General features: G+C 33.3%; 5 protein-coding genes across 11 annotated transcripts; 3 read left to right on the top strand and 2 right to left on the bottom strand.

Moving 5' to 3' along the window:
• The first annotated feature begins 26560 nt into the window (after positions 1–26560).
• LOC107913593 (universal stress protein PHOS34) lies at positions 26561–28571 on the top strand. Its single transcript, XM_016842231.2, has 4 exons — positions 26561–27044; positions 27124–27218; positions 27307–27428; positions 28255–28571. Exons 1-4 carry the CDS (start codon positions 26861–26863, stop codon positions 28340–28342), a joined length of 489 nt encoding a protein of 162 aa, XP_016697720.2. The 5' UTR covers positions 26561–26860; the 3' UTR covers positions 28343–28571.
• Positions 28572–28574: 3 nt separating this feature from the next.
• Positions 28575–41433, top strand: LOC107913597 (uncharacterized). 2 transcript variants are annotated; one of them, XM_016842246.2, is made up of 3 exons: positions 28575–29027; positions 29658–29715; positions 40273–41433. In XM_016842246.2, exons 1-3 carry the CDS (start codon positions 28848–28850, stop codon positions 40431–40433), a joined length of 399 nt encoding a protein of 132 aa, XP_016697735.1. In that variant the 5' UTR covers positions 28575–28847; the 3' UTR covers positions 40434–41433. The 2 variants fall into 2 exon arrangements, with proteins under 2 accessions (XP_016697735.1, XP_016697739.1); XM_016842250.2 differs by lacking the exon at positions 40273–41433 and adding an exon at positions 32685–32948.
• On the bottom strand, positions 37540–46231 carry LOC107913577 (phytochrome A-associated F-box protein). Of its 6 annotated transcripts, XM_016842219.2 has the most exons (4): positions 45792–46205; positions 43355–44599; positions 42196–43215; positions 39293–39596 (listed from the first exon to the last, which is right to left on the bottom strand). In XM_016842219.2, exons 2-3 carry the CDS (start codon positions 43355–43357, stop codon positions 42229–42231), a joined length of 990 nt encoding a protein of 329 aa, XP_016697708.1. In that variant the 5' UTR covers positions 43358–44599; positions 45792–46205; the 3' UTR covers positions 39293–39596; positions 42196–42228. The 6 variants fall into 6 exon arrangements, with proteins under 6 accessions (XP_040955811.1, XP_016697708.1, XP_016697702.1 ...); XM_041099877.1 differs by having other exon boundaries at positions 37540–39596; positions 42196–44599; XM_016842213.2 differs by lacking the exon at positions 39293–39596 and having other exon boundaries at positions 42091–43215; positions 45792–46231.
• An 8542-nt stretch (positions 46232–54773) lies between these two features.
• LOC107913612 (NADH dehydrogenase [ubiquinone] iron-sulfur protein 5-B) lies at positions 54774–57089 on the bottom strand. The gene is made up of 2 exons (XM_016842266.2): positions 56742–57089; positions 54774–55088 (listed from the first exon to the last, which is right to left on the bottom strand). Exons 1-2 carry the CDS (start codon positions 56889–56891, stop codon positions 54987–54989), a joined length of 252 nt encoding a protein of 83 aa, XP_016697755.1. The 5' UTR covers positions 56892–57089; the 3' UTR covers positions 54774–54986.
• Positions 57090–66505: 9416 nt separating this feature from the next.
• On the top strand, positions 66506–68896 carry LOC107907810 (uncharacterized). The gene is made up of 5 exons (XM_016835126.1): positions 66506–67102; positions 68009–68145; positions 68257–68365; positions 68451–68774; positions 68885–68896. The coding sequence occupies exons 1-5, from the start codon at positions 66506–66508 to the stop codon at positions 68894–68896; spliced, it is 1179 nt and encodes a 392-aa protein (XP_016690615.1).
• The last annotated feature ends 3193 nt before the right edge of the window (positions 68897–72089 follow it).

Genomic DNA, 72089 nt, shown 5'->3' on the forward strand with positions numbered 1-72089 from the left:
CTTTAACCACGAATTCAGTGGACTCAACAGGTAAATTCTTACTAGACGCTAAATTCGTGCACACATATGAATGAGTAGATCCCGGATCAATCAAAATAGTAATATTAGTATCAAAAATAGAGAAAGTACCAGTAATAACATCTGGCGCAGAAGCATCCTATCGTGCTCGAATAACATAAGCCCTAGCTGGTGCTCGTGCCTTGGATCTCACAGTAGAATCTTTTGTAACACCATGGCTACCACTGACATTTTCAGGATTAGGAGGTGGTCTACCTCTCGCAGCAGTGTTGCTTGGCCTCGTAGTCTGAACTTTCTCTTTCTCAGATTTCTTTGGGCAATCTCTAAGATAGTGGTCTAAGGAACCACACTTGAAACAAGCTCCGTTCTTTAATCGACACTCACCATAATTTGGTTTCTTATAGTGCTTGCACTCAGGCCAAAAATCTCTGACACTACCCACACTTGCTACAGATGTAGCTTGCAGTTTTGGGCTAGAGCATCGGATACCTCTATCTCTACTACAATAACCCACAAAAGTTGTAGAACGGTTGTGATGTTCTTTTCTTTTCTTTGATACTAACTGATATGACTTCCCAGTCGATCTCTTTCTCGAGTCTCTAGCTTCAAAATCAGCACGTCTTTTTTCTTTACTTAGTTCCTCGACTTTATGTACTCGATCAACCAATACAACGAATTCTTTAAACTCAAGAATTCCAACCAAGAGCTTAATGTCCTCGTTTAACCCTTCTTCGAATCTTTTACACATAGCAGTCTCAGTCGGAATACTCTTCCTGGCATATTTCCTCAGTCTAACAAATTCTTGGTCATACTCTAACGCAGTCATACGACCCTATTTTAGCTCAAAAAATTCTTTACGCTTCTGATCCAGAAACCTCTGACTAATATATTTCTTTTGGAACTCAGTTTGGAAGAATTCCCAGGTAATTCACTCTACTAGCACAACAAAAGTTAAAGTGTTCCGCCACAGGCAAGCTAAAACTTTCAATAACGATACCACGCAGTTAACACACTCGGCCGGTGAAAAAGATAGCTCATCAAAAACCTTGATTGTATTCTCTAACCAGAATTGAGGTTTCTTGGGATCATCTTCAGTAGTGGCTAGAAATTTTTCAGCCCTGTACTTACGTATCTTATCAACAAGCGACTTACTAACTCGGATTGGTTCCATACCTTGAGGAATAACGGGAACCGATTAAGAGCAGAAGAGGTGGAGGTTGTTGAGCAGTCAGATTCGTTTATACAAACTCAGTAAACCATTTGCTCATCATTTGGAAGAAGGATTCTTTAGCCTCTCCTCTCTGGCCCTCAGATACGAGCCTTATGCCACTCGATGCTACTCCGTGAACGGAGGCTTGAGCGTTACTTTCAACTTCATTGGAGTCAACTTGATTAGATGTCATTTCTATATGAAAACATGTTTTAAAGCGGTCAGGAGATATCACACTATCACAGCTTATATAATGGCAAGTATAGCTAGACTCTTACACGCTACGTTCAGTCTGAGAATCAACTAAATCGTAGCTTTGATACTAATAAATGTAACACCCCCAACCCGTATTCGTTGTTGAAAAAGAGTTACGGAGCATTACCGGAGTTTACAATTCAAACGAACAAAAATTTCAAATATTTCATATCATACCAATAAACATAATGAAATCAAGTCAAAAAATACATATTGTCCCTTATACGAGCCCTCGAGGCCCTAAATAGATGATAGAAACAAGTCAAGACTAAATCAGAAACTCATAAACTTTTTCAAGAATCAAGGAAAATTTTCAACACTGCAAGGGTCACACGGCCAAGAGACACGCTCGTGTCTCAAGCCGTGTGGACATTCGAAATAGGGAAACATGGCTATGTCCCAGCCCCTGTCCGTGCCCATGTAACTCGCTGACTTGGGCCACAAAGCCAAGCCACACACCTGTGTGTCAGGCCGTGTACCCTTCGAAACAACCTCACACACCAGTGGGCCAAGCTGTATGCTAAGCCATGTAACAGCCTGACTTGCAACCGTTCGAAAGCTACAAGGGACACACGGTCGTGTCACCTGGCTGTGTGTCACACACGGCTGAGACACACGCTCGTGTCTCTGCCTGTGTGGACGAAAATAGGTCATTTTACAAGCCTTTTTTCTCACCCAAATTGGCATATACCTACAACCACAAATGCACATATATACAAGCCATAATAAGGCACTAAAACCATGCATATTCCAGCCTTATAAAAATGGAATGATCACATACAACCAATATGCCCTTAGGCACCTCAAATGACAATAAATAAACATGTATAACTATGTATTAATTTTTGGCCAATTAATCAACTAACTTATAGGCATGTTTGCCCTAATACATAACATGGAACTTACTTGACAAAATATACCAAATGGTAGTAATCATGCCATTCAATCACTAGCATCTAAAACCATATAAGCCATTCAAACCAAGTGCCATTTCACAACAATTCTAAACATCAACCATTAGAAAGCTAATATTTACATGTCATATACTAAACTCATACCATCATCAAAGTGCCAAAACACAAGTCAAACAAATGGTCATTAAACAACCCAAAATACATGGCCACATAAGCCAAAATACTTATACATGCCATTATAACCAAAATTAAACATCCAAAAGTACCAAAAGAGCCGATGGATAGTGTGATATAGCTCTGACAAGCTTCCAACCCGAACGAGCCTCCTGCTCACTATAAAACACGAAAAATAACACATAATAAGCATTTAAGCTTAGTAAGTTTGTATAATATAGAATATAACTTACCATTTAGTCATATAATAGGTAAGTAAACAAGCATATCCTAACACAATTTAGACAAATGCCTAAGCACATATACATCAACCATGTTAGCCATGTAAATACACATATAAGCCAATAATCATAGATGAACATAACCATTGATCAATTTCCATATACATGTCTCATCCATTTCATTTTTCCATATATTGTTTAACCATAATTTCATGTATTTCACATGTATATCTGTAATAGTTCGTATCAAACTCTTATTATTTCGTAACAGAACATTGTCTGTTGAACCATTTAGAATACCGTTGGATACCTGGGATAGCTCACACATAGAATGCTAGCTCATATAACTATAATTCGTCAATTCATGTACATGTATGCTCATACAAGTTGTGAATCGGTATGCTCACTCGAGCTGTACAATAGTATACTCTCACGAGCTATAAATTAGTATGTTCTCACGAGCTATAAATCGGTATGCTCTCATGAGCTGTGGAGTATCCACAACATATGCAAGACCTCAACCAAATCAAGTAACCCTAATGACATGTCATTTGTATCCTACGGATTCCTAAGCTTCAAACGGGACTTGGGATTTTTCGAACTTCGTTGGATATACAACCATGTAAATTTATAACAATTCACAGTTCATAAATAATTCAAAATAAAACATATAAACAAAATTTAGTCACACGAAATTACCTTAGCGAATATTCGTAGATACGGAGGTGATTAACCCAAAACTTTCTCTTTTTCCCGATTTGAAGTCGTACGAGGTATGTCTTGATCTCAAAAATGAACACATGCATGAACCAAGCTAGTTGAAACTTCAAAGCATCAAAAATGGAGGTTTCCCTAGCTTACTTCGATGGAAGATGAACATAAAAGAAAATATTTTGTCTTTTCTTTAGTTTAATTAACATTATTTTCTAAATTACACAATTAACCTTTTCATTAACCTTTAAAAACAACATATATAATGTCCATAATTGTCCACTCATTATAATTATGGTAGAATTACAACATAAACCCTCTAACCATTTAATATTATAGCTATTAAATCCCTTTATTTATTAGATCTCAACTTTTTCACTTTATACGATTTAGTCCTTTTTATCAAATTGAGCATATAAACGGTAAAATTTAATAACGAAATTTTTATACAGAACTACTATCATGCTATAGGAAATAAAATAATAAAATAAAAAATTTTATGACTTCAGATTTTTGGTCTTGAAACCACTGTTTCGATTTCACTGAAACGGGCTATTACAGAAAATCGTATGGTTGAATTCATGTGAATGGTAATGTATGAATTATTGAATGAAATGAATTTGAATAATAGCTCGTATTAACCTCGTGAATACTTAGAATACAAATGACATGTCATTAGGGTTATTACCATTTTGGGTGCTGGTCTTGGATGTCCTATCGATGGCTAAGATCGTGTATTTGTTGCAGATTATTCATAGCTCGTGTGAGCAGCATCATTGTAACCTCTCTAACTCGGTGTAGAAGTTATGGCTAGATTGAGAAGGCTACATTAGCCATAGAAATGGCTAAGCTAAATTACGTTACTTTTGAAGAATTTATACACATAATATACATTGTAAAAGCATTACCATAAAGCTCATAATTCACATACGGGTTCGTGCATGCATATATCTGCATTATCAGTAAAATTTCCATGTTATAAGAGTCCATATTATATTATTTATTTTTATATTCGTTCGCAAGCATTACAAAATCATATGCGAATATATATTATATATACACATACCTATTTAGTGACCTTTGTCATGTCAAATTTTAGAATATATTAAAAGTCCCATAAATATATATTATATATAATAAGACCTATGCATCTATATACAATAAGATCCACGCATATAATATAATATATGTATAACAACCCACACATATATTCCAAACCCTACTCATATATATTATATATATACACATACCTTTTAGTACTTCAGCCCACCTTAAATATTTAGCTCACCCACACACGCAACAATTAAATGCTCTATCCACTCTTATCACGTCAACTTCAGCAAACATTTCAAGTACCATAAACAAATATATTATATATAATAACATACTTATTTAGTATGTCAACACAATTACTAATATGCACACATATGCAACCTTCAAATGCACCATTCACCCACTTGTCATGTCAAAATTTATGGTTAGCCAAGGCTTGTAAATTTTATCCTTATAACTACATTCACGTGTTGTAAATTCATGCATTTGACACCATTTAAATTTACATAACATGGATACCCAACAACTCAAACAAAGCTACAAGGTTTGCATCATGAAAAAAAAACAAGGTTTACATACCATAAGTGGGGGTTCGCAAGCATCATTTTCATTCGCCAGGTCTCACAATTCATGCTAAAACATGGCATACAAATGCACTCACTTGGAGTTCACCACGACTAACTGAACTAGACAATTTTCTGATTGCCTTTATCTCAGTTTGTTGAGGCTTTACAAACGTTTTAGCTTCATACAAATATACATATTACTAAGCATTAAAAAAAATCTAGCTTAATTTATTTGTGTTCATACAACAACTCTCCACTCACACATGCTTATTCGACTTATTTCGTCCAATCTATTTCGCTTAATTTATTCTTTTTAACTTAATTAAATCCTTAATTTCTACCTCCTAACCCCCTAACTAAGGTTTAATTACAGATCTAGATCTTTAACTTTGCACAATTTCTTTAACTAATATTTTTTTTCGGAAAATCATTGTCCATCCTCATTCTCAGAAGAAAACCATTTAATTCATGTAGTTACTTAAAGATTTCATTAAATTGAAGTTGTAAACCCCTTAATCTCGTCAAAATATACTGAAAATCATTTTAATAGCCCCCCTTTTTAACTACTAGTCTTAATTTACACATTTAACCTCTAATTTAACAATTATTTCCATTTAGTCTCTACTAACCTATATGAATAATCCAATTATTTTATTATTACCATTATTATTTAATTAATTATTTTATCCTATCTTAATTTCTATGATATTAAACCCAATTTTTCTCTCAAGCCCACAACCTAATACCCAATTCTATTAATCCGGTTTTCGGGATGTGACAGAGTGAAATTGTTGGAGTTAAATTAAAAAAATTAAACATGTCAAATTAAAATCTTGCTATAGTATAACTAATTTAATGTTAAAACACATAAATTTGAAACCATTTATATTTGAAAATTTTTTCAAAGAAAAAAAAACTTTAGTATGATAAACTTGAATAATTAAATAACTTATTTAGGTCCCCAAAATTATTATTTTATTTTTAATAAAAATTTACATATTCTTTAATTTATTTTATAATTTTTATAAATATTTCGAAATTAAAAAATTATTTTGAATTTTTTTTGTAATTTTTGTTGAGATAAAGAGACCAATTTGCTTATTTTCAAAATTGGTAAGAACCAAAGGGATATTTACACCAATTTATTATTCGAATTATTCTAGTTATTCAGTTTCTAAAATTCAACTTGACTCAAACTCGAACTCGAATGACTAGATTCAACTAACTCTAAAATTCAAATTTTTTAATTTTTCGAATAAAATCAAATTTTGCTCACCTTTACTCACCGACACAATGCATTATTGTTGACAAGTATCCAAGATACATATGCAATCAGCAAAAGGAACCAAAAAGAGCACTAGTCTAATTAAGGAAATTCAAGTCAAGAACAAAAATCAAAATCATCTAAGTGAATTACCTCAAAGTCTTTCTCACTTTTCCACTCATCGATTTATAACTTAACTCTTTGTGCTACTCCCACAGTTCGGACCTCTTTGAAATCAAGAATCTTGATATTCTTAGTCGATTTGCTTATTGAGACATTAAGTTTACCTGAAGATTTTTTCTCTATGCAAATTAGATATCCTCGTATCAACAAGAGTACTTCTCCTTCTGCCTGCGATGTCGATGTCCACAAACATGAACTCTTTCTACTTGCCATCCCTCTTCACTTTTGCAGAATTGAGTATCATTGATCCAAGCTTTAATAGCCTACCCTCCTCAGTCTTCGCTTCCTCTTCTTTGTTGATCGTGACGAACTTGGATCATTATAGGCAGTCCAACACCTTATGCAAAACACAACATAAAAAGCATTGTATCTCGCTCTTTTTCTCTTTCAGTTTGTTAGTGGACTTCCTATTCCATGGTTTCCTATTGCCACCACTACCAACATTACATTTTCAACTTGTCCTTCTTCATCTCCCCCACCGTTGCCCTTTTCCTTGGGCTTGAAGACTCAAACTTGTCTTTCCTCGAAACAAGCTGAACTAAGGACTCTGCTACGGTCATGAATTAAGTGAGTTAATTATGTTGGATTTGGTACCTTAAGTGTAGTATATTCATTTGTACACTTGTAATTTTTTTGAATAAATTGGTTAATAAAATTATTCATGAATTACAATAATATCTTTTGTATAGTTTCTTCATGTGATTTTTTCATGTAAAGCAAAATAGAAGCAAATATTAACTCACTAGTTGTCTAATATTTAACTAATACTAAGCGGTATTATGTGGTCAGATTGTATTACAGAAAGACAACTTGTATTAGTAGACGAACCAAAACATGTCCTTAGTCTAATCGAAAATTAGCAAATCGATTGAAAGACTAAAATGCCGTCTATCAAGTCCAATTGAGGAGATGCTTTGTCTTAGGCATCAGAATATATAACTCCTAGAAGATAGAGACATAGATGTGACTGAATGGATTGACAGTACATCAGACTAGACCCGAGCAGAATAGATCCTAAATCCATTTATGGATTTATTCACTTGTGATGTTTATAGTGTGACATACCTAAATCCTAAGTGGATAATGAAGTATGTATGCATGACTCGTATACTTTAATGTAAGTAAAAGCCTGAGTTTGAATTGATAAGAAATTGAAAGCTAGTGCATTGGGTATACGACTTCTTTAATATGTAGCATCATTCACAATAGTCAAATTCATAATCCAAGACACGGGTAAATGATTTCCTCTCATTAACATTACATGATAGATGAAAAGTAAACATGTTCACATGTCATTTGTCTTTGTGATGAATTAGTTAATTGCTATTTGATAGTAATTGATGTTGGAAAAAATACGATTCAAAAAAGATTTCTGATACAACGGAAAATAATAATTTTAAAAACTGACTCAATTTGTGATATTTATAGCAATAAACCTTAGACCGAATTTGCATCTGTGTTTTTAGATAGTCAGGTCCTTATCGTTCCCAACTTTTAACCAAACGATCTTATCCGTTATTCTTGTAACACAAACTACTTCAAGTGTGGGCTTGAAAGATTCGAATCAAATACATAACTAGAAATAGTTTTCCTTTCTTTACTATGAAAACAAAAATATATTCTCCGATAAAAACCAACAGAATCGTTATTCCAAAAAATATATTTAATTCTTAGAGAATAAAAGTCTCTCTGTTTCCAGGCAGAATAACAATATCTGTAAGTTGTGTGTATAACCCTACTTGTAACACCCATAACATGTCTCCGTTGCTAGATTAGGGTTACGAGACATTACGATAATTAACAATTCTGATAGTGCATCAAAATATTTCAGAGATCAATTTATCAATAGTCATTCACTATTCATAGCATACATACGAAAACGAGAATTAAATAGAGCTTACGGAAGCTTAAAATTAGTTTAGAAATAAATAGGGACTAATTTTAAACAAAATAGAAACATATGATAAAAACTGAAAACAGGGGTCACACAGCCGTGTGACAAAACCTAGACCGTGTGGTCAAATCATGTAACAAATCGTGTCCTTGTAACTCAGGGTCACACGACCGTGTCACCAGGTTGTGTAACTTTCTGTGACTGTGTGGACAAACCTGTACCAAAATCAAATAGGCCACATGGCTGTGTGAGGTGATCGTGTGTGGCACACGGCTGTGTGGCAGACAGTGTCACCTAAGATAACTTCAAAACTAAGCCATTTTACCTAAAATTTCTTAGGTTCCATGCCATACCATTTCCATCCATTTTTACCTATTCAAACACACTAAAACATGCTAAATATACCAAATAAAATTCAACCTAAGTGCCTAACCAATATGCCACATTTGGCACCACATTTCAAACATTAAAACCATTTCACATTCATCAATTCACTAAGCCACAATCATGTACCTATCAGTTATACCTTAGCACCTTATCACATCCAAAACCAAACTCACGATATGATCCAAATCACTTATATATACATGAATATACTTAAACCAAAAGTACTAATTAGGTAGCACCTTAACAACCTTTGCATAGCCAAAACATAACACAACATGGACATATACATTTAGCCCTTAAAACTCCTAGTACATGCCACTTATAACCTAAACAAAATAATCAAAAATTTTACTGACTTGATGAACGGATAGTGTGAGCTCTGACTTGACTTTCAACCAACCAAAACTTCCGATAATCTACAAAGAAATAAAAAATAACAGATGTAAGCAAATCATTTCTTAGTAAGTTCATAATAAACTTTAACTTTAACTTACTGTAAAAGATGTAATTTAAACATTTTACAAGTTAATTCATAATCATGGTCACGATTTCATTAGTTACCTATACACATCACAAGTTTCATAAGGTTAGTTCATATATGAAACATGTAACTTTATCATGTCATCAAACATATACACATAAACACATTTGTTTCATACACTAGCCATCACATATTCATTTAACATTACACATTTCCATTTCAAGTAACCATTTCAAATAACCATATCATATACCTTTTTCCATCTAATCATTTCGTATATTCATTTCATGTAACAGCCTGATTTTGACCCTAATTAGAATAGTGGTTTCGAGACCACAAATCTGAGTCTAAAAAATATTTTAATTTTATTTTGTGAGTTTATTATGTGTGAATTTGATTGTGTGAAATTTTTGTGTTTTAATTTTTGTCGTTTGAGTGACTGATTAAAGAAAATGGCTTAATCGCTTAAAATGAAAATTTAGGGCTTTATAAAATAGGGGATTTATGATGCAATAAAGCCAAAATATAGTTAGTGGGTGGTATTGGTCAAGAATAACCTTGTATTATAAGGTTTAAATATTTAGAAAAAAAGGTTAAATAAGTAAACTAATAATTATGATAATATATGTTATATTATATCAAATTAAACTCCATTTTTCTCCATCTTTCTTGACCAAAACTAAACTAAAGAAAACAAAGAAACAAAGATAGGTATTTGACCATTGATTAGTTTGATTCAAGGTGAGTTCTAGCTCGATTTTTGATAATTTTTATGTTTTTGATATCGTTGCTTCGAATACTTCAAAACCCATTTCTTAATTTTGTGAATTGATGATGATTTTGAAATGTGCCATTGATTAATGTTTGAGTTTTATGATGTTAGTTGATGAAATATGAAATATATGTGTTAGATTAACATGTTTTGTCTTTGAATTCTTGGTGAATTTGAGTAATTAGGGCTAAATTGAGAAAATAAATTTTTGAATGACTAAAATGTGAAATAAATGAAATGCATGGACTTGTATGAATACAAGAAAGATTCGGCCTAACTATGTTGTTGTGAGATTTTCTGTATTTGTGTTTTATGCAATAAAGACTAAATTATAAAAAAAGTGTAAAATATTAGGGGCAAAATGGTAATTTTCCCATTTATGTGTTTTTGGAATAAATTGATTGGAATTATATTTAAATTAGTTTATTTTGAATACATTTAGATTAAGAACCAAAGAAATCGGGGTTGGATCGAGGAAAAACCAAAGTCGTTGATTAATCTTCCTGTTCCGATTTTTCATCGTCCGAGGTAATCTATTAGCAAATAAGTGTCATTAAATTAGAATGTATATGAATTTTATATCCTGAATTTAATTGTATGAATATTTCCTACTAATAGTCGAATGTATAGATGCTTGTAAGTTTTGGGTACGAGTTCGATTTTACTAAGATACGATGTTTGAAAAGCTTAGAATGAATCTTAAAGAATAAGTAGGATCTCCTATATATGAATTATGTATAAGATCGAATTTATATCAGTGATATTCAGGCTCTGTGCCTAGCAGGCTTTATGCCAGTGAATTTTATCAGGCTTTATGCTGGTGTATCAGATCAGGCTTTATGCCTAGTAGGCTTCGTGTCAGTGTATCATATCTGGATTTGTGATTAGTAGGCTTTATGCCAATGTGGTATCGAATGGGATTAATAAGTTATAATGATCAGGTATGTGAAGTTTAATTACCTATTTGATAATTAGGTAAGTAATTTGGTTGATTATATAACAAAAATGATACACATTTCTATTATAAGTATATGTGTTTATATAATAGGTATATTCGGCCTTATGTTAATTATTGGTATATGATTGGAAGCTTGTATATAAACAAATGGCTACGACAAAAATGACTTGAGATTAATGAATGTATTAGTAATGTTTATATATGTGTATATTCGGCTTTGATAAATTGCTTATGAAATTATATGATTTATATATATTTGCTAAAAGCTTACTAAGCTAAGTTAGCTTACTTTGTATTTTTATTTGTCATTGATTTATAGATTTTTGGGGGTCGTTACGTGCTCGGGGATCGTTAGTGAAGTCCTTCACACTGTCGTCTACTTTCGGTACTTTTAAAAGTTTTATTTCGAATTTATGGCATGTATAGGCTAATATGTATTTTGGTCTGATTTTGGACATGTATATAATAAGCCATGCGAAAATGTCTTGTTCATTTTGTAAATCTTTAAATTTATGCTTTTGCTTGATGATTGTGTATGGTTATGATTGGTTGATTAGGTTTTGGCATATATATATAATGTGTCTAGCAATGAGTTAAATTTGTAAATGGTGTGTTTTGATTAAAGGTTAAATATGAGTAGTGCATATATTTAGCTAGTATTCGGCTAGGGTATTTGACTAGTTAGGCTCGGTTTTGAATGACAAAGAATGTATATGATCTAAATGACATGGAAGTTAATTTGGATGATTGATATTTGAAAGTGTTAATTAGCTGTATATATATGAATTAGAGGTATGATAATTCACATGTGAATTAGATATGAGAATCATGTTTGCGGTTGAATATAACATATTAGATATGTTAATTAGCTTACAAATTAGATATTTATGATTTGGCATTTATATTCTAAAATGGTTAAAAATTTAATTTGGTAAAATGTATATACGAATATAATGTTTAAAATGAAATGATATGGTAATTGAATATAGAAATGGTTCTTGGTTTTAGGGTGTTATTTGTATGGTTTGATGATGTTAAAATATAGTTGGTCATGAATAGAATTACTTAACATTTTATGAGTAAATGATTATTGAATTGTGAGATATGACTAAAGTATTTTAATAGGTGCATGTATAATATTTATTAAATATTACGTGTGTTATTTAGTTAATGGTATAGGTTGGAAAGGTGTAATATGCAAAAGTATTCAGTTTTATAAAATGGTATAATCGTTGATTTGCTATGAAATGGATGCAATCAAATAGGTGTCTCGATATATATATATATGCTCGGTACATAAAATAAAATATGATTGATTATAAATTGAGTATTCGAATATCCTAGAAACGATGGTCACATGGCTTGAATTTTAGTAATTATCAAATATGTACAAGTTGGTTTTGATATTTGAGGGCTTGGCTTGAAAGTTTTGAATTAGCAAATGTAATTGAAATGGTTAGATATTGAAATATAGTTCGTTTAAGATAATGTTCAATAAAGCATGATTTGTGTGATTAGATATGTGATTCAAATAAATGATTTTCACTTGTATGAATAGGAAGTTGGTTTATTAATTTACTTCGGAATTTTTTTTTACATTACTGTGCGTATGAATTGTAAAGAATGTCTGACTTGAACTGTGTTTTGTTTGGTAATGCCTCATAACCCTAGTCTAACGACGGACAATTGTTTGGTAAAGAATTGTAAGCTTATATATGATTTAAACGCATGAGATATTTGTTATATTTTGTACTGAAAAGGGTGCTATTTATGCACAATGAAAATCCGTATAGTATGTGAAATTAAATGATATTGATTGATACCAACACAATGGTAATTTGAAAGATAGGAACACTGTTTCTATTTATTAAAAGTATGTGATTATTGAGGACATGTTGAGCATGTCAAATGAAGTTGAAAAGTATTGAGATATGATTATGTATGAGATTTTGTGACATATTGCATATGCATTGGGTTGAGATTTTGTGGTTGACGGAGGAGTTTCGTGGAGTACTGGCAGCATATTAAGTTCGCGCTATTCATAGTTAGTGCATTGCACTTGGAGTACTGAGGGGAATGGCGATTTATCGCATTTTTACTGGCAGAATTTTCTGCATATTGTTATCGGTGGTTTTAACAACAACGGGCTTAAGCCCATAATGTTTTGGAGTTCGGATGACGGGTTCTGGGGAACTCGTGGTATGTAGCGGATGGCATGGGTAGGAACCTTTTTGCATTGCATCATGCTTACAACATATTCAAATGTTATTGATTTATGCTACGTGTTGTATTGTGTTGCATTGAATGGTATCGAAATTAATGATTGTTACTCGAATGAATGATGACCCATGCTCATACACCGTTTAACATCAATTTGATAATGGCTATGTAAAGATATGAAATTCCTATGATGGTTCTGTTTTCTTCTATTAAAGCTAATCTATTTCACAGTTTTCGATATTTGTGTTTGTTTAAATAATTGTTCGACACACTAAATTTTTCATAAGCTTACCCCCCAATAGTGTTGAACTTTTCAGGTAAACCTTGAAATTAAGACTGGACTCGGCATTCGAGGAATCACCTTAGACCTAAATTTTTTTTTAATAAGTATTAATCAGTCTCTATTGGTTTCTATTTGTAATTTTTAATGACTTCTAATCTGTGGCTTGGTAACTTTTCTTCTAGGATTTTTGCATGCATAGATTAATCAAGCATAATAACCGAAAAATGCATGATACCAGGCTAAAGTAAAATTTGACATTGTTCCCTAAATTCTGCTGCATTGCAAATGAACCGTTTTTGAAAAGAAACATATCGATAAGGCAACTAAGTTTCCAAAATGACTTAAAAAATGGTTTTTCCACTGCATTAGTTTAACATCAAGTTTTTTTAAAAGAAGAGCAATATACAAACTATTTTTCTAAAACAACCTTATCAACAATAAAATGAATCCTAAGTATACACGACCGAACGAATGAATGCTTTTACGCTAACTCAAAGTACAACTACGATTTTATCTAAAATGAGTTTATTTATGAAGTGTCAAGTTATTTGGAAGCCTCTACAATATGGAAAAAGGTAAATAAATGCCTACTTGAGCATTGTAGATGAAGCAAGAGCTAAGGTGAGTGGTCTAATACATTGTATTTAAACTCTGGTACGCAAGATAAGGTAACATATGCAAACCCCTACTTAATTAATATGCAAACCTACTGTGTGTGTTAGTATGCGAACTATATTTTATATGCATACGAACTACGTTATATTTTCATATGAGCCCTAAAGTATACTATGCGAACCTTATATGTGATATGTGAAACCTTGTATGTTAACATGCGTCCTTGTATGACAAATTGTGAGCCTTATTGTAGTGTTAGCCAAACCCTTGTGTAAGCCATACCTATATGTGAGCTACCCATTGTGCAAACCCCTATCACCTGACACGTGTGAGCCCTCCTGTATGTTGTGTATGAACCTTACCTATGTACAAACCTTACTTATGTGTGAACAAAGCCATGTTATTTTGTGTACTGTGTTATATTTGTGTATTGTGTTATATTGTGAACCATGCTAACTTAACGAATTATATTATTATGGCAAACTATGTTAATTTGGTGATTTGTATTAATGTGGCGAATTGTATTAATTTTTCAAATTGTGTATAATGAGATTTTGAGTTGTATTGTATGTAAGCTAAGTTATTGCGTGCCTTATGCTAAATAAAATAAACGAATTGATGTGAGCTAGGACATGAAAGATATGTGAACTGTGAATTATGTGTGCAAGCTATGTTGCATGCAAACTATATCACTTACGAACCATGCTTTATAGCGATCTATATGAGATGTGAGTAATTTAAATTGCGAATTATGATATTATGAACTATGAATTTTGTATTGTCTAACAATGTATGAGCTCTACTTAATTGCGAGTCTATTATACTGAATATTCTGAATGTGTTAAAAAGATATGTCGGTATTATGACTTCATGGAACCATTAGATATAGTTGGCATGCCATAGGATTGTGAGTACTCACCCTCTTTATTGCGATAGGTATTATGCCCAAAGCTAGCGTTGGAGAGATAAGGGAATGTCGAGCATAGCTCCATTCAACAGAGACAATGTAGGACTCTATGAGTCAAGGGTAAAGAGAGTGTCAGCATTTGTGCTACATTATATCAAAGATAGCGTAAGGCTCTTTCTGTAACGCCCTAAAATTTTTAATTCTTGTTTTTGTGTTTATGTGACATAAGTACTTGTCTACTTCAATGGTTAAATGCTTTGGGTGTGTGTGGGAGGTTCCAAGTTCAAGCCATGACTTGGGTAAATTTTAGTATTTTTATAAATAAAGCCTTAACCTGGCCTAAAAGGCTTAAGTTAATAGTTGGTAATTAAATAACAGAATGGGCCTACTGGTTTAGTGGTTAAGTGGAGTGTTTGATTGCATTAGGTTTTGAGTTTGAATCCATGCTGGAGCGTAAGCGTTATTTTTGCGCAGTGATGGAAAGTATTTCAACAGAGTGGGATTCTGGAGTGGTTGTAGGTTAGTAGGATTAGTGGGAGAAAATTTAGGGATATGAGGTAGCTATCGATATCATCTAAGTTTCTATTTCATTTTTATTTTCCCAAATTTTAGCATTCTCCTCTTTTCCCCAATTTTTCTGCCGTCCTATTCTTCTTTGCCTTGCCGAATTTTTGCTCCATAGTCCACCCTCTCTGTTTGATTTTTCTACTATCCCACTTTTCGGCCAGCAATTGTATACACTCGTTCTGTAAGTATCTGACTGCCTCTATTTTATCGTTTCTTAGCTAGTTCCCAAAAAGGATCGTTTCTTAGATGTAGGCTAACTTTGAAAAATCACCATAAATTGTGAAAATCAAATTAGAGAATGAAAAAAATATGGGATTAAAAATATTTGAGTTTAGTTTCTCATGAAAGAAACGAACTAAGCAAAAGAATTTCATATTATGAGATATTTGAATTTTAGTGAGATAAGGTCAGAATGATTTTGGAATCCCCTGTCCTAACTTTGGAAAATTATTAAAAATTGTATAAAAATAATTATTGGTTATAATTTATATTTTTAAAATCCTAAATAAGTCTATTTTCAAGAAAAGCAAATGGGAACATCATCCAAATTCTTTATGAGAAGATAATTAAGTTTTAGTGCAGAAAGGTCAAAACTATCAGACAACAAAGTAGGGGAACTTTAAAAAATAAACTATACTTATTGGCTAAACCAAAAATTCTAAAACTTTTATGGTAAGAAGATATGTGAGTCTAGTTTCATGGAAAATTTGTGGATCTTAATTCGAAATTTTGTAGCTTAAGATACAAATAATTTAGTAACAGTGACTCGTAGACAGCTTTGAAGGATCATATAAGTAAATAGTGGAAACACATATGAATAATTAACTAGCACGAGTTACATTAAAATGGATCACGAGGCCAAGGCCAATTTAGGTCATGTGGGTCACAAGGGCGTGTGGACCCACACGGGTGAACATTGTAGGCCCATTTTCACTGTTTGACTGATAGGGTTGCACGGGTCGTCCAAGTCGACTGTGAACCTACTGTAGGATCAGTAAGTTTACCTAGACCCCTAATTGATTGAAATGATTGTATGACTGATATGATTAAGCGTGATGATGTCCCACTGATTTGATATTGTATGCCCTGTTTACATGCATGATATTATGTTATAGTATGTCATATCTATATATTGCATTACATTGGGTTAGGGGATTATAATGTTCAGAGGAAGTGTACTGAAGGGCCTCGAGCCTAATTTACTGACAGCTCAGCTGCAAACTACTGTCTAGTACCGCATTCGGTACTATTTAGAGTGTAGGGATGGGTGGGTTGATTATATCCCCACATGGAGAGTAGGGTTGGACGGGGATGGTGTGTAGAGGCTGGATGGGTAGGATTTTTGTGACTGCATATCTGTTACTGCTACTAATACTGTGATGGGCTAAAGCCCTACTGCATGACTGTTTTTGTACTGAGATGGGCTAAGGCCTAAACTGGACTAATACTGATACTGAAAAGGCCTTAAAACCAGACTGTGATTATTTGTTTACTGTATGTTCATTTGTATGGGGATTACACACTGAGTTTACGTAAACTCACCCCTTCTGTTTAATTTGTACAGGTAATCCCCAGATTTAGGCAGATCGGTGCAGCAGAGGACTCAATGGTGGCCACACGACTTCTTTTACACTGTTTATTATCTATTTATGATTTTACTTTTATTTAAGAGTATTTTGCTGTAATTATGGCCTTTACAAGTTTTGGTTTAAAATTTGAATTTTATACGGTTTTATGATTTAAATCTGCTAGTGTTAGGTAACACTCGGGTTTTCAAATGAAATTAATGTTTTATCAAAAATACCACGAATAAGCAAACTGTTTAAAAGCTTCCGCAATAAAAATAAAAAAATATTTTGAAATTGAATAACGATTTGTAAATGAATAATATTTTGAAAATGAATGACACTATTTGAAGATAACATAAGTTAAATAGAAAAGAGGATTTAGTGAAGACAAATTTTTCAAAAAGCACTACCATGTGACATCGTCAGATTCAGCCATAACGTCTAGGCCGAGTTTGGGGTGTTACACTTTGAGTCCAAAAGTGAGGCGTTATAAGGAGATTCGTTTATCTAATGAGTGGTGATAGAGTCCAATTATAAGTGGTGATAGAGTCCCCTATATGTTTCATAATCACAAAAATGTCAATTCATCATTATTTGAGATATATATGAGATACGGTGTGGTATGAACGAATTGTTATACTGAATGAACTGTTATATTGAATGAATTATAATATTTAATGAATTGTTATATTGTATGAACTGTTATATTGAATGAATGTTATTATGCATGAACTGTTATTTCATATGAACTATTATTTTATGTGAACTGCCTGTTCTATGTGAACTATTTAATTAATGTGAACTGTGATAAAAAGTGAATCCTTAAAGTATGTCTATTTTCTTAACATGACTACTGTGTTTATTTGTAGTATGTTTGAGCACTCAATAAGCTTCAATAAGCTTACACTCTCTTTTTAAAAAAATGCAGTGATGTAACGTGCGAGGAGGTGTGGAAGTGAGTTATCCAAGTGATCCATAATGAGGCTACACCTGGGTATGTTGATGTGTTCCCAACCCAAATGAGGAAGGTAATGTGGGACCAAATAGTGGGATTTAGGATTAGACTTTGTTATAATCGTTGGGTTGTAATTGGACATTATGGACTCTTTAATTGGTTTGATTTGGAACTTTTATTACTGCTTTAGATAGATTATTGATTGGTAAATTAGGAATGCTTGATGAATGTTTTGATTAATTGATCGACTAACTTGTAAGTGCGGGTGGAACAGTTACTGGTCGTTGAGGTAAGACCAAAATGTTTCATATGTGTTTTGAAAGCAACATTTTCTTTGTATGCATGAGATGTAAAATTGGACTAATCACATAAATTGTTAGTTGTCTGCGAACTAATTAAATGACAAATTTTATGAAATTGTGCGTAATGTTTAATTGATCTTTCGAAACAAGACTTATACATATAATCCTATAATACTAATTTCAAATCTTGTGAAATAGAGTTTTTCCAATATTTTACTATATTACGATTTAAATCTAATCACATGTTTTTAAATAAAATGGTTTCCAATGTCCTTTCAAACATAGCCTTTCAAAATACCTTCTTGCATGCACGCATGTGTGATTGAAGCTTTTGGGGTATTTTGTTTGCTAGATATTAAGTTTTTTCTTGTTGTTAATTGAATGACCAGACTAGCGCAACAGAAGCATGATTATAGACTTTTTAAATATTCTTTGAATAATTGTGTGGTGTGAATGGTTGGTTAGTATGCTTTGTGGTGGTCTAAACAGAGAGTCACTTTGGTGGCTAATGTGACATTCGAAATTCGGGTTGAATCATCCCGACCGGGTTTGGGGTGCCACAGACTCGATTCGACTCGACTAGAATTTCATTTCACACAAATCGATTCGAGAAAATTTTAAATCGAGTTAAGATGATAAAATAGGACTTGTCAACTCGATTAACTCACAATTTTTTCACTCGATTTGATCGAACGCTCACCCCTACGGATGAATCATGATAAGAAAGGTGGAACTAAGGTGTTGTCAGCAATTCAGCTTGTAACAACCAAATTTTTAATGGTACCGAAAAAGGCGGTTTCATAATCTTATTTTTATGAATAGAGTCTATAAATATTAATATTTAATTTTATAAGGCTATTATAAAATTTTATTAAAGATTGTTTTAGTAATTTTGTCGAATTGATAGTTAGTAAAGGTATAAGGACTAAATTTGTAAAAGTCTAATCGCTATAGGTTTTTAATTGGTCAAACGCTTAAGGACTTAAATTACAATTAACCAAAGGTCCAAAATAGCAGTTAAACCATTTTGGAAAGTGTGTTAGTGGCTGATGATGGCTTTAGCTAATTAAAGTATGTTTAACTTAATTAAACTTAGTTAATTAAGTTTATACTTAAGTCTAAAAAGAAAAAAAATAAGTGGAATGAAAGAGAGTTTCATCTTCTCTACTCATCCATAACTGGAACAAAAAGAAAGCATAAAGAAGAAAACCCTTTGACCAGCTTTGTATATTCGGCCCTTAATTAGGTAAATATTCTAAATCATTTTCTTGTAATTTTTATATTTTTGAGGTCATGGGAGCTTGATTTAGCTAGCCCATGTACCAATTTGAAAAATTGTTAACATTTTTTAAATTTTTCATTGATGATTTCTTGAATAAATTGGTGTTAAAATGATAGATTTTAACCTTAGATATGAAAAAAAAACTAGATTGTAATGTTTAATTGTTAATTTTGTACAAAATGACTAAAGTGAATAAATTGTGAAATTGATGTGAAATTCTTGTAATAATAGATAGTAGGGAGTCCTTAAGGGATGTAATTGAGATCAGTTTTGAAATTGAAGCTCAAAATTGAAAGATATTGTTATTTCAGTTTCAATGACTAAATTGAATAAAATGCAAAATTTAAGGGGCATTCAGAAAATGGAATTAAATAGGTTCATGTATATCATGGAATGATATAAAAATATTTGGTATTGATGAATTATCTAAAATAATTGTTTAAATCAAGAATTGAATCAAACCGGAGATAATTGGGAAAAAGCCAAAATTGTCGAATAGTCCTTGAGGATTCAATTTGCTTGTTGTTTTGACCAAGTAAGTTCATATTATATTTATAACTTAGACTGTATGTATTTGAATTATATATATGTATATTTGATTGTAATTAAATTGGTTGTGAATTGGTACAAAGGTGAGAATTGGACTAAATTAAAAAGTTATGTTAATATGTGTAATAGATGCCCATGTGAACTTAGTAAAGATTAGGATACAATTGGCATGCCAATAGGTTTTTGTACACGCTTGTATGGGATTATTACAAATTTTATCGATATCCAGCATTTGTTGCAGACTAGAAGATACATGTGACATAAGTTTAGCTTGGACAGGTAATGTGATGTCATTTTAAAGGTTTAGCCTGGACAAATAACCTGACATATATATTTTTAGCTTGGACAAGAAATTGGATGTATCGTTATAAAGGTTTAGCCTAGACTTGTAACCTGACACAAATTTAAATTCACGAGCAATTGGTGTGGTGTAGTTACTTGTGTATCTAAGTCTGTTTACTAGAGTTCATCGGGTGAAACAGATTACATGAATTGAGAAATAAAAATGAGACATATATAATCTTGATTTTCATTTGTGAATTGTTGAATTTGAACTTAAACAAGGTATTGAACAAATGACATGAGCATGTATGCAATTGTTTCATTCCATATTAAATAAGTTTGAGCTGGTTAATCAAAATGACATAAATTGGCATGATATGTTATTGTGGTATTATATGTTTTATTTACAAGTTAAAACTCACATTATTGATGTGTGGTTCGTCATATCTAGCCAACTATGCCAAGCTTATTAACTTATTGTGTTTAATTGAAAGATAAGGTAAGTTTTTGTTTCATGTCTATGAACTTACTAAGCGTCATATATGTTTACCCCATTTTTTTTCCTTTTTCCTTGTAGATCATCACCTTGCAAAACGTGTCAAGTCGGATCGTCTCAGAACTCAAACTATCATCAAACTTGTATTTTTTTTATCATTTTGAGTCAAGGGTTGTGGCATGTATATAGGTGTCTTGGTATATACTTAAATGTATAAAAGGCTTGATGAATTATTATCTTGTGATGAATGTGGCACATGATGATGATTTTGAATGTTGGACATGGTATGTTTGAATTTACATGCTTTAGATATGTGTTAATGAATGGTTATCTTAGTTCATGGTTAAAGTCATGAAAGTTTTGATGTTGAATTGTGTATATATGAAAATGTGAGTTAGGCTAAACATAAGTGACATGGTTGGATGGAATACTTGGGATCAAATATGTTTTAAATGATGAGTGATGAAAAAATGTGGTTTAATTTGGTTAGCTGATGGCTATGTTTGAGGTTTATAAGCCATTGATGCGCATAATGTAACAAAGTGCGTAAATGAAATGAAATGGTTTGTTTCAATATGGTAAACTATAGGTAAAGATTGATGCTTGGGTGATTTGGTTGGTATGTCCTAAAGGTATTGAATTGCTTGAGTTTAATTGGTATATATGTAGTAAATGTCTTGTTAAGAAGTTGAATTCGAGTTTTGAATTTGATTAATATATTTTAGGTATGTTTTGAACCAATTGAAATTGATACTTAAAGTAAGGTTTGGTTGAAACTTTGAAATAGGTACAAAAAATGTGCATTTTTCCAAAAATAGGATCTTAATGGTTTGTTTATTTTGCCGCAATACCATACCCTCAATGTTGTGATATTCATCTTGTTTTATTGTGAAAATTTTGCAATTTGGTCTTTAGGTTTGGAAGTTTGGTTACTATCTTTGACTCTGGGATGGTACTAAGCTTTCATAAGCAAGAATAAGACTCGAAAATGATTTATTATTGTAATTTGATCATGATTGATGTTTAGTTGCACGTGTGAATGATTATTTTACTGTAAATTTTATTGTAGTTGCTCTGGCAATGAATATAGCGTCTTGTAGCTCAGACCCAACGATTAGGTCGAGAAAGGGGTGTTACACAGCTAGCCGAGGATGTTTATTGTTATAAGAACATTGAGTTGGTAAATTAATATGTTATGAAGACCCCTTTGGAAATGCTAGAGGTGCGATGAACCAATGTGAAACCTGTTGAGTTATTAGTGGGATTATCACTTATTAGAGAGGTGGGTTGTGTCAAACTTTGTTGGAAAAGCGGTGATGCAAGCTAGGCAGTTAAATTGAGTAAATGCTACGAGCGAGGTAAATCTCAAACACTTTCCTAGTGTTTTACATTATAACTTATCGTTAACTTGACAAAAACACAATGGCCCTTCAGAGTTTTGAAGTGGGTAAGCTGAGGGGCTTACAAACTAGAGTTAACGGTGATACTCAAGGTTAACTCAATGTTCAATGTAGGTGTGTCGAAGCCTATTCGTGAGGATCAAGGGGATTCGAATCGAGGCAAGTCATAATGGGGTTAAGTAAGAGTGGTGGACTCTTGCAAACAAATATACAAAGGAGAAAAATAGTTCGAGTTAGAAGAGAACAAAGACAAGTCAAGGCAAATGCTTCGAGGGGCGAAACTACTTAATAGAGAGAGTGGTTGGGAATCAGCCAAGGCATCATGGCAGTTTCAAGACAAGTTAGACCAATGTCATTCGAAGGACGCAACGAGGGCATCGCAAGAATGAGTAGGGGAGAATGTCTCGGGTCACGAATCATAGCCCGCGATGAATACACACATAACGTCCCACAAATGTCAACTAATTAAATGGGACTTATTTGACCCTCTTAAACTGGTCCGGTTCATGGAACTTTTGGAGAATACCACTACTTGAAGCCTTGGTGGCCCAGTGAAACACTCTAGTAATTTATATTTTACTAGGGTGAATATTTTGTAATCCTAAGGGATAATATAAGTGTTTAAATCCCTTAAGACTCTCATATTGTAGATAGGCTTTAATCTTAATCGTTGATGTAATTTAGATTGTATTGTTGGATCAAGGAGAGCTTAATTATAAATAAAGGTCTTCCTCATCATTTATAATCATCTCATTTATAGTTATTGAATATATTTTAGAGTATTTACTCAAGCACCTTGTGTGCATTGCTTTCTTGTGGCTTTTTAGTTCAATTCAAGTTTCTTTATGCTTCCACTTTATTTCAATGTCTTGGAGAATTTTCTTTGTGAATTTTCACTTTCGAGAGTAAGACTGACTTAGGTGGATTTGAACATAGAAATCGCTTAAAGTCACACGGTTTGCCAAACTAAAGTTATAGCCCCGTGACATATGCGTGTGGAAACAAAAAAATATAGAACACAAATACAAATAATAAAATTAAAATGTGTAAAAATATTAAAATAAAACTTTAGCTAAGTTGTAAATTAAAAATTTTACTAATGCAATTTATTTGAGTTCAAATCTCATCCTATGCATCTTTTTATTGATTTTTCTTTAAAATAAAAAGACTAAAATAAGCTCGAATAATATAACTTGTTTTTTATTACGAAAGGGCATGTCCATAATTTTTCTAACCAAGTTGATGTACTGGTTGAGAGTGACACCAACCCTGTCAGGAGCTTAAATAATAGTATAGATATATAAATGACGGAAGTAATAAAGTGTGCATAATAAAATTAAAATGTTAGCTAAGTGGTAATTTAAAAGTTTTTTAATGCAATTTATTTAAGTTTAAATCTCGTTATATGTATCTTTTTTTATTTTTTAAATAAAAAACTAAAACACCCTCAAATGATATATCTTATTTTAATTATGAAAAGAGATTCATATTTTCTTAATCAAATTAATAATTCAATTTAAATGAATATTACTTGAAGAAAAAAGAAAGGGTGGTTATGATATAAACAAGGATAGCAATAGTAGTTGTGATTTTAGCTGATTTATATAATTATTTAGAAATGATTTCATCATTGAAATGGGGGAATATCTTTGTACTAATAGGCATAAAAACCAAAAGTAGATATTTGAAAGGTATGAGTAAAGAAGTGACGATTAAGGTCTATTTAGCAGTGCTTAAAAAAAATACTTCTAGCCTCAAAAGTATTTTTAGAAGAAAAATTATGTTAAATAAACTGTTTTTGACTGAAATTTTTTACTTTTCAGAAGTATTTTTGAAAAGTATTTCTAAAAAGGAGAAGCTAAAATTTTTTTGTTTTTCTCTTCCAAAAGCACTTTTAGTGCTTAATTACTTTTTCACTCCTCCAATAACATAGTACTTTCCCCTTTTTTGTGCTTAATTACAAATATGTTAAATTTATTAATTAAAAATAAAAAATATATTTTTTAAAATACTAATTACAAATATTTAATGGTTATATTTAAATATTTAAAATATAGTTTATAGATTCTTATTAAATTTTATAAATAATTAATATTTATTTCTTAAAAATCTTTAAAATTTATATTTCATATATTAAAATATTATCAAGTTATAATAATTTTTTTATATTCTTACTAAAATATAATAATAATTATTTAAATGCATATTTGTTACTTGATAATAACATGTCTAAAATGGACATTTTATTTCTCAAAAGCACTTTTTTACAACAATACTAAACACTCAAATTTTAAACTAAACTTTTTAAAAGCACTTTTCAAAAATATTATCAAACTAGCCGTAAACATACCCACAAGAATTGTCATCTCGAATACAGGTAGAGGGCATATCAATCATATGCTTAATGTGAGTCATTGTCCAATGCTCCCACTCAAAATAACTTGCAAATTTAAATCATACTCTTTTAATTAAAAATACACACATCACCACCATTCTATATTATTTTTTTATTTTTTTATTTTTTTTAAATTTGACTACTTAAAAAAGTGCAACCTTTTCATATTGATATACAAATATAAATATGATTTTTTTCCTATTAAAACCATATTTAATATTTTAAAAATTATAAATATATAGGTTTTTAAAATAATAAAATTATATTTTTATTGTTGTAAAAATATTATTTAATTCCGACCCTTAAAATTTTTTTGAGTTTGTCTCTAATTTTATTTGTACTTATATTTTAAAAAACATATTATTGCATGTATAATATAATATTAACTTGTTATTTTAATATAAGACAAAAAGAAATTCACATCATTTAGTTCATGATTTTAATCGTTTGAGTCATGATTAAAATTTTAAAATTCAAAATGAGAACATGATTTAAAGCCACTATAATTTCACATATCCCTATTCCTTTCTAATAGGAGAATGATAAATTAGATTTTTTCCTCATAATTTTTAACTTTTTTCTCATGTAACACTACTAAAAATCAGGAAGAAAAATTCGATTTGTCATTCTTCTATTGAAAAATGATAGAGATAATATGAAATTACAATTTTATACAATTCTTTCTCTAACTATAAAATTATCAGTGAAAATTGATTTAACATATTTATTTATTATTATTTGGGTCATTCAATTCAATAATTTATAGAAGGTTATTAAGAAAATAAAAAAAAAACCCGGAAAAGCGGAGCGTAATTGAAGCTATATTTGTAATAAACAGGAGTCTGAATGGAAGCGTTAAATTGCGAGATACAGTCTCCCCCAGAACTGCTCCCAATGAATGTGAGAGGGAGGATCACGTCTCAATTTGTCTCACCTTCATTGTCTAGGATAAACCAATACTTACTCCTTTATTTTCTCAACTTTTTCCACAAGCTTTGATCTTCTTTTTTTTTTAATTTAGATTATTTCATATCATTACTTAAAAAATTAAAAAATATTATATATATCTTTTTTTGTGATAGTATGACATAATATTAAAGAATCACATCATCATACTTGATGAAATCTAAATTCAATGATTAACTTTTAAAAAATTATCAAGTTTCAATATTAATATAGGCTAAGAAAAAGTTTAGGGACAAAAAGAAAAAAACACTACAAAGTTTAAGGATCCAACCGTGAGTGAATAAAGTAGACATTCGCAAACTATAACCCTTATTTTAAATTTATCTCTAAACTTCAAAATATTTTAATTACATCCTAAATTATGGTCCTCATTTTAAATTTGTCCTTAAACTTTAAAATATTCTAATTGCATTCCTAAGTTATTGATGTTATGTCAATCAAGTCCTTTGATTATTAAAACTGAAAGTTTAACTATTAAATGACATGTAAAATTTTAAGTAACATAATTTAAAATGAAAACTTTAAAAAACAGTAAAATTTTGCTGTATATTAAAAATAAAATATAACCGAAAAAGATGAATGATAATTTATGTAAAAACTTTAAAAACTTTAAAATTAATAATAAATTATGTCGCATAAAATTTAATATTTTATTTAAGGATTAAATTAATAAATTTGAAGATATAAATAGAATATTTTAAAGATGAAAAGCATATCATAACATTGTCTGTCTAGAATGATGGATTAGAATAGAGGCAAAAAGGATAGGGACACAATCACTATCAGCCAGCGTATCGCGTATTATATTCTAGTTGGGGTCTTCCTTCCCTTCCCTTCTTCTAAGCATAAGTTTAACACGCTTACGCCTTACGCCATACGCATTTGCCCGCACGTTGTTTTGTGCTCTGTGTTTCTCAATAAATTCCTTATTCCTACAAAACCCCCAAAATTAAAGAAGGATCAAACCGACCCTTTGCAATTCCAAGACACAAGAACCAAGAGACATACCACGATGGCAACAACGACGGAGAAGCAAGCCATGGTTGTTGGAATCGACGACAGCGAGCACAGTACGTACGCGCTGCAGTGGATCCTCGATCACTTCTTTGCTCCTTTCGCTTCCAATCCTCCTTTCAAGCTCGTCATCGTTCATGCCAAGCCTACTGCTTCTTCTGCTGTTGGTCTCGCCGGACCTGGTTTGAATTTACCCTCCTTTTTTCTTTTGGTTCAAGTACCGTGTGTTTTAGCTTTCTTATGGAGGTATAATTATTGTAGGAGCTGCTGATGTATTGCCCTATGTGGATGCGGATTTGAGGAAGATCGCTGCCAGGGTTGTTGAGAAAGCCAAGGAACTCTGCCTTAGCAAATCGGTATTCATCAGCTACTTGTTTTACTTTTGTAGCCTAATTAAAGAAGGGTATTAGCATCCAATCTAATGGTTTTTTGGTTTCGGTGCAGGTACATGATGCCGTAGTTGAAGTGGTGGAAGGTGATGCAAGGAATGTTCTCTGTGACGCTGTAGAAAAACACCATGCCTCCGTTCTCGCTGTTGGTAGCCATGGTTATGGAGCTATAAAGAGGTATTAAAACCTATGTCTGATCTCTTTTTAAGTTTTTAGATGAACATTGGGAATTTTTTACTCTTTGATTTACTGTGGCTTGTTCATTAAGTTTCTAATCACTAAAAAATGGATCATTACTTCCACAAGAAAAAATCGATGGTTTATTTTGGTTCTATGGGGATGAGTTCTCAAATAATGTTAATGCATCTGTATAGAACATCTTCTCCTTTCTAGTTTTTTGGGTTGAGTGGGTTTGCCCCTTTTCCCCTCTTCCCTTTTTTAGGGTTAGACCTAACCCATAGACCTCATCTACAATATGATATATATCATCTATATATGTATAAGTAGGCTTGCCAGTTTTGATCCAAATCCAAAAACCCGATCCGATCAATCCAAATCCGAACCCAACCCAATGCTACTTGACTGTAAAAAGTCAATGATCTGACCCTGCCTAACTCAAAACCAAAAATATCAAAACCTGAAATGACCTGGACAAGTAATTCGAAATGACATAACCCAAGGTGCGCAGAAACTAGGCTTACTAACCTGAAATGTTCCAACCCTAAAATGACATGTAAGTGGCATGAAAATTTTGAAATCAGAATTGATCTGATTCAAAACCAACCCGATCTTATTTGACATTCGGCGGTAGCTCTGCTATTTGATATTTTGCAGATTATAAGCTGGTTTTTTTCTCAATATTATAGCTCCTGTTATAGAACCTTTCATTTTTCATATGTTGTGATGAATAAGCACTGAAAAAGAAATTGCCAAACTTTCAACAATTTAAGAATGACCTTATTTCGGTCCCGCTTTTAACAAATGATCATATATTGTATTACAGGGCTGTTCTTGGCAGTGTGAGTGATTATTGTTCTCACCATGCTCATTGCTCTGTGATGATTGTGAAGAAGCCGAAGATCAAACATTAATCTCAGCAATAAAATTGAACAAACAACTGGGGTTGCTGCATATTTTTAGTCGCCTAATAACACTATGGTGTTGCACACTGGGACTGTAATACCAATCATGCTGAATATTAGATATTGGTGTAAATAAGCAGAGTTTACACGATTCTTATGTCTTAATGTTTTTTAATTAGCTTGTACAAGTATTATTGGAATATTCTATACTTAAATCTATCATGCGAGTGTTGAAATAGTTTTTGGTAGCCCGGAAATCAGGGTTTGTTTTTGGTAGTATTGCAGATGATGATCTTACATATGAACTTTGAACTGCTATGGATATATTTTAATATATGGACTTATTTTGGTACCATTATTTATGATTACTTTGGGTGTTTCTTTAGTTTATAAAATTAGATATTTTTTCTTCTTTTTGGAAAATGGAAATTATTGAGAAGTTTTTATTTTGATTAGGTGTAGCCATTATGTGGGCCCATCAGAAACCATAGTTTGATTCAATGGAATACCTATTATGGGTTTATTCCATTACAACCCAATTTTGTGTTTAAGCATGGAAAGTGGGCATTTCTATTCCGTTTCTTTTTCACTGACCCTCCCATTTTCTCACGTAAAAAAAAGTTCTCACTCAGCCCGATCTCAGTCACGACCTCTCTTGCTTCCTTCGTCTCTAGCCAGTAACAGTCCTCCCCAGGTAAACCTTTCGATTATTCCTTTCGATTTTCTTTCTGCCTCTTTTAGTAACCCTAACAAGACTGGTTCAAAGTCTTGAAATTGGAAATGGCAAATCTATGTTTTGCCAAAAGGGTTATCTCTGTCTCCATCTAAATCTCTAATCTTTCAAAATTTTCCCCAGATTTGCAGTCGATTCATCTGCCTGTACTTATCTCTTCTCCCATTTTGATTTCTTTCTTTTATGATTTTTTTTTTGTGTCTGTTTGTTTGTCTTTCCATTTCTTTCTTCTCTTTTTAATCTATGGAATTAAGTAACATCTAATCACAACTAGTTTGTTCTTCTTCTTTTCCCACATCTTATACTTCTAAACAAAGCTCCTTTCCCTTGCATGCTATGGCCAGCTTTCTTCGAAATATTTCATCTCTTAAACGTTCTCTCTTCGCTCCACAGGTTTTAAAAACCTTACCCTTTTCTTTATTTTCTTCCATAACTTCATATCCTTTGTTTTTCTCATGTTTAATCTGATTGTCTTGCACTATGTTCATTTTTTTATATTAAAAAAATGTAGTTTAGTAACAGTAGAAATATATATATATATATGAAACCGTGAATCAACTTTTTTTTTCTTTCTTTTTTTCCTTTTTGCAGGTTTGTGGGGGAGGGGTGTTAAGGTCATCTTCTCGGCCGTGTAACTTTTCTTCTAAAGGTAACTGAAATTCCATTGGAAAGCTTCAATTTGAATGTCGGTGCTCAAATATTGTTATTTGGGTATCTAGTATTCTAATTCTATGTTTGGTTAAATCACGTTTTGGTTTTTGAGTAGTATTTTTATTCAAGTAATCATCTGAATGTGATTGTAGAAGAGTGCTTTGTCATGGGATTTTTATTAGATTAATAAATGTTTGAATTCTATAATGATATTTAATTGAAACAAGTCAATTGTACTGTAAAGCGTAGTGCTTAATGTAGTGTCATCTTTTATCCAACAATAAAAATCATAAATTCATGTCATCTAAAAGATGGAGTTCTTTGGTCATTTTTCTTGAACTGGATTCATTTGAGTTAAAAAGTGAAATCTAATACTTTTTTTTGAATAAATGAAATATGATACTTTCTTGTGTTCGGTTATTTCTTTGTTTGTGTCCTATTGAAAGTAGAAAGAAATCCAAGTCAGATTCAAGTGATTCGTGTGATGAGAATATGTCCAAAAAATTATTAATTAGGCCATTTTTGTTGAATATAAGTATTAACCAAAAGAAAAGAAGGTGCATTAATGAAATTTACTTTAGTTTTTATGTACAAGAGTGCTGGTAGTTTTTATGCACAAGAGTGACATACTATTACTTGGTACCTTGTTTGCTTTGCTTGATTTGCCTTGGAGGAGGGTTAAAGAATTGGAATTAGTAGCCTTTGAGTTGTTTGCCAACCATGAATTTGACACTACCTAACATGATATATTTATCTTATGCTTTTCTGATATACTTGCCATCATATATCTAGAGTTTGAGCATAAATGTAAGAGCATTTGTTTTACTTAGGGCTCCTTTGGATGCCAACGCACAACAGTGCGTTGAATTTTTTCCCCTTTATTATCAATCTCACTGCACTGGACTGGACTGTGGACAACCTTTGGATGTGTTGGCTTCCAGCACAGTGAGGAGTTTCTACTGCACTGGACAGCCTTAAGCTGACTGGTGGTAAAAGCTCCAGTAGGGCAGTAGACATTTTTAGAAGACAATAATACCCTAAGTATTATACCAAACCCCATTCATTCTCTTATCTCAAATTCAGCAAGATTCCTAGAAGAAGAAGAAGAGCTAGCTAACCTTTCTAACAGGAACATGATTACGAGGATGTTTGGTTTTCAAATCAACAGTAAGATAAGGTTTGGGTTTGCTGATGAAGAGCTGAAACGAATCAAACCAGCTTCACGAGCAGATTCAAAGTACTAAGTTATGGGCAATTCATTTGCATGATCCCAGTCTCCAAATGCTGGAATCTGCCCACTTCTCTTGCAATTATAATCCTAGTTAAACAGGCAAAACAAGAAAAATCCCACCTTAGATTTAGCTTTAAAGAAGAGATTCAAACAAGAAGAGAAACACAACTTACATCCATGGTGGTCGGCTGTTATTTTGAATCTAAAATAAAAATAAGAGCAAATTGAAAAGGTGTTAGGTGACTTTAAAGGGTTGTGTTTAAAGAAAGTGAGATGAAAAAGCTGAAAAGAAGATATGGGGATTCTCAAGGAAGTTAAAAGAAGATACAGATTCTAGTTTCAGAAATTACACTGAAGAAGAGAATGAATTTAATCTAGCAGTGATGTTATTACTTGGTCTATATTTTTTCCCCAATTTTGGCTTAAATTATTAGGCATTAGTTTCACAAACTGGAAAAAATTAGAAGGCAGGAACGGGTATTCAGAGAAGAAAAGAACATGAAGAAGAATGAGTTGGAATGGATGAGTTTAATCATATTTTTATTTTGGAAAAAATTAAATAAAAATAAAAATCATAAAATTCAGGATAAAAATATTAATATAATATTAAACTATAATAAAGAGATAATATCTCTATTTCATATAATTCTTACTCTAATATTTCATTACTCTAATAAAAAAACACCTGAGAGAAAAATATGGTAGGAATAATAATACTAAAAAAAGCAAATAATATAATTCAAAATTTCCATTTATCGTAATTTGTGTCCTATTAGGGGTGAAGTTAAATGATACTTTTTTTTATTAATTAAACATGAAACCGGAAAATTTCTAAAATTTAAATTGAATTGCGATAGTTAAATGGCTTATGGATTAAATCGTAGAGGAAAGTAAAGTGGTATTCTAAATGTAAGGAGGAAGAATTTAATTGATTGGAAACTGATAGGGATTAGTTGAGGAATTGGCCAAAGCCCATGGGAGTAAATTGACCATGTTTTGTGGAGAAAGTAAATCATCTCCTTGGACCCTTGGGTGAGAGCAAAAGAAAAAAGAGTTACTATAAAAAAATTAAAAATAATTATCATTTTATCTAATAAATAATTTAAATTAATTATATAATTCATTAAAATATTGGAAGATACATTTTAATATTTTATTAAATGAATTTATAAATTCACATATTTTAATAGTTTTAAAAAAGTAAAATAATTTAAATAACTTCTATTATATATCAATTCTAATCTGATGTTTTTGATAGTCATTTTTATTCTCACCTCACCGCGACAGCTGCGTTTGAATCCAAACACACACTCTACTATTGTTTCTAATCTCACCGCTACAGTATCTAATCTTACCGCTACAGTAATTAATCTCACCGCCACTGCTATTTTTAGCCTCATCGGAGGTAAATACACCGCCCATCCAAACTAGCCCTTAGTTTGAAATTCCAGTGCTATATTATATGTCATCTTCAAATGGAACCTTACATACTGCATATAATCTTTGAAGCTAAGCCAACTTTTCTGTATTGATTCTAATATATTTTTTTAATATTTTTTTTATATATATTCAAAACATCACTAGTCTTTGTCCATTTTTTTAAAACAGTGTTGTTATATATCTCTTCTTTCATTGAAACTTTGCAACTCTTTTTTTCTTTTCAATTCAATTGTTACTATTTATGATTGGTTATGATAACATTTAAGAATAATGATTATTGTCCATTCTTCTTATAGCTTCTCTCTGGTGTTTATCCCTGCTGGCTTCTCTAGTTTAATACCCTGGTTTGAACTTAAACATCCCATCAATTTTTTTCTAATTTTTTTTGTAATTTGTCTCGATTTAATTCTTTTCTAATTTTTTCTTGGTTTAATAGAAGTATTGACTTTTTATTGGTTATATTATGGATTGATAGTATCAATACACTGTCGCAATTATGGATTGATTTTTAATTTTTTCTAATTTTTTTCTCGGTTTAATAGAAGTATCTTAATTGGTTATATTATAGATTGACTTTTAATTTTTTTCTCGATTTAGATAACATGGACAAATTAATAACATCATACATTGTTGCAATTATTGACTTTTTATTGGTTATATTATAGATTGATAGTATCAACAAATATTTAAATTTTTTTGAGTGTTCAAATATTAATATATGTCTCTTATTTTTCAATTTTTTTAATTTTTTGATACATTTTAAAGGAATATGTGTCACCTTTAAACATTGCTTGTTTAGTAAAATATTTTTCTTATATTATTTTTTAATAATCTAGGAAAGAATTTTTTGCTTATTTAAAAATATAAATGAATTATGTCGATGAATGCCTCTGAAGCCTTCTATATAATTGTATATTAAAATGGGTAAACTACAAAAATAGTTATTTTTGTTTGTCTTAGGTTACATTTTAATCACTTATGTTTGAAATGTTACGTTTTAGTCACTTATGTTATTATTTTGTTACGAATTAATCACTCTTCCGTTAAGTTCCGTTATCTCCCTAATGGTAGTCCTACGTGGCAGTCCAACTAGATTTTAAGTGCCAACTTGGATTTCCTAATGGGATGAGAATAGATTTTTAATTAAATAAGTTTAATTAATTAAAAATTTTAAACCTTAAATCTTAGTTAGAAAACCGTTCATCTCTCCCTTTTTTTTAGTTTTCTTTTTTAGTTGACTAAGAAAGCTATTGACATCAAAGCATTTTTCATCAAACACTAACTTGGCCTTCTTTAAGAGTCTCAACTCATCAGTTTCACATGCCTCCTCAGCATTAACTGGTTGGAGCTTCTAATGCCTACAAATTAGAGGAAATACTTGTCACTTTCAAGGAACCTACAGACAAATATTATGGTTTTTAAGGAAAATAAAGATAGAGTGAAGAGTGAGAAGTTTGGCCTAAATTTTGCTGGCAAATTTGTTGTTTCGGATGGATAGGAGTTGAAATGATGGTTGCTCCACTAGTTATGCCATTTCACCTGCAATAGACAATGCAAGAGAGAGCCCATTCTGAGACGGGAATTCTTGATTGATGGCTTTGCAAGTTGTCAAAGGGGAAGGCATTCATTATGGAATCATGGCCTTATGACTGCCTTTGTTGGAGAAGGATCAACCATTCTGAAAATGAGCTCATTCTTTGATTTCAAAATCATCTAGAGAGTGCAAGCCGCATAGGTGTAAACATTCTTTGAACCGATGGAGCTAATGTTGCTTAAGTTGAGCCAATGAAGGAATTAGGATGATAGAGAAGAAATCTGAAGGGAGTCGGATCAAAGGGCAAGGGAAGAACCAAACCAGACTGCCCGAACAAAATTGCATTCAAGGAAGAGGTATTCAATGGATATCTTGCTTTGGAAAGACGCCTTGAGAAGAGTTCATTGGTTGGAAGGCAATTTGTGCAAATTTTCCAAAGGAAGTTGATAATCTTATAAGAAAGTTTTAACCTTCATAAATTAATCCATGCTTTGCTAGAGGGTGAGGCCGCAGGTGTTAAGGATCAGACTAACACTGATGGGCATAAGGTTTTTTAATTGAAAAAGAAAACTAAAAAAAAGGGGGAGATGAACGGGTTTTTAACTAAGATTTAGGGTTTAAAATTTTTAATTGATTAAATTTATTTAATTAAAAATCTATTCTATCCCATTAGGAAATCTAAGTTGGCACTTAAAATCTAGTTGGACTGCCACATCGAATTACCATTAGGGAGATAACGGAAGAATGATCACTTCGTAACAAAATAATAACATAAGTGACTAAAATGTAACATTTCAAACATAAGTGACTAAAATGTAATCCGAAGCAAACAAAATTGACTATTTTTGTAGTTTACCCTATTAAAGTTTACTTCGCTTTCTATATGTTGAAAAATATAATTCACTCTCTTTTACAAAATTACCATAACTAAAATATAAATGTGGAGATTTAATTTTTGATTACCCAAACATATGCTAAATTTAAATAGCTAAATACAATAACAAACCTTATTATTCGTTTTAGTGTTTACATGTGATGTATAATATTAAATTTAGCTTTTAATTTTTATTAAAAATTAATCCTTATAGGTTAAATAAGTAAATAAAACAGTCTTTTTATTAAAAATTTAAAATTGTAACGTTGAATATTTGTTTTGGTGTTTATATGTGATGTATAATATTAAATTTAGCTTTTAATTTTTACATATTTATTCAATTTAACATTTACGATTTGATATTGGAAGCAAAGTAAATTCTGAAACTAATAAGGCTAAAAGGTCAAAAAGATCTTATAACATATTAAAAAAATCAATTAAACCCTTTTAAATTTTAAAAAATTCTAAAAAAAAATTTGGTAAGATATTTTCGGTCTTTTGATTTCCCCTTAAACACATTGTTGATTAAAGTAGTAGATAGGACACCTTTTTTAAATTTAGAAATGCAATAGTTATGTTATGTCTTAACTAACCCACAATTGAATGTGCATCCACATAGAAAGCTTATTACTTGTTTCCTACATCCAACTAGCATCATGTTTTGAGATTAATTTATATTGTGATTTGAAGATATCTAATACTTTAATATTTTGTGGTAATGGCTCGTTTGCCTTTAATAATACAAAGTGAGATGTAAAAAAAATGGTCTTGCATTGACAGCATGGTTGCAAATGAGTACAGTTGCGAGTTGGTTTACATTGGGTGTCGTCTCTAGTTTGCATATTTATAGACCAAGGATTAGATCATATATTTTAGATTTTTATACACAACGAGATTATATGAAAAGATCTGTACATGCTAGTGACGAGACCTGTATTGAACAAGTTAGGATGAATAAAGTTACTTTCTTTTAAACTATGTGAGATATTACAAAATTTAGGAGGATTGAAATCGTCAAGGAACATACTTGTTGATAAGCAAGTGGCAATGTTCTTACATATTATTGCTCATATCTTAAAAATCGAGTTATTAAGCATCACTTTAATAGATTCGGGAAAATCGTTAGCAAATCATTTCACAATGTTTTAAATGTTATCATACGTTTACAAGATGTGCTATTTAAAAAGGTAGAGACAATTACAGCTAATTCTACAGACCCAAGGTGAAAATGGTTCAAGGTATTGGAGTGAGTTCCATATATAGCTCATACATAATTTAGTTGATTTAGATTTAAATATAGTATCCTAACTCGAGATTTTATACATGTGATATAGATTTGCTTAGGTGCTTTAGATGGAACCCACATCAAGATTAGGATTTCAATAGTTGATAAACCTAGATATCGAACGCAAAAAGGTCACATAGCAACAAATATGTTAGGTGTTTGTACACTTGATATGCATTTTGTTTATATTCTTCTTGGTTGAGAATGTTATGTTACTGATTGACGGGTTCTTCGAGATGCCATTAGTATGAGACATGGACTAAAAATTTCTCATGATAAAGTGTAGAATTGGAGGAATTTGAATTAATTTTTAATATTATACTTTTTTGGGAAATTAACAATGATAAATAGTTTTTTTATAGATTGTTGTTATCTAGTTGATGCTAGATACACAAACTGTGAGAGATTTCTTGCACCTTTTAGAGGACAAAAATATCATTTGAATAAGTGGCGTCAAGATTACTAGCCAAGTACTTCAGAAGAATTTTTCAATATGAAACATGCTTCATTATTGCATATTGTTTGCTCCATAATTTTATTTGAACCTATATGAGTCTTGATCCTATTGAAGCGGATTTGGGAGAATGATTACCTAGTAATGTGATAGATGACGATAAATCGAATATTATTAATATTCATCCATCGGATGCATGGGCTACTTGAAGGATGGAACTAGTGTAACACCTCAAATCCGGTCTAAACCTTATGACCGAATCTGGCGATGTCACATTGTAACACCCCTTACTTATATTCGATGCCGGAATAGGGTACGAGGCATTACCAGAACACATACACTTATAAATATGTTAAACGAGTTATAAAATTTCATTCAAATTTAAACTCTTCAAATTTTTAACATGCTTTTATAAATTTTCACGTTATAACTTCAAAATACTATATTTGTAACAAATAGGGCTTTTGAGACCCAATACATACTCATGCAATTCAATACTTCATTTCCATTTCATTTAATTCATGATTCACATGTTTACGATTCAATTCAATTTCTCAATCCAATATACATTTCAATACCACAATAATTCATTTAATTCAAATCATATCATTTGCAATTTCCAATTAATTCACGTACAATTCAATTTCATTAAGTTTAATACTAATACATATTTATTGTTTAACTTAACATCCCTTTTTTGCATCATTTTACACTTCAAGTATGAACATAGTATTTCATTTCCTTTCCACTCCCATTTTCTATGCATATCACACAAGATATAAACATTACACTCAACCATAGTCGCAAGCTAGTGTTTTTTAAGACTAACCACATGATAAATCATTTTAATAAAGATTACAAATTTTAAACCTTACTACCCTTTTATGATCACAAGCATATTTCTATTTAGACATTTACCATCTCAATGCATAATTTTATAAATTTAATGTGGCGTAATCTAGCCACAACTTGGTCAAAGCCTAAGCATACACACCAAACATGCTAGCCAAATAAACATATAGTATAAGCATTATAAACATGTATAAGCACCACATTTATTTATGTATCAAACTTATCAACATGAGTTATTTCATAAACCATTTCTGACATTGCTACATACCAAATTATATACTAAGTATACCACATACACATACTATGAAATTTTATTTTCTCACATGAACTTTAACTATAACTAGTAATGCACAATTATAAACATCATTTCTTTTCAATCGTTTATCGATTATAATCGAGCATATGACCAATTATACATAAATCATTCATATGTTCTTCCAATTTTCCTCCTCCTCTCCATTTCACATCCTTAATGTGTATAACACACTTAAATAACATTAACTACAATTTTACTATTCACTCACATGTATATTCAAAGTTATCTATTCGAGTCAGAGTCACTAAATTATTTTTACCCAGAGCTATAGAACTCCAAATTAAGATCCATAAATTTTTCCTGAAACTAGATTCACATATCTTCTTACCATAAAATTTTTATAATTTTTGATTTAGCCAAATAGTACAGTTTATTCTTTAAAGTTTCCCCTATTTTACTACTCGACAGTTCTGACCTCTCTTCACTAAAAATTAATTATCTCATTGTACAGAATTCGGATATTGTTTCCGTTTGTTTCTCTTGAAAATAGATTCACTGAGGATTCTAAAATATAAACTTTATCCTATAATTATTTTGTACAATTTTTGACAATTTTTCATAGTCAGAATAAAGGATTCCGAACTCATTCTGATTCTGTCTAACTAAATTTCAAATATCTCAAAATATATAACTCTTTTGCTTACTTTGTTTCTTTTATGTGAAAATAGACCCATTCAGCTTCAATTTCATATATTATTCAGCCTTTAATTCAATCTCCACAATTTTTGGTGATTTTTCAAAGTCACACAACTGTTGCTGTCTAAACTGTTTGATTGCTAAATGTATTCTTTCATAATTTCACTTTTTCACTTTCAATCACAATTCAATTCAAAATTCACTTTTCCATTTCTAAGTCGATATTCAATTCAATTCCACACCTATATTCATTATTCAATTGCACTTAGTCAATTTCCCGATGAACACTTCAGAATAATAACAGATACTCGGTGGATTCAGCACATAGCAATCACCTTATTAATCAATGATGTTCGATGGAATCCGCACATAGCAACCACCTTACTAATTAATGATGTTCAGCTCACATAGTAGCCTACACACAGTACTACACATGTGACAATTGTCATACGATACACGTAGTAGTCTGCACATAGTACTACACACGTGATCGAAACTATCTGGTATGCATAGTAGTCTGCACATAGTACTACACATGCGACCTATCATTCTAGTACACGTAATAGCCTGCACATAGTACTACACACGTGACAATCATTTTCACTTTTACATAGTGGCCTACACACAATCCGTGCCACACATGTGATCATTTCTATCACTTCATTTGTATCCCTTTTTATTTCAAAGGTTTATTCGGAAATTTTTCACTTTTTCTTATTTTTCTTTTTATCGATCAATTTCAATTTCTCGTCTTTCTTGATTTATAACAATATATTTAACTTATATTACCTTCACACTATTCATTCCAGTCCAAAAATCATACTTCGGCAAAATTATGATTTTGCCACTAGGCTCGTAAAATATTTTTTATTCAATTTCCTTACATTTTAGGCCTAGCTGAACCATTTTCATAACTATAGCAGTCCACAATTCTCACTTATTCACACACTTGTGACATAATTTATAACTTTTACAAATTAATCTTTTTAGGCATTTTCATCGAAAATTACTTAGTACAAATCGTTTATCACACTCCAAACATTCATATTCTTCCATAAAACATCAAAATACATGCATATCATTCATGGGTAAATTTTTAAACACAAACCCTAGTTCAAAACAATGGTAAAATAGGTAAATCTTGTTACGAGGATTTCAAAAATATAAAAATCATTAAAAACGGGAATAGAACGGACTTACAATCGAGCTTGGAAGCTTGAAAAACCCTAGCCATGGTTTCTCCATGCAATTTTAGGCCTAGGGGTTGAAGATGGACAAAAATTAGTTTTTAAATTTATTTTTAATTCATTTAATAACTAAATGATCAAAATGTCCTTAATGAAAAACTTTGGAAATATGCCTAACCATACCCATTTTCGTCCACCAACTTAACCAATGGTCTAATTGCCATATAAAGACCTCCAATTTAAAATTTCATAACAATTGGACACCTCTAACATATAGAACTCAATTTTTGCACTTTTTACAATTTAGTACTTTTGACTAGATTGAGTGCCCAAACGTCAAAATTTTCGAACAAAATTTTCACGAAATCATTTTGTGAAATCGTAGACCATAAAAATATAATGAAAATAATTTTTTTCTCGTCAAATTTGTAGTCCCAAAATCACTATTCCGACTAGCCCCAAATTCGGACTGTTACAACTAGCTAATCAAATGTTCAATGAATGGTAAACATCTAAAAATTAGTTAGGTTTAGGGTAAATATAGTAAACGTTAATTTATTTATGCTATTTCATGTATCTAGTTTATGAAACTTTGGTGGTGTTTGAATTGTTTTTCTATATTGTACTAAACTTGTTGAATTATAATTTATTTTCTTTTGATCCATCATGTGTTATAATTTTATAAAGTGTCGACCTTTTAATTCATAATATTGAACTTAATTTTAATTTACATTTTTTTAATATAGTTATGTTAGGTTCTTCACAATCAAGTGTTTCTTTTCAAAATTCTCGGGAACCAAAAGGAAATGGGTTCCAGAAGAAGATGATGCGTTGGTTGTCTATATGGTCGACTTGCACAACGTTGGAACCTTTAATGCAGATACGGGATTCAAAGCAAATTATCTAAATGAGATAGAAAAAATTTTAGAAAAAGTTTTACCTCATGCTATATTGAAGACTAAACTTGATCTTGAATCGAGGATTAGGATATTGAAAAGGGATGGGGTAATCATTAGTGACATGTTTAGTGGAAAAAACAATAGTGGCTTTGGTTGGGACGAGCATAGGCAACTTGTTGCTGAAGATGCTGTGTAGAACTCATATATAAATGTAAGAATTATTTCAAATCTTTATTATCTTGTTTTGACCAAACTTATATCTAATATGGATTCCTCATTTTTTATAGTCATAAAAAAGTCGATCAATTCAAACATCATAGTTTCTCTTATTATGACCAACTTACTGACATCTACACAAAAAATCGAGCCACTGGGAAAGATACTCAAACAGTTGCTAATATTATTGAAGAAATAGATGTTGAGGATGTAGCTACTACAAATGCTCATGAAGAAAGAAACGACTTTCATGGATGCGGAGCAGATGTTTATTTGGATGACATGGATCTTTTAACTACACAACCGCAACCAGCTAGAAACCAATGTGATTTCACATTTTCAAAGAAGAAAAAAAATTCTAATGCAAATGATCATATTTCTTCTACTTCATTTACTAATGCTATCACTTTATTGGCAGAAAACATACGGGCCGTTGGCCTTGGAATTAGCAGGAGCATTGCCTCTGAAGTGTTAATTCAACAAAAGTCAAAAATGGTCATTCAAGAAAGCGCTCTAAAATTATATTTAACTTTATGTGAAGTTGAAAGTTTAATTGAGGATGAGCGCTATCGTGCATTGAGCAAACTTCCAAATCATCCAACGCAAATGTTCATTTTTTTTAGTTTACCTTCTTCTGTGTAATTGGAATGGATGAGAAGATTTCTTGCTAACCATTAAAAATCATGATTGTGTTGGTAATGTTTTGGTAACTTTTTGTATTTGTAATATTTGGATAGTATAATGACATAATAGAATGTCATTACAATGTTGTAACTTTTTTATATTGTAAAATTTAACACATAAATTATGACATATAAGCAAATGAAATAATGCAACTTTTTGTTAATATATGAATATTATGTTTCAATGTGAAATATAATTCTAAAGTTATTTATTACTTCTAATATTTTGTCTTTTATTTTAGAATAATTAAATTATTTGTTTCAATAATAATATTTTAGCACATTAAATATGCATTGCAATTTAAAAACAATAAAGTAGATTATATATTATTTTTATAATATTATATATATTAATTTTTTAATTCATGTTATAATAATAATTCGGCTAAGGGTACTTTGATCATTTAAGTCTTTTTCCTTATACTATTATAAGATTTATTCCATTTAATCAAACATAAGAATTTTATTATAGCTCCATTTCATTCCAATCAACCAAACAATTGAATTACTAATTACAGCCCTATTCTATTACGGTGAACCAAATGTATCCTAAAAGACTTAGTTATTAAATTAAATTTTTTTAAGTCCGGGGACGATACAATGATGGATGTTGTGTGGATAAGGCAAGGCCAAAAGGTTGAGTGACATGAAACTGGCCTAAAAATGCATCATCAAACATGATTACACAAATGATGCAAAGAGAACACCATATAAAAACTCAATTAAAGATGATCAATCATACCAAAGTACGAGGTAAAACAAGTAGTTAAGGAATCATATATATATATCCATATCTCAAACCCAATAATACTAAATATAATACTTATCACATTCCCAATTCCTCTTATTACAATAAATAAAAATAACTTACTTTTAGTTTCGAGGAGCTGCAAATAATTGGTGTTCAAGTGTACAAAGGCAAATCAGTCCAAGCACCAGAAACATGTCCATTCTCACAGACAAAAGCTCGAACAACTGGCTCCCCATCGTCATGGTACCCGAAAACCCGCCTCAGACAGAAGGCGGAGTGCAAATCCCACGTCTCCTTGCACGAGCAAAACGCGCAGTCCAGATCGATCTTGCTTCGGTTCCCGTCGTTTATAGTCCTCCACACACGGGATTTCTTGAAATTCTTGAAAACCCCTCTGAACAGCATGTAGTTTCGCTTCTCCTCCGTGTGGACGCACCCAGGCCAATCGCAAATGTATAAGCAATCACCTCGGAACCGGCTCGCCAATAGCTTGTTCCCTTGTTCTCGGCTTAAGTTCCGAACCCCGGTTGCTAAATGGGACCTTAGGGATCTTGAAATCTTCCTTCTTTTACAAACGGGAAATTCACGCCCCGTTTTGATCGTCGCGGTATCCATAGTTTCCGATGGGGAGCTGTCCATCGAATCGGACGCGTTATAAACGGTGTCGAAATACAGATCATCGAAAAGTGACCAGGGACAATCGGATCCGGGAACGTCCGTTTCCATGTTCGGATTGGAATTACATTCCGTTTTGCTTGAATTAGGGTCAGCGGACGGCGTCGAGAGATGCGAATGAGCTGGCCTTTGATAATTCTCGTCAGGGCCGAGCTCGCGTTCGAGGCCGAAATCAGAGTTGTCAAGAAGGACACCGGCGTGAAGGAGGCCTGGACAGCAGACAGACAGCTTATGAAGAGAAGCCCAACCGCCGGGTGGGGCGGAGGAAGAGGAGAGAAGGTCGGCGGAAACGGCGGGTATGGTTTTGGAACATTTAAGCTTCAAGCAGGTATTACGAATCAGAGAAGAGAATCTGGTGCAGACACAAGCAAGACTTGCCCAGCTAGCGGGATCCTCTTCGAGCTTCGAAAATATATTTAAAACGACGTCCTCCGGGAGCTTCGAGAACGGCGTTTCCGTCATCGGCTTAAAGTGGGAAAAAAAAAAAGAGGTAAGAATCTGGTATCGCTGGTGTCTTCAATTTTCTATCTATTATATATATATAAAAAAAAAAGAAGGGCAGATTTAGGAAATAATGAGTTAGAAGATCAGCCTTGGGGGGTACCATGAGTGGTGGCGGTGAAAGAGCGTCGGCATGGAGGTAGCATTTTGTTTCGACGGTTTAACTTACTTGTATAAAAGCTACTTTTGATATGTGGTTTGTGGGCGCTGAGTACTGACACATTAAGCTAGGATTTCTCTAGTCCAGTAGCTTTTCCTTTATTTAATTATTTCTTTTTAAGACAACGTCATCTTCTTACTAACTTGGCTTAATCCCTACTTTAGTCCCTAAACTATACATTTTTCTCACTTCAGCCCCTAATGTTAAGTGGCTTCTGCTGCTGCAATTTTTACTTGCCGATTAGGAACTGATCCGAGAAACTAAAGTGGACCAAAATGAAAAAAGGGTACACTTTGGGGACTAAGGTGTGGATTAAGCCTATTAAATAAACTAATAATAAAATTGGGTTAAGTGGATCTTAACAGAAGGTAAATTGTATTTTATTGAATTGTCACGGCAGATTCAAGAGAATGAAAGGCTCCTTGTGGAATGTTGTCACTTGCACGTGCAATCAAAATTAATTTTCACCACAACACACTGATTATAAAAATATAGGATCATATGGCCTTTGTCAATTGTTTTAATTTCTCCTTACGGAAGAAAGGTTTACGCGAAGTACGGCATCACCACAAAGAAAAGATAACATTTATCCGATCCACGACCACACACACAAACACACAATGGAATCGTCATCAATCATCAAAGGGCAGAGGAGTGACAAGAGACTTGACGGAAGGAGAATTATGTTCCTCCCACATTTCGCTGTTTGGAGTTGACAATTTCACGTGCCCACTTATCAACTTGTCCCCCCTACTTCGGTACAAGGACATAACACCACCCCCACTTCAGTCCCGCCATTGTTAACTCGGGTTCTGGTGTCATCTCTCTTTGTGCCTTTGCATTGCGTTTCACCACTTAATTACCATGTTTTTAACTAATCATTATTACTACCTAGTGCATTCTAACACAAGTTCCTACGTATCAGCATTGGTATCCCCCCATGTAGGGGATGCTGCCATTTTTATATTTAAAGGAAATGGTTTTCATTATAAATAATATATTGTCCTTTTAGCGGTTCCACGCCATAGAGAAGGAGCAAATCACTAGTAAAATGGTTCCAATCTTTAGCCATGAAATCCGGCATGATTGCTGCACTTCAAATGATATTTTTTTCACAACTAGACTTCAATTTGATAGGAGTCTTCATCAGCATCTAGGCACAATATCAACTCGGCAACTGTAATTTACCTGTCATATAGAAACTCGAATAAGAGACATCAGGGATAAATAAATATTACTCAGCTATATAGCCTACTTGACCAGTAAAATCAACATTTCTTTGACAATGTAGTGAACTCAACATCTTTCCTAATTAAAATAAATGCCAGTCAAAGACACTAGGGAGATCAAGACTCAAGACCTGGATAAGCTCTTGCTCCTACTCCTGCCAGCACTACGTTACATGCAATCAAGACTCAAGACTCCCACTTGGACTCCTGACAGCGGACAGGAGTGAAGGTTTTTAAAGCTGCCCATCTAAGAAACAGCATACCTCTGTAACCATATGAGTTACATGCAATTTGGAACCTATTCCCACAAGATCCCAATATCAATCCCCAGTTTGCTGCATATAGCCAATATCTAAAAGACAAACAAGGCAGTTTTCATGACAAAAATAGGAAAGTGATGTAGTTCAATAGCTGGGAGGTTGTCGGGACTCGGGACCAAGTTTCACAAATAAACCATAATATGGACGAGGAAAGCATGCAAGTCAAAAGCATAAATTCATGTTGACAACAACATGAGAGAAGTTGATTCCAAAAAGTAATAAGAGGTATGTAACTACTGATAACCCAAGTAGACCACCATGAACGAAGGAACACGCACAGTCATTACCTCATACAAGAAAATAATGTCCATCAGCACTCAGTTAATTTAGAGTGTGTAATATGCTATTTCTAGATAGGAGCTTTTCTTTATATTTATGGAGCAAGTGAAAAAGAAAATCTTCACCGCTAGACAAATATAGAGACAGGAGGCAACAATAATGTATAGCAAATGAAAATTCCATCAAATTAGCAACCTACATATTTATTCTTCAAAATGAGTTAGTTTGACACTTTAGCTTCCGAAGGAACAGCACTTACTGCATTGCAATTTCATTTTTCATTTTCAGAATCCAAAATTACTATAACCTCCAAGACCCAAACCCTATACTTGTCAAAGAAAGAGGATTCATTACAATCTTCAAATGCAGCCAGAAGTCAACCGCAAGGTCAACAAATATAATGCATTTACCCATGAGGCCAGGACCACAAGCATATATAGTAAACGAAATTATTATCTGTAAAACTAACAACAACCGACAGCTAACAATACCAAACCCCATTATCCTTGATAAAACAGAAACATATGAAGGGGAAAGCGGAAATATGTGTACCCTGACAAAGAGCAAGACCTTGATGCAGAGGGGGAAGGAGGAGGAGAATTGATCTTATCTTTGCAGGTGACTTGCGCAAAGGCTTGGTTCTAGGAGATTTGATGCATTATACTTGCAAGGTTAACATACAACTTCGAAGCCATAAATAAAATTTCACATCCAAAAGAATAAGAAAAACCTGTGGCTCTTGCTCCGAGCACGAGAGTGGCTGCGACTGCAGCTTCGGCTTTTTGAGAAAGAACGACCTCGACTAGGGCTTCTGGAGGAATCTCGCTTAGAATCTTGCTGGATATTATTGTAATCAAGTGGCGTCAGATCTATGAAGATGAAAATCTTCTGCCTTTTCGGCTTTTGGTTTGAGATTAATGGGCCAGGCCGAGATTAAAACATCCTTCAAGTAGAATCATTTATACAAAATCAAGTCTTGAGGAGTGAAGATTATAGGATTTATATTCTCCAAATCAGTTTTAAGATTATAACAGCCTATAAACCGGGATTAGGTTTATTTGGGCAAAATACAAAAAAAAGTCATTTTTTTTTAAATTTATCGAAATGGGCCTGGTATTTTATTATTTACCGGAATGGGCCATTTTCCCCTAAATCGCGTCCACATCACCGCGAAGTCAGGGGACGTGCCAGCAAATCGCGGCCACGTCAGCGCACTTTGCTGACGTGGCAACAAAGCGAGTCCACGAAAGCGCGATTTGTATGCACGTCAGGAAAGCGCGCTTTGTTGCCACGTAGCGCGCCCCTGGGGACACGATTTCCCCGTTTTTCCCACGTTATGTTTTTGGATTTTAGGGTTTAGAGTTTAAGGTTTTTAGGATTTTTAGGGTTTTAGAGAAAAAAATAAACAAATAAGGGATTAGGGTTTAGGGTTTAGGGTTTCCTAATTAAATTAATTATAATTTATTCAAAATTGGATTACGTTTCGTGTTTATAGGTTTTTAAGATAAAATCAAAGCAGGATGCTTTATCAGAAGGATTTCTGAAGTCGCGCCCACGTGTACGCGCTTTTGCTACAGTAGGTCCTGGAAGAAATAATTTCGAGTTGACATTTCTGAGCAAATAGTTTTAAAAAATGCTTCAAGGGGATGCTATTTTAGAAGAATTTGTGAAATCGCTCCCTCGTGGACGCGCTTTTGCTATAGTAGGTCCTGGAAAAAAAATTTCGAGTTAACGTTTCTGAGCAAGTAGTATAAAAACGCTTCTAGCAAGATGCTATTTGAGAAGAATTTGTGAAATCGCGCCCTCGTGGACGCGCTTTTGCTACAGTAGTTTGGGCTGAGGCTATAAATAAGGCAGAAAATGTTCTCATAATGCATAAGTCACAGCAGAAACAATTTAGAGAGGCTAAGAATGTTAGAGTTTCAAATATGAGTGAACGTATTAGTGTTGTTATTTACTATGATGGTGAGGTTTGCCATACCAAGAATGGTGTTGTTTTTTGTCCAAGAATACGGTGCGACTGGTTTTTAACCAGAACATAGATTTGACAGAACTTCGTAAAAGAATTAGGCGTAAAATTTTCGGAACGACGCCAATGAAAGTTCTGTCTATTACGTATCGATTTTGTTCTTCTGTAGATCTATTGACATATAACTCGTTCGACATAAAAGGTGCTCGTAGCTTGGAGGCAATGGTGCAGACTCATCTTGCTAGTGGAGCACCTTATATTGAGTTATATGTACAATTTACATCGCCAAATGATGTACTTACGACCGGTGTTCGAGATGTATACACGACCCCTGGCCGACACTCGGTTAGCGGGTTACAAAACACGGAACAGCCCATGTTTGGTAGCGGTGTCGAATGTACATCCCCTACAAGACACTCTGTCGGTGGATGGGACATGTATGTCGGTGGCTCGATGTTTGATGCTGGAAATATGTACTGGAGAACGACATCAAGTTTTAGTGGTTGGCAATCTACATCCAATTGGGGACGTTATGAAATGCCGAGAACAAGGGATGATGTACTCCCTACGACGTCAACCGGTGAGGGGACCTCGTACGCTGCAGATGATTGTGGGTTAGAAGATGACTCCGATGTGGATCCACCTCGAGAGCCCGGGGGCCGATGGTGCAGAAGTTGGCTTATTTTTTGAACCGGAGCCTATTCTAACAGAACTTGAAGATGCTGAAAGGAGTTCAGATGAAGAAAAAAATCCATGATTCAAAGCATACTCACCTCCAGCCCACATGCATAATGTCGATCTGTCTGCAGATAATGCGTTAGAGTTTTCAGATCTACCACGCCGGTTGCATGATCGTACAAGTTCGAGGCTAGATTCGGGTGAATTTGAAGTTGGTAATCAGTTTACCAACAATGATAGTTTTATTGGTGCTTTAAAACAATATAGCATCAAAAACGACGTTAACTACCACGTCGTTAAATCTAAATCTGATAAGTTTGAGGCGAAGTGTGCGGTGCAAGACGACACATGTTCATGGAAAATCTACGCCTCCTTAAGAAAAAGGACAGGGTTGTGGGAAATTAAAAACTGCAAAGATCCACATACATGTGCTGCAGGTACAGTATTGACGGTTTTTAAATAATACTGTTATTATGTAATGTTGCATTATTTAATATATTTCGTTTATAGGTGTTTCACAAGATCATCCCAAGATGGATTCAGCTATGTTAGCTAGCTTGATACTGCCCATGGTGAAAGCAGATCCTAGGACTTCAGTGTCAGTGTTAATTATCAATATTTATAGCCAAATGGGGTACACGCCCTCTTACCGCAAGGCTTGGATAGCTAAGCAAAAGGCATTGGAGAAGATGCATAGTGGGTGGAACGCCTCATATAATGAAATATGGCAGTGGTGTCAAGTAATAGAGAGATACGTCCCAGGTGCCATCACAGACCTTGAAACGAAACATGCGTACTACAACGACCGATTGCTACGTGGATGTCAAGTGTTCAAACGCCTGTTTTAGACTTTTAAGCAATGCCGAGACGCATTTTCATACTGCAAGCTATTGGTACAAATTGACGGTACCTTTATGTTTGGTAGGTATACTCATCGGCTATTGCTTGCAGTGGCACAAGATGGCGGTGGGAGAATTCTTCCAATTGCATTTGCAATAACACCGGGGGAGTCGTCTGATGACTGGGATTTCTTTCTCTCTAGGTTAAGGAGGCATGTGTACCCCCAACCTGATATCTTTGTTATTTCAGATCGGGGCACCGGTATACTGGCTGCATTTTATCGACAGGGAAGCTTATGGCAGCGTACACACCATTGATATTGCCTAAGGCACGTTGCTTCCAACTACTACAGGCAATATCCATCTAAGAGCGAACGACGACAAGTGACCAACATGGGTATTTAGTCTCTATCTATGTTCTTTCGTTTGTCAATTTAAATTAGTTGTAAATGAAGAAGTGGTATGTAATATTCGCTATGAACTTATATTGGCGGGGTATGAAATAAATAAAGACCGTTTCCACGAGATGTTGGCAAATTTACATTCAATTAATGGAGAAGGCGTGGACTACCTTTGCAACATACATTTCGAATAGTGGGCACAAGCATACGACGGCGGCCTACGATATGGTCATATGACCTCAAACCTGGCTGAATGCATAAATTCTGTTCTAAAAGGAACGCGCCATCTACCGATAACATCGATTATGCGAGAGAGATATTTTCGTTTGGCGGCGCTATTTCCAAAGCGAGCAGTAAGTTATGCAGACCAGATGCAGGGAGGCCATGTATGGTGCAGTAAGGTAGTTCAAGAAATTAACAAGGCCAAGGCGCGGGCGAACACCATGCACACAGTGTGTCACGATCGAGACAACTTATGGTTTCGCGTGACAGAGTTTGACAGACCGCACCAAGGTGTTGTTGGCGGGCAATATCGTGTACATTTGCGAATTAGGACTTGCGACTGTGGGATGTTTGATGCATTTCGTTATCCATGCGCTCGTGTTATTGCAGCTTGTCAGAATCTCCGCCTAGATTCGATGAGCTATGTGGACGAAGTGTACAAATTAGAAAATATGTACAACGTCTAGAGACACGTTTTCCCACCAGTCCCAGATGAATGTAAGTGGCTACCCGTATCTCTTGCTCCTTTTAAGCTGTTACCGGATAGAGAATTGTGTCGCAAACCAAAGGGTTAACCTTCCTCGACTAGAATACGTAACAATATGGATATCTGAGAAACAGCCAGCCAACAAAAGTTGTACGGATGGTGTAGGAATCCAGGCCATACAAGTCGATCATGCCCTAATCGCAATAGTTGAATGTAATTGTAAACAAATTATATTTTTTTCAATTATTAATTGATAATTGTATTAATTGTTAGTAAAATTATCAAATTATATCAAATTATTAATTGTTAGTACCAGTCAAAACATTTTTTCAAATCTAACATTATGTGAATGTAAAATTATTAATTGATAATTGTATTAATGATTAGTAAAATTATCAAATTATATTTAAGTTAAGGGTTAAGGTTTTAAAGTTAAGGGTTAAGGTTTTTAAGTTAAGGGTTAGGGTTTTTAAGTTAAGGGTTTAAAGTTTTTAGGTTAAGGGTTTAGGGTTTTAAAGTTAAGGGTTTATGGTTTTTAAGTTAAGGGTTAAGGTTTTTAAGTTAAGGGTTTAAAGTTTTTAGGTTAAGGGTTTATGGTTTAAAGTTAAGGGTTAGGGTTTTTAAGTTAAGGGTTTAGGATTTTTATGTTAAGGGTTTAGGGTTTTTAAGTTAAGGGTTAGGGTTTTTAAGTTAAGGGTTTAAGGTTTTTAGATTAAGGGTTTATGATTTTAAAGTTAAGGGTTAGGGTTTTTAAGTTAAGGGTTTAGGATTTTTATGTTAAAGGTTTAGGGTTTTAAAGTTAATGATTAGGGTTTTTAAGTTAAGAGTTTAGGGTTTTTAGGTTAAAGGTTTATGGTTTTAAAGTCAAGGGTTAGGGTTTTTAAGTTAATGGTTTAGGGTTTTTAGGTTAAGGGTTTATGATTTTTAAGTTAAGAGTTTAGGGTTTTAAAGTTAAATGTTAAGGTTTTTAAGTTAAGGGCTAGGGTTTTAAGTTAAGAGTTTAGGGTTTTAAAGTTAATGTTTAGGGTTTTTAAGTTAAGGGTTTAAAGTTTTTAAGTTAAGGGTTTATGGTTTTTAAGTTAAGGGTTTAAGGTTTTTAATTTAAGGGTTAGAGTTTTTAAGTTAAGGGTTTTGGGTTTGTCAATTAAATTATGCATTTAATTATAATTTATAAATTTATAAATTTTTAATAAATTAGTTTAGGGTTTTTAAGTAATAACTCAAAAAAATATCTATTTTATTACATCAAATAATATTAAAATATTTAAAAAATTTGTACAAATAAATTAAAATACAAATCAATCTCCGTGCCTGCCGAATTCAGTGTCACATGGCTGCCGTTGATGGTTACGCGCTGGATTCCTCCTTTGTCCAGCTTTTGGCGGTGGTTGTGGTTCCTCCAGCGGGGATTCTGGTTCTTCCGGTAGGGCATCTGGTTGTCAGAGTTGGTACGATTAGCCACTTTGATAGAATAATGAATGTGGAGGTGTTTGCATCACCAACGGCGACGGTGTTTGAAACCCATACGGTGGTGGGGATTGGTAAAAAGAAGAGCTCCCCGACGGCCCCTCTTGTGATCCCTCGTGCGCCGCTGGCCTATACATCGGCGGTCCACTCGGCGTAACAGGAAATGAAGCTGAACCGGGCCATTGGCTCCAACCTGCCATAGGACTCGAAAAAGGAAACATATAAGGGTCAGGATACATAAAAAGGGCTAGGAAACGCATCTGGCATCATCTGAAAAGGCTGTGCCGTGGGTATCATCGGTTGAACTGCTAGGTCGGGTGACTGTGCCGGTGCTCTTGTTGGGCCTGGTGATTGAGTGGCCGCTGATGATGGGTCGGGTGAATGTCTGGGCCTCGTTGAGGGGCCAACGTCGTCGTCCTGTTGTTTTGGATTTAAAGGCCCGCGTCTTTCCCTTTGGACACATAATTGTCGCTGCCTCTCCTCTGCCGACAGTAAATATAACTTGCCATGGATCCTAAACCATGGCATGTATTCCGGCACGCACGCTAACTCCGGAACGATGGTCGGTTCCATAGTAGGTATATACTCATACCGATCTTCCCACATTTCGATGCAATGGGACCAGAATCTCGGCCAATCCGTATGCAATTGCCGTAGGTCAATTTTGTGTTGATCATCAAACACCTCAGGTGCCACGGGAATCGGTTGTCTACATCTAAATTGCCGTAACACTTTGTCTGACTGGTGCATCTCCACAGTCGCATAGCTGATCAACGCGACTTTCGCGTGCCAAGCGTTTGGATTTTGTAAGAACTTATCCGGAATTACTGCCCGAATTTTCGGATCCTCATATGGTGTCCATTGAAACTATATGAACATGATAGAAATATTAGTTATATACATAATACTAAATACTAAATACTAAATACTAAATACTCAATACTAATCGATTAGCGAATGATGGAAATATCAATTTTATTTAATACTTACATGTGCTTCCGACTGTTGGTCTAATAGAAGCCATTTATCTTCAAAAGAGGTAGGTAATCGAGCATGACTTGCCGGATGGTTCCACCTAATTAAATAAATTTTTAGCATACTTTTATTTTTAAAAATCTACATAATAATTTTAAAATCTAATATAAAATTTACCTCGTTATGAGTGGGAATGTATATGGGTGGTCCACTCGAGGACGTAGAAATGGAAAGCGAAACCGTGCCCATGACTACAGTAGTGACAGGCAACCTCTGATTTTTTTTTTAGTCGGTCGCGTCACCCCGCACATCTCCAGATATAATGTCTCCAAGACGGTAGACCCCCAACTCAATTCACCAGCTGCTCTAAAATCAACAAGTTTCAGCAGCCATCTTAGATGTACGTGGCTCCGTGACAAGTCCGGCATCAGATAACCTCCAATTATCTGAAGAATGTATGCCCGAGCATATCGGATTCTTTCTACTTCGGTTGAATCATCATCCGAATCCGGGAATGTATCTCGTAACCAGCCCATCTCGATCTTACCTCCATCCATTTTCTCCGGAAGAGCGCCCAAAAGCTCGTAGCACACCGCTCCCCAATCACTAGATTGGGCAGACCCGGTGATTGGGTACCCGTCCACCGACAATCCCAATTGCAGACTAACATCTTCCAACGTGATAGTGCACTCCCCACATGGAAGATGGAATGTGTGCGTCTCAAGTCTTCACCTCTCGATCAACGCACTGATAAGTTTCGGGTCCACCTTGCATCCTCAGCCTACCGTCGCCACGTGCCAAAAACTCGCTTCCCGCAAGTAGTTCTCTACCAACGGTGATGGAGGAGCATGCATATTCCGGATATTGCATTCCAATATTCGATCTACAGACTTTTATAACAAATAATAAATTAATAATTATCTAAAAATGCATAAATAAAAAAATCTTAAATAATATTTAAAAATTAAATTTAACACTTACCATTTTCATTTGTTCGATGGATATGTGCTACTTATCAAGACGAGTCAATTCTCCGGCCATTGCTGAAATCGTACAAATTTTTACGATTTAAAAAATTTTTAAAAAATAAATTTTTTTTAAAATTATTTAAAAATTGGGATTTAAGAGAAATTTAAGAGGAAATTGAGAGCAAATTGAGATTAAATATGAATTTCAGAGAAATTTGGAAAGAATTTGAGAGCAAATTGAGAGGAAATTTAGAGAAAATTGAGAGGAAATTTGAGAGAGGATTAGTTTGTGAAAAAAAAATAAAGGGTGGGGGTATTTATAGATTTTTTTTTACCGTTGGGGGGAAACGGTCAAAAAAATGACCGTTGCATTGTTCACGCGCGGAGCAAATCGCGTCCCCAGGGGCGCGCTACGTGGCAACAAAGCGCGGCCACATAGTGCGCTTTCCTGACGTGCACACAAATTGCGCTTTCGTGGACGCGCTTTGTTGCCACATCAGCAAAGCGCGCTGACGTGGACGCGATTTAGGGGAAAAGGGCCCATTTCGGTAAATTTAAAAAAATGATTTTTTTTGGTATTTTGCCCGGTTTACTTGCGCATAGTGCAAGTAACCACCATTGAATTTAAATTCTTTCCAAATAAATTTTTTTTAAAAAAATTAGATCCAAACTCAATTAAAAAAATTAAAAAAATTATTTATAAAAAATTTAACTTTCAAGTTTAATAAATAAAATTCTTTTATTTGATCCAAAATTTTATATCTTTCTATTTATAGCATGATATAATATAATTTAGGCATAATGATTGTTTTTGGCCCTCCAACTTTATATAAAAGATCATTTTAGAATTTCATTTAATTTTTTGTTTTTTTAACCTTTAAATTTGCATTTTTTATCAAATAATCCAAAATAGATGAAAAATTTAAAGTTTGTTAACTTTGTTGACATGACCACATTCGCGTAGATGACATGTCAACATTTAACTAATTTTTTAATAATTAATGTAATTAAATTACACAAACTAATCAAGCTACTCGAACCAATTACTCGACCAATTCAACCACCGATTCAATTCTCAAAATTTCGCTTAAAACTGAGGAAAGGAACTTAAAATAAGCTCTTTTTTTCCCTAATCTTCCACTCATCTTATAAATAAGCAAACAATATAAAAAATGAATAATCATCATGAACTCATAGAAATATGATATGTTGTTCTTTTTTACCACGCTTGCTTCTAAGGAGGACATCCATGTCACACAAGGATATGTGATCATAGCAAAAACCAGATAGGTTACCAAATTTGTTTAGTTAGTTTGATCGGTTCAACCAATTTAATTAAATAAATTATTATTAAAAATTCATAAAAGAATGTTTTTTTAAGAGAACTAATTCTACAACTAATTTAATCGGTTCATACTGATTTACGGATTAATCAGTTTAATATCTCTCTCCAAACTAGTATCCCGATCAATTTCTGATCTAATCAGTTTAATCCGATTCAAACAACAATGCTCCTGCTGGAGGAGACTAAAATAAAATTCTCAGAATTTGAAAATTAAAGTCGCAAATATTGCTGTCTCATCCAGGTCTAGTGATGAAAGATTAACCATTGCCTCTGTTGCACGGGCTCAAAACAACAGTCTCCATTCCAAGGAACAGGAAATATAGGAAAGATCCAACAAAAATACAACAATCTCCATGCATTATTTTTCTTGGAAATTTGAATGATCACAAATTATCATCATGCATGATGGTGAACACCATCTCCGCCATCCTTTTCTTTTCGTGTGGCAGCTCTTATTTTTCGTTGCTCTTCCTTGTAAATCCGATTTCTTCGCTGAAACTGCAATAATTATCAACATTGAACAAAATGGATGTCAATATATAAATGAATCATAGCGCCATTTAATCAAACATCCACGTTGTTGTCACCACCAAGGATCATCGGATGAAATCATGAGATCTAAATTTATGAGGCCATGTCGAAATATAAAATGTCTGATTTTCTTTACCATTGACCTAAGCTCACATCTAACAGGGTTTTTGGAACCAACAAATTGGTTGAAGCGGTAGAGGCCTTCCCCCCTTAAGGGTGAGAACATAAGATCGAACCCTAGGAAGTGTAATTGTTGGGAGGGCTTTACCTTTAAACGTTCCTGACTCAACATAGATTAGTCTCAAGTCTAATAGGACTTAGAGTTGGAGAAGAGAACGAGAAAAGCCAAAATGAATAATATACATGAAGCTTATTTATCTTTCATGATAATGTACTCAAACTAGCTGCCAGCTGCCATAGGAAACCCAATAAACAACATTTGATAAAGAATATATTGGACTTTTTTGCCATAAATTAGACTTGTCAGTGCTTGACACATTTCATGATACTGTTTCCATATATTACAGAAAGTTGGACTTTGTGGTAGTTTTATGAGTATATTACAAAAATGTATGAACAAAACTACCACAAAGTCACAGCCATAATGATCCAGATATCAGGTGCTGTATCTCTAACACCTTTAGAACTAAAGGCTCTGGTTTGTAGGATACGTATAGTAATGTGGGTCGAAAGGCATATATTTATAAATTTGCAAGCTTAATCTATCACTCTAATACCTATACAATTCATTATGTACCCAAAGAAGTTAACTTTGAACTTTCTGTGCTGCTCAAGCTTATATGAGTATTATTACAAGCACAGCATATCCCATACACAATTCAAGATCCTATATATTAAATCATATCTTCCTTCTTATCCCTGCTTTTAAGTTGATGTCAGACTTTATCTTCTAGAAAACTGAATTTATACGGAAACAAATTTAGCAGATTCCCTTCCATAAGGAATAAAATATCAAATGAAATGGAAGAATGGGAAAGGAAATAATCAAATAATACAATTCTGCTTCCAGAAAGTAATTGATGGATATGAGGAATGAAATTGGAAATCAAAAGAGCAACAGAAGCTTCATGTATTGAAAAGTCAGATTACTTGTTACCACGAAAAGTTCAAAATTAAGATCAAGGTAAATGAATTCTCAAAAGTAATAAAGCTATCTACATCTGGATTATAATCCGATACTAGTTCATAAACAGCACTATGTTCATCAATATGGATCCAACTTGCGCTTTTTTTTCCCAAAAATTAGGGATTTAGAATAACGTTCAACCAAACAACACAACTCTACTCATTTGCAAATGACTGGCGAGAGAAACTAATTGATCCGATTCTAACCCATTTTGGAGTTTCGAGGACCCGCAAGGCGTGAAATTCAGTTCGCTCAAGAGTCAAAAAATCAATATTTAACAAAGCATGAAATGAAAGCCAAAACCATAATGTGGCGGATCATGAAAATGATCTGAGACTATTAATTAGACACTCCATCCGCAACAAGAAAAGGGATTAGGGTTTCACGACATTTCAAGGGAGACAAGTAGAATAAATCATAGAATCGAAAATAAGTTTAAAAATACAATTGAAATGGAAAGAAGAGGGAGATACCTCTTTGGAATGGTGGAGGCACTCGAGATAGTCTTCACGAAGGAGAGAGCAATCCTTGGGCTCTCTGCAACGGGACATGCACTCGCTGAAGTCAACCCAGAAATCGTAGCACCTTCCTTTAGTGCCATTGATTCCCCAACCGGATGCCATCTCTCTCTTTCTCTACCTGCTCGATCCGATGGATGGTAGTCTCAGCTCAATTTGATTGTGCAGAGAAGCGATAGACTCGATCTTTGTTAGTTTCAGCCTTTTCACTTTTCAGTAGATGCAAAATTACCAAAATACCAGACGGACATGTTTACGGGGTTACCCATGGATTGCGCATCCGGTGCCTGACTACTGAATTTTAGGTTAAATTTCACAAATGGTTATTAAACTAAACTTAAAATTACAATTTGGTCACCTAACTATCAAAAGTTAGGTTATGGTCACTCATATTTTCTGGTTATCTCATTTTAGTCTCTCTTTTCCTTTTTTTCTTTTTTTGTGAAAAGAAAACATTGGTAAAATCAAAAGCACCACTAGTTTTATCACTCTCAATGGCATCAACCAGATTTGTAGGAACTGTTGCAAAAACATTAACCCCCCTCCAAGTCCCATAGAGATCATCTTAGTAATCTGATTTGTAATATGATTGGTTTCGCTAGGAACATCTCTTACCATCCAATGCTCATTTCTCATTAACTTATGTTATTCACTAACTAAGTAATAAGATTACACGTCAATTCAATACGTAAAAACTAATTTCACTTTTTAATTATAGCTAAAATATCTTACAACTTTACTTAAACAAATAATTTTAAAATTAATTATAAAATATAATAAAATTCTAAAAAGTTAAAAAAATCATAGTTTAATCTTATACTTCCAAATGGTTGGAAAGAAAAAAATATATTGTTATCCCTCTTTGAACTCATTAAATTATGTAGACTTGGATGGATTTGGATGGCAGTGGGGTGCGGTGTAGTGCATTTAGCTTACTTTTTATCTTACGCTATAGTATCACTACAGTATCTAATCTCACCGTCACTGCTATTTTTACACTAACAACAAATAAACGCACTGTCCATCCAAACTCACCCTTAATAATTCATGCACATAATATTTATATTATTTTGTGTCATAATCATGATTAAATTATTTTATATTTATATATTATAATTAAATTTAAATTCACAAATAACTTGATCAAATTACATCTACAAATTGTATATATTTTAAATTTTATTCTTAAATTTTTATTTATTTTGAAGGTTAAAGATTTTCAAAATTAAATCTAATTTTTTTATGGCACACAATAAGAACATCTTACCATGAAAACAATAATAACTTATTTAATCGAATTAAAAGATATATTAAACTAAAATAAGCATGAATATAAATAAGGATATTGGTGTATGTCTCTACCACTCTGGAAAAATTACGCTAAGTCGATCATCATACAGAAAAACATGGTTCAGTCAACTTTAAGGATGACCTCGTTAATTTCCATATTGCCAAATATTGTATATTTATATGCACGTGGATTATACACGATCTACGCATGGCCCTTACACATCTCACATATGTCTCATGGGTTTGGGGGCTACACAAGTTTTCCTCAATTACTTTGGACTAGATCTAATTATGGGTCACGCTACGCACCCAAATTTGAAAGCCCGTCTAAAAAGTGAAATAATTTGGGTAAAAATATAGGCGTGAAAAATGAGTTAGGACAAAAAATAAAGCATGTTTTCTAAACGGGTCAAGTGTAACACCCCTTAACCCTTATCCGTCGCTGAAATAGGGTTACGGAGCATTACCAGACTTTTCAAATCAAATATGAACATTTCATACCATTTAACAAAAAATATTGTAAATAAATCATATTGTCCTTTTTATGCGTCCTCGAGGCCCAAAATATGTGTTAGAAACAAATCGGGACTAAACTGGGTACTCAGAAAATTTTTCCAAAAACATCAAAATTTCTCAAAGGAATAAGGGACACACGACCGTGTGCCCAGGACGTATGGCTCACACGGTCAAGAGGCACACCCATGTCTTAAACCGTGTCTAAAATTGAGTGCTCACTGACTTATGTCACATGGCCAAGCCACATGCCTGTGTGTTAGGCTGTGTGAGCATACTGACTTACAATATTAAGTTACAGGGTTCGCACGGCCAAGTCACACGCCCCTGTTCTAGGCCGTATGCCACACATGGCTGAGACACACGCCCGTGATTCTACCCGTGTGAAAATACCTGAGCATTCTGTTTTGAAATTTTAAAGTTGCAGGGGACACATGGCCAAATCACATGCCCATGTGTTAGCCGTGTGTCTCACACGGTCCAATCACACGCCCGTGTATCTGGTCATGTGTGTAATACCCCGAAAATTACTACAGTAAGAAAGTAAGATAATATCCTTGATATAGTAAAATAAGGAAGTAAAGTGATAAAAAGGGTAATATTGAGTTATGTCAACATTGGGAAGTATATTATGACATATTAATTTAAGAAATGATTAAATTGCAAAAGTGAGAAAAGTTTTGTTGCCCAATAGTAAATACTCAAAATTTGAGGGGTTAAAGTGTAAATACAAAAAATTTGAAGGACCAATAGTGAAAATATTTTAAGAGTGGAATAATCTTAGAAACTAAGGAAAATGGATGAATTAGGACCAAATTGAAAAGGTGAAGAATTTTAAGGGACTAAATTATAATTTTACCAAATTAAGTGATGACTCAATGATAGAATTTCAAAATATTATAAAGGGTAAAATGGTCAAATAGAGAGAGAGAATTCTAGACGGTAATGATGATGTTTGTGATATTTTTAATTAATTAATTAGATAAATGTTATTTAATTAATATTTTATTAAGATTTTTAGTATTATTTTATTATTAAATGATTAATATAAAAGGGAGGAAAGATGATGAAAAAAATCATCATCTTTTCCATGCAACCAACGTGAGAAGAGAGGAAAAGAAAGAAGTTTTCCTTTCTTTACAATTTGGTCCTCCCACCAAAAATTCATCATTTTCACTTAGAAATCAAAAAAATTTCCATAGCCACCAAGAGAGAAAATTGATAAGGAGGCAATGGGGAGCTAGAATATCAAGTTAGATTCAAGAAATAGAAGCTGGAGGAGAGAGAAAATCAAGTTAAAGATTGAAATCAATAGCACAAGGTAAGAAAATCAAGATTTCAATATATTTTTAAGTTTGATATTATTCAAAAAGCATGGAAATAATGTTATAGTAGAGTTTTATTATATAAGGTCTTAAGTTCTTGATATATTAGTGAAGAGAAATAAGTGAAAGTGATGAGAAAAATTATAGAGAAAGGGAATAAGGGAGTTATACACCTAGTAATCAATATTTTGCACTAAAACAGTTTTGGACAACAGCAGTAGGTTAACTTTAAAAAATCACCATAAATTGTGGAAATTTTAGAGTATGGATAAAATATGGAATTAAAGATTATTAAGTCTAGTTTCTCATAGAAGAAACTATGTAAGTAATGGAATTGTAAATCATGAGATATAATAAATTTTGTGAGACAAGGTCAGAATGAATTCGGGTTCCCCTGTTCTGAATTTGGAAAATCATAAAAAATTGAATAAAAATAATTAGAGGATTAAATTTATATGTTTAAAATCCTGAATGAGTCTGTTTTCAATAGAAACAAATGGAAACATCATCAAAATTCTGTATAAAGAGATAATTAATTTTTAGTGAAGAGGGGTCGGAACTGTCAAACAGTGAAACAGAAGAATCTTTAAAGAATAAACTGTACTTATTGGCTAAACCAAAAATTATGAAAATATTATGGTACGAATATATGTGAGTATAGTTTCATAGGAATTTATCAGATCTTAATTTGGAGTTCCTTAGCTCAAGATATAAATAATTTAGTGACTATAACTCAAGTGGACAGCTTTGAATTAATATATAAATAAATGGTGGAATTATAGATAATGTTACATATAAGCATATTATACATTAAGGATGTGGAATGGAGAGGAGGAGGAGGAAAATAAATGATTATTCAACTAGCATGAGTTCTCATAAAAAATGGCCAATTTGCATGTTTTATATTCAAGGACTAAATTGAATAAAAGGAATATTTTAAGGGTAAATTGGTAAAGATGTCAAAAAGTGACCAAATTGCATGAAATGAATTGTTTTATTATTTAAATTAATAAATTGAATGAAATATTAATTTATATCAAGATTGGGTGAAAATTTGAGGAAAATAGAAAATTATCAAAATGTCCTTGAATTTTGGTATTTCTACAATTTAGCCTGGTAAGTTCGTACAACTTGAATTATATTCTTAGACGATTGAAATATATATATTGGATTGAGAAATTGATTTGAATTGTGAACATGAGAAATTGTGAATTGAATGAAATGAAAATGAAACTTTGAATTACATGAGTAAATATCGGGTCTCGTAGGCCCTATTTGTTATGAATATAATATTTCGATGATATGTTGTAAAGAATTATAAAAGCACGTTAATAATTTAAAAGTTTTAATTCGGATGAAATTTTGTAACTCGGTTTAATACGTATGCAAATGTATGTCTTCTAGTAGTGCCTCGTACCCTATTCTGGCGTCGAATACATGTAAGGGGTGTTACAATATGACATCGCTAGATTCGGTCATAACGTTTAGACCAGGTTTGGGGTGTTACAATGTGGACTCAAAATGAACCTTAAACAACAAGTTTACCATTCCCTGCAATCTTAGACACCAAGCAACTTAAAAACCATTCATTCAACCAATTCAAAACACAATCAAATACCTTCAAAACATGTCAAAATAATCAACCTAAATGTCTAACCAATGTACCCTCATAGGTACCACAATTATATTATCAAAACATATTAATTTAAACATCATTTAATCCATATTATAAACATACCAATTACAATCAAATTTTTACCTAAATTATGAACACTTAAACATCAATTGGACATACCATATTAAAGCTTTAAACACAGACACGTGCTTATCTATATCAACCAACATTAAAATTATAATCTTGTTTACAACTAAAAAACAAAATAGTTACCATTTAGACACCCTAGGTACATGCCGACACAAAAGAAATATACATCACCACGTTTGAGATTGGGATCATTGATGGATGTTGAATCGGCGATCACACTTAAGTACCTAACCTGCACACGGAAAACAAAATCATACGCTGAGTATAAACTCAGTAGTATTTCTATAATCCGAATATTTAAAAGCAAAATTAGTATAAGATGCACATCTAATCATACAATAACAATAACCATTCAATTAATCAGTTCATAACAAATCATTCATAACATATTTAATTCTCATCATTTGCTATCTCAAATAGCTTTTCACAATATGATACACAATTCATGTGTCTCAGTTTGATTTCACATTCAATGCTTTCCATTACCAATCATAGTATCATTTCATTTAATTACCCCTATTAACATGACTCAGATTTAGACGGATACACAGATCCAACCAAAACACACCAGTTTGGTACCCAGTACCTCATCGGATAATTCGAAGTAATAAGTTGACACCCAGTGTCTCATCGGCTAAACCGAAGTAAATTGACACCCAATGCCTCATCGAATTAATCCGAAGTAATAGATTGACACCCAGTGTCTCATCGACTCGTAGTCAAAGAATCCCTGAACTCTTCCAATCCTATGGCATGCCATCTATATCTGACTCAGCCCGATACAGTTAATAGGGTTTCAATTTCACAATTCAATAACAATCAATATCAAATATCAATTTTCCATATAATCACATGTACAATGAATTCAATTTAGTTCAATATCAAAATGTCATATACTCACCTCAACTACTTACCATAAACATTAAATCAAAATATAACAATTAATAATTAGATTCGGATTATAGAAATACAAACCAGAACTTCCGAGCTATTCCTCGTCGACTTTATCTTTTCCCTTCTTAGTCGAGGTTTCAGGCACAACGTTAGCTATGAAATTAAAACAATTAAAATTCATCAAGACAATACAATTCAATTTCACATTGAACATTTCAATTTTTATTCAACATTTGCCTAAATTCCAATTTAGTCCTTAAACCGAGACTAACTTTATTTATACACAATTAATTCTATATTTTCATTCAATTCCCACTTTAAACTAGATTTAACTCTCTAATTTCACTTAAATCCTAAATTTTAAAATTTTTACAATTTAGTCCCTAATACTCAAAATTTATAATTTATTCTACAATTCAATCCTTTTTCATTTCTAACTTAAAAATCTATCAGTTTAGTCCCTAATACTCTAATTATTCAACATAGACAGCATTTAAAAGCTCAATAATTTCTAAAATTTTGACATAAGTTGGGTAGTATTTAATACCAGGATTCTAAAAACATAAAAATTACAAGAAAAATGACTAAATTAATTAACCAATTGAGCTTTGAACTTTGAAAACCATAGCTTTCTCATTTTGCTTTCTCTTTTTCTTTCCCTCTGTTTCATTTCAAATTTTTTTCTTTGTTTCTTTTTCTTTCATTTATTTTGTTTATTCTTTTAGTTATTATTAAATAATATAATATAATAAACACACTCCTCCTACGGAGAAAAAGAAATACCAACATGTCTACTCACTTTTAGTTTTATTTTTTAAAAATTTTTTGAGGTTAGTCTACCGGTTTTGGCACGTTTCTTTAGTCTGCCGAATTGGCACGGAACCCTACTTTTCCCAGTTGTTTGTTTTAGGTTTTCTTGCGGCTGTATCAGGCTGTGGAATCATGATGGAGGATGCAATGGCGAATATGAAGTTGTTGGACGATGAGGAGGAAGAGATTCAGGAAGTTGTATGAGCAGAGAATTTTGTTTATCAATTTTGCCTGGGTGAATCGTTGTTGGACGATGAGGAGGAAGAGATTCAGGAAGTTGTAGGACGATGGGTGAATCGTTGCTTAACAGATAGCGTTGTCCACTTCCCATCATTGCGTAATACCATGGCGGATCTTTGGCATCCAATCGGAGGGATCTGTATTACGGAGTTGGGGGAGAAAAGGTATTTGTTTCAATTTTTTAATAAAATTGATTTTGAAAGGGTTACTGCAGGGACGCCGTGGTTTTTCAATAACCACTTGCTTATACTTCAATCAATTGCTGAGGGGGAAAATCCGGCAGTGATGGAGCTAAAGTTTACTGAGTTTTGGATACACGTTCATGACTTGCCGCCAGGATCGATGAATGAATCAATGGCGAAACAATTTGGTAACATCTGTGGGAAATTCATTGAGTATGATAGTTATATACCAACATTGGGTACTCAAACTTTCTTGCGCATATGAGCTCGTCTGGATGTTACTGCCCCGCTGAAACGTAAAAAGAAAGTCCAGTTTGGAAAGTCCTTGGTTGTGTATGCTAGGTTTAAATATGATAAGCTCAGCCTGTTTTATTTTATTTGTGGAAGATTAGGCCACGGAAAAAGTTTTTGCCCCCTTCGACTACAAGTTGAACCTTCGAAAATTATCTTTCATTGGGACTTATCATTACGTGCGGCGGTCAGGCGTCGGAATATGGCGAAAAGTAGATGGTTAAGGGCAGTAGATGGGACACCGTGTAATTTTGACAATTAGGGAAATTTTAATCAGGGTAGTCTGTTATATGAGGGGAAAGTGTTGGGGCGGAACTTCAGGGGAGCTATAGGGAATCAAAATCTAAATCCCAATCTCATTCAGACGAGATCTGGAAAATATAATGGTAATAGTAGATATAATAAGGGGTATGTTGGTGGGGATGATAAAATGGTGACTGATAGGGCTGGGTATGGATCTATGGATTTGGTATCGAATGAGGAGGAGGACCCTATTGCACTGTTGGAAGGCAAGAAAAGGCAGTGAATCGTGGAGAGGTTGAGGATACCATTGGAGGCTATTGATGGACCAGGTTATCTAGATGTATCGGCTAGCTCTGAAGACCAGAGCAGTCGAGATCAATGAAAATTCTAAGTTGGAACGTTCATGGGTTGGGGAGATCACGAATTGTAAAAAGGCTCAGGAATAAGTTACGAGCCATAAATCTCCGTATTTTATTTCTTATAGAAACAAAATTAAGTTCAAAAAGTATGGAAAAGGTACGGATGCGGTGTGGTTTTGAAAATGGAATCGATGTTGGGGCTGTAGGCACAAAAGGGGGTTTGTCATTGGGCTGGAAAGGCAATGCATTGATGCAACTTAAAAGTTTTTCTTTGTATCATATAGATGTGGAAATTCATGACAATGAATGTGGTGATACATGCAGGTTTACGGGGTTTTATGGGCACCCGGAGGAATGAAATAGAAGTACTTCGTGGGACCTATTTCGTCAGCTAAGTCATGATCAAACTATCCCTTGGGTAGTAATGGGAGATTTTAACGAAATTGCAAATTCCTTTGAAAAAGAAGGTGGGCGTCTTCGATCAGATCGGCAAATGAAAGATTTTCGTGATGCATTGGAGGATTGCAATCTTACAGATCTGGGCTTTTTGGGCAGATGGTTCACATGGGAGTGTGAACGATTTGTCACTATAAATATAAGGGAGCGGTTGGATCATGGTGTGGCTACATTGAGTTGGGTGAATTGTTTTCCTGGGCATAGGATTGAACATTTGAGCCATTCTTTTTCCGATCATTTTCCCATTCTCCTTTATTCCAAGGGTGTCACAAGAAACAGGGAGGTCAACAATGTGAATACTTTTAGGTTTGAGGCCAAGTGGTGTTTGGATAACTCTTTTGAAGAGTTAGTTAAACAGTGGTGGGCTGAAAACGATGGAAATGTTCTGGGCAAATTAGAAAAGCTGGGAGGCCAGATACTTCGATGGAGGCAGTCGACAGGTAGGGCGGAAAAGAAGAAAAGATTGGATTTAGAGGACAGATTATCTATATTGTATAATCAGGATATTACCGATAAAATATTGGCTGAGATCACGGAAATCCAATTGGATCTAAATTTAGAAGCTTACAAGGAAGAATTTTATTGGAAGCAACGTGCCCGTGCGAATTGGCTAACAAATGGTGATCAGAATACTAGTTTTTTCCATAATGTGGTCATGCAACGTCACTTCAGAGGAAGAATTACGGAGTTGCATGATAATAATGGGCGACAAGCGAATTCGACCGAAGAGTTTGTACAAATAGCATCTAATTATTTTGGCAATCTCTTTTCTGCTTCAGATGTGGGTTCAGATGAACATTTATTCGGATTGGTGGAGGAAAAAGTGACGAAGAGTATGAACGAAGAATTGTTAAAGGAGTTCACTGAGGAGGAGATCACGCAGGCAGTCAAGCAGATGGCACCATTGAAAGCACCCGGTGTGGATGGGTTTCATGCTATATTTTTTCAGAGGTATTGGCATATTGTGGGCGTGGAAGTCTCTCAATTTTGCTTAGCTGTTCTGAATGAGGAAGTTGAACTAGGAGATCTCAATAAAACACGTATCATCTTAATTCCAAAAATTGATAAGCCAAAAGATATGTCGCACTTTAGGCCCATAAGCTTATGTAATGTGGTGTACAAAATTATTGCGAAAGTATTGGTGAACCGAATGAGTACCATGTTGGGGCATTGTATCAATGAGGCTCAAGGGGCTTTTATTCTAGGTCGGTTAATTTCGGACAACGTGTTAATTGCTTATGAAGTGTTACACTCTTTAAAGATGAAAAAACACGGTAAGAAGGGTCATTTTGCACTCAAATTGGATATGAGTAAAGCGTATGATCGTGTTGAGTGAGATTTTTTAGCAGGGATGATGAAGCACTTGGGGTTTTATATGGATTGGATTACTCTAATTATGCGTTGTGTTTGTTCTGTCTCATACTCGGTTTGTCTTAATGGATTTCATGGTGAGTGGTTTTCCCCCTCGAGAGGGTTAAGGCAGGGAGACCCTCTTAGTCCCTACTTGTTTCTGATCTGTGCAAAAGGATTTTCAGCGCTTATTAGCGATGCGAGGAACGAAGGACGATTGGTGGGAGCAACCATTGGAAGGGAGAGATTTGCTGTGAATCATTTATTTTTTCCGGATGATTGTATCTTATTTGGAGATGTCTCTTCTGAGGGAGCGGGGGTCGTTCGGGAGATAATTCGTGAGTATGAGAAGGCGTCAGGGCAACGGGTGAATTTTGAAAAATCACTAATTTATTTCGGAGCTAATGTGCAAACGGAGGTGAAGGAGGATATCGTCAATCAGCAAGGTGTCCGGTTGGCTTCCAATCCAGAAAAGTATCTAGGATTGCCTATGATGGTAGGTAAGAATAAAAAATGGGCTTTCGCAAATTATGTGGACAGATTCAGGAAAAGGGTTGAAGGGTGGAGTCTACGCTATTTGTCGATGGGGGGGAAGGAGGTATTTATTAAATCGGTTTTGCAGGCTACGTCAATATATGTGATGCAATGCTTCCTACTACCAAAGACTTTATGCCAAAAGCTTGAAGGGATTATGAACAGGTTTTGGTGGACTAATAATAAAATGTCAAAGGGTATTCATTGGAGTACTTGGGAAATGCTTTGCAAACCAAAAAGTTCTAGGGGTCTGGGTTTCAAAAATCTGTTTATGTTTAATAAAGCGCTGTTAGCAAAATAGTTCTGGCGCATTCTGACTCGGCCAAATTGTCTTTTAGCCAAAGTGTTTAAAGCCCGTTATTTTCCTTATTCAGATATTTTATCAGCTAAAGTTGGCTCTTACCCCTCATTTACCTGGAGAAGTATCTGTAGTGCTCGTGAAGTGATCCAAGAAGGGATGGTGTGGCGGGTAGGGGATGGTGGTTGCATTAACCTATGGAACGATCCCTGGTTACCTGGTAAGGAAAACAAAAGAATTCAAGGTCAAAATATTAGTACAAATTGGACAACGGTAAATCACCTTATTGAAGGCAATACCTGAAACAGGGAGGTTATCCATAATTTGTTCGATGGCGAAACCGTAAAAAGAATTCTCTCTATCCCTATTTCTGATAGTAGACCGGAAGATGTAAGGGTCAAGAGAGGCTACAGGGCCCTTTTTACAGAGTTATTACAAAATAGAGCTAACTGATCCCCTAAATCTAAAGAATACAAAAAATTCTATACGGGGCTGTGGAATTTAAATATTCCTGGAAAAATTAAAATACATGTTTGGCGGCTGTTTCATAATCTGGTGCCTCACTATGAAAATCTGGCGCGACGAACCTTGTGCGAAGTTGCGGTGTGTCCACTGTGTAAGACAGAGTTGGAGAATTCTGAACATCTTTTGTGGACTTGTGATATTTTGCAGGATATTTGGAATGCGTTAATGGTGCAGGTTCCTCATTTTGAAAGCTCACTAGACCACAAAGAACGTTTTGTTAGGGCATTTTTGGAAGCAGATGATCGTCATAAAAAGATTATTGCTATTTCGTTATGGAGTCTCTGGTACTGCAGAAATAAGTTAGTGCATGAAGGAGTCAAATTTTTGAGGTAGGAAATATTGGGTTTTATTAGCGGTTTTGAACGAGAACTAAGCCTCAATAGTGAGAATATCAGGCCTGTTACGGGATCTGCAGGTAAGGAAATTTGGAGACCACTGGACGATGGATTTATCAAGATTAATTTCAATGCATCCTTTGTGCAAGATAAAGGGTTGGCCATAACAGTAGTACTAGCTAGGAACCATAAATGTGAAGTTGTTGGAGCGGAGAATTATCTTTTAAATGACGTTGCTGACCCTTTTGTGGCAGAGGCTCGAGCTTGTGAGAGGGCGTTGGTATTTGCGCATACGATGGGCTTCCAGCGACTGGTGGTGGAAGGGGATGCACTGTCTGTTAGAAAAAAACATTAGTAATGGTGAGGCGAGTAAATCAATTATTAGACCGATCATTTACCACATCCAACAATTAGCGAGGATCTTTGAAGAGATTACCTACACTTTTGTGCCTCGGGAGGGGAATGAAGCGGCGCATGTTCTAGCTATCGAAGGACGGAGGAAAGGGGACTGCCAGAACTGGGCTACGGATGTACCGGATCTGGTTCTGACGACGGTGAGAAAGGACTGGATTGCATGGGTACGGAAGTCTCAAGATAAATGACGAGTTAGTTTTGAACTTTGGAGAAGGTTCGGTTGAATCTCCAAGAATCTATTCAAAGCTCTATTATCTCCTTTTTGTGAGTGCAGTTGCAGATCTAAAAGGGAGCACCTTAGTTGATTTGGGACGATGAAGAGCCACTGTTATTTCGTTTGGCATTTCATTTACGTTTCTTCTTTATTTTGTTCGATTTTCTGTTGTTTTATTTTATTGTCGATATTTTCTATGCGCGTTTTGATGCGGGACAGCTGTTATTGATTGTTTGTCACTCCTCTGGAGGCCTCTCAGCTTCCCTTTCATCAGCAGTAAATTAATATAAATCAGCCTACTTTACTACAAAAATAATATAATATAATATAATATAATATAATATAATATAATATAATATAATATAATATAATATATACTTAAATATTAAGTAAAACATATTTTATTAATATATATTATTTTTACACATGTAATTACTATTACCATACACTTGTTGAAATAAGGATTAATTGCTTCTTTAGTCTTTTTACTTTTCTTTAATCTATAATTCAACTTTCACTCTTTATGTAATTTAGTCCTTATACATAATTACCCTTAATTCATACAAATTCACCTAACCAAAACCTAATTAACCGCACAATTAACTTCGTGAATATTTTTAATAAATATTTATGAATCCGTTTTACGGAAACGGAGACCCAAAAATACACTTTTTGATACCTGTGACTATTGGGTCATTACATCGGACCTCAAGTAAGATTTTTTTGGTCGACCCCACCCGGATCTACTTAAATGTCTTTTCCTGTTGTTGTTTTGCTGTCATTTTGCTATTATATTGCTACTATTTTGTTGTTATTGTTTGGATATTGTATAACTCTTGTTTTATTATTAATTTTGCTACTATTTTAGAGGCATTTGCTTACTAAATTGCAATTATCTTAGTGTTATTTAAGTATAATGTATTTTTATTTGTTGGGAAATATTTATTTTAATGTTTTTAGTTATTTGATGTATTATATTTTTTTAAAATTTATTTTTATTTAAAAATAATATAAAAATTAATACGGGAGGATTGGGTCAAACTCGAGTTTAGCATTTTTATTTGAGCCGGACTTGGATAAAATTTTTAACCCATTTTTCAAACCGAGTCAAGCCTAGAACTAAAATTTGACATCAACTCGATCTGACCCATGATCAAATCTACTTAAGACTAACTTTCTCAACATATGAAGAAATAGGGGATAAGGGAAGCTCTCGTTTTTTTCTCAATAGTTCTCATACTAGGGAACACTTCTTTCTCCTTTCCTTTTTATTTTTTTTATTTTTTTGTGAAATTAAAACTTTTTTTACTCTTTTTCCATCATGTCTTTTTGAATCCCTAATTTAGCATTATTATCTTTCTTTCTTTGTTGATCCTTTCTCAGGAAAAAATACCTTAATTTCTTTTTATTTAAGAGGAGGGAGGGGGTGTTCAAGAACCCATGTAAAAAAGGAGACTTTAAGGTGTTGATGGTGAGCACCTAGGCTGCCTCCGCCTTAAGTTTGAGGTTCTGGGTAAAGAAGATTGTTTTATTGATTCTTTGGAGCTATATGTTGATTATTTTTTGGTTTTTGTGCTTAATGATTGTTTGGAGCTATAAGTTTCATTTGTCTATCAATATTTTACTTTTTATAGAGTGATAGTTGTTATACACCTGTAACAACATTTGAATGTTATAAAGAAATTATTGTTCTAAACCTATTTTTATTCACCTTATAGAAAATAAAATCATATTTAAATTAAAAATTTCAATTATATTTATATTTTATTAATAAATTAAATGAAACTATTTAAAAACCAATAAAAAATTTAAAAATTATTTAATGAAAATTTTAATGATAAGGTAGATTTCATCCTCGTGTTGACAATACAATGCTGACATTGATGAAGAATTACTATCCATGTCTTGAGCAAGAGAAAACTCAATAGCTTTCTATTGTGAGTTATTCAAGAGCTTAATAATTGAATTTTTAATTCACTTATTTAATTCTGATTTCTATTTAATAAAATATGATTAACAATTTTTATATGAAATTTAAACATTTTGTTGAAATAATATATTGATTAATATCATTTTTATTTAATAGAATATAATTAATAGGCTTGTTTATATGAAATAGCTATAATTTTATTTAAAATTTAAGACAATGAGTTGTTATAGAAAACTAATTTAATAAAGAATGTACTTCATAATTATGATTGTTTTTATTATGAGAAAATATAAAAATTGGTTCTACTAAAAACTTGGCACTTATAGCGAAATGTTGTTATAAAGAGTTGAAATATTTGGTAATCTATTGGTGGAGTTTTTTTCGGTACAATAATGAATAGAACCTAGATTATTTTAGGAGAATGAGAACATTCGACTAACAAGCCATGATTTGGGGTTCTTGATGGAGCTTTATTTATTTGTTTGTGATAACCCTAGTGAAGTTTAAAACTACACAAATAAAATTAGAATAATTACAATTGAATGTGAGATATGGTAAATAATTTTAAAAATAAATATATCAAAGAAATCATAGATATCATAATTTCTAATTGGCCACCCAACTTGTATACACTTTTATTTTGGTCACAAAAAGAAAATTGCAATTTCGTCACCTAATGTAACACCTAGTTTTGGCGGGTAGTCCGAAAGTAATCTGAGTGGTGTAGTTTTATCCGCCCAATTGTTATCTTTCGAGTATGGATTGGGTGCATAGCAAACGTTAGAATATTATGTAAATATTGAACTCTGAATGTGTTAAGTTGTAAAGAAAAAGAGATTGATGAGAGTATTGAGGATTTTTGTTAAATTGGGTTAGCGCCGAAGGTATTGTATGCCAACTTCATTGAGTTATTGTGCTAGTTACGTTATAAATGATTTGGTTAGAAACCAATAGAACAGATGAACCAAATATATATATATATATATTGGATATTCATTTTTGTTCTCTCTACAGTTGTAAACCATTTATAAAGACAGTTTCGAAAGTTTGTGACACGTGTCAAGTTCCAATGAGAACTTAGGTTATTTATATAGATATTCAAGCTAGAGAAAGGGGGAGTTTTTCTTCTTTCTTTTTCAAAAGTGCTGCTATTTGAACTTTAAGAAACCAACGGTATTTCTTTCTCCTTATGCTGGAGTTGTAGATCTAAATCTTTGTCAGTGATTACTCCATGTTAAGGTAAGTATTATGACTCTACATGTTAAAGTTATGAAAGAGTAAGTTTATTAGAGCTGTATGAACAATAAGATGAAGAAATAAGATTTTGTATGAGGG

Source organism: Gossypium hirsutum, chromosome D08 (genome assembly GCF_007990345.1).
Source record: "Gossypium hirsutum isolate 1008001.06 chromosome D08, Gossypium_hirsutum_v2.1, whole genome shotgun sequence".
Taxonomy (NCBI): Eukaryota; Viridiplantae; Streptophyta; class Magnoliopsida; order Malvales; family Malvaceae; genus Gossypium; species Gossypium hirsutum.

Bases quoted from the DNA above. Each gene is read 5' to 3' on its own strand.
- LOC107913612 (XM_016842266.2), bottom strand. From the start codon at position 56,891: ATGGCATCCGGTTGGGGAATCAATGGCACTAAAGGAAGGTGCTACGAT. The intron at 55,089-56,741 runs GTATCTCCCTCT...TAATTATTGCAG, and splicing joins GCCTCCACCATTCCAAAGAG to TTTCAGCGAAGAAATCGGAT.
- LOC107913597 (XM_016842246.2), top strand. From the start codon at position 28,848: ATGGGTTTATTCCATTACAACCCAATTTTGTGTTTAAGCATGGAAAGT. The intron at 29,028-29,657 runs GTAAACCTTTCG...TCCTTTTTGCAG, and splicing joins CCAGTAACAGTCCTCCCCAG to GTTTGTGGGGGAGGGGTGTT. The intron at 29,716-40,272 runs GTAACTGAAATT...TTTTTAATATAG, and splicing joins GTGTAACTTTTCTTCTAAAG to TTATGTTAGGTTCTTCACAA.
- LOC107907810 (XM_016835126.1), top strand. From the start codon at position 66,506: ATGATGAAGCACTTGGGGTTTTATATGGATTGGATTACTCTAATTATG. The intron at 67,103-68,008 runs GTATTTATTAAA...GATATTTTGCAG, and splicing joins TGTCGATGGGGGGGAAGGAG to GATATTTGGAATGCGTTAAT. The intron at 68,366-68,450 runs GTAGTACTAGCT...CTTTTGTGGCAG, and splicing joins ATAAAGGGTTGGCCATAACA to AGGCTCGAGCTTGTGAGAGG.
- LOC107913593 (XM_016842231.2), top strand. From the start codon at position 26,861: ATGGCAACAACGACGGAGAAGCAAGCCATGGTTGTTGGAATCGACGAC. The intron at 27,045-27,123 runs GTTTGAATTTAC...TAATTATTGTAG, and splicing joins TGTTGGTCTCGCCGGACCTG to GAGCTGCTGATGTATTGCCC. The intron at 27,219-27,306 runs GTATTCATCAGC...GTTTCGGTGCAG, and splicing joins AACTCTGCCTTAGCAAATCG to GTACATGATGCCGTAGTTGA.